The sequence below is a fragment of the Vanacampus margaritifer genome, chromosome 3, assembly GCF_051991255.1.
Source record: "Vanacampus margaritifer isolate UIUO_Vmar chromosome 3, RoL_Vmar_1.0, whole genome shotgun sequence".
Lineage (NCBI taxonomy): Eukaryota > Metazoa > Chordata > Actinopteri > Syngnathiformes > Syngnathidae > Vanacampus > Vanacampus margaritifer.
In genome coordinates, this window is record NC_135434.1 from 29,340,377 (window position 1) to 29,412,465 (window position 72,089).

Sequence of the window (72,089 nt, forward strand, 5' to 3'; positions counted from 1 at the left end):
CTCTTTCTGTCATGTAATCAGATGCCCCGATTAGTACATATAAGGGGACTATTTGAGTGATGAACGAAGAGAGACTCTGTACCGATCAAACTAAGGCTGCAGTTTTCTCTTCCTCATGAGTAATAAATTTGGAACCAGATGCTTCTTCTCTCTTTATTTGATAAATGTCTACATCTGAACCTGACATTTAAATTGGTCCTTCGTAGCCGGATTGCAACATACCGGAGGTGCCCAGAGGCAGAGCCGACGACCAAAAAAGACCGTGGCCACGGCAGCTGTCCCTTTGGGACTGGACCTCGGCCTGTTTCTGGGGACTAAAGGTTGAAGCAAGCCAGGAAGAGAGAAGGCAACACTGGTAGGACACTTATATTTTCATTGGCGGATTTTTGGTAAATAAGTGTCCGTTTAAGGTTAAGGGCGACGGTGTCCTACGCGCGTTTAAACTCCGTGGAGAAGAGGGCGACGGTGTCCTGTACGTATTTAAACTCCGTGGATAAAAGAAATAGACAGAGGGAGTCTATAAAATTGAGGAAAAGGGGACTGAGAAATAGACAGAGGGAGTCTATAAAATTGAGGAAAAGGGGATAGAATAAAAAACCGTAAGAATACTAGTCAATGTTGCGTGAAGAGACAGAGAGAGTCTATAACACTGGAAGAGGGCGACGGTGTACTACGCGCGTTTACACTCCGTAGAGAGGGTGTGAGTGGAGGTTCGCTACCTCATTATTGTTTGTTCGGGGATTTAAAGTCAGTTTAATCTCCTTAAGAGAATCGCTGACTCCAACATGGAGAAAACAAATAGCAAAAAAGCCAACAAGAAAGACCCGAAACAACAGTTAACATGTAAGGACTGCAAGTTTGTAGAAAACCAATGTCCTTCTAAAACAAAACATTTAAATTTGTGGATAACAAAATATGAATTCGCTGGCCAGCTTAATACACCAAAAATATTTAACTTGCAAGTTTTTTGTTTTTGTTTTATTAAATAAAAATCTTTATAAGTAGGCCGCTATATTGACACATGGTGTGACCCATGTGTCAACAGGGGGGATGGTAGGATAGATACACAAAATATATACGACATATGGCTTTAATTTATTTTATATTTATTATTTATTATATATTTATTTATTTATTTAGTTTGGCCGATTACATGCGAAAAACATTAGAGAAAAGAGATGAATTGAAACTACCAGAAGGCGATTGTGCTTCTCTCCAACAGGAAGAACTAGTAGCTCCAGGAGACTGGGTACTGATCCGAAGCCTCAAAAAGAAGCACTGGAATTCTCCAAAGTGGGAAGGCCATCATCAAGTGCTGCTGACCACGCCGACGGCCATAAAGATTGAAGCAAGGAGCACTTGGATACATCTTACGCATTGTAAAAAGGTCATCTCAACCGACAAACCCAACAGGGAGGGTGAGCGAAAGTCTGATTCAAAGGTGGGAGCAGATATATAGAATCTGAAAATACCTGCGGTCAGTGAAGTTTTCCAAGACGCCTAACCTAATTAGGGGTTCTCGGTCGACATGGCTATTGCGTGGATAAGATTTGCGGTGCTATGTTGTGTGGTCTTTGTGACCGTGAAGGCTATTCATTCACCAAATTGTTTGATTCTTTGATAGATGCAACTGGTGGTTGTGCATTGGTGTCTCTGCAGTTACCGGTGTTTATTTTTCCATCCACACTGGGGGATATTCAGAGAGCAGTTTCAGCTCATGATCCCCTCCACCATCTCTCAAGAAAGCGACGTGCTTCCTGGTGGGACGGTGGACCAACCTATTTGGATGCAATTGCAGTTCCTCGCGGCGTTCCGGATGAGTATAAGTTGGCAAATCAAATTGCAGCGGGGTGGGAATCTATTTTCATATGGGTAACACCCAATAAAAATGTAGACCGAATCAACTACATCCATTACAATGTACAAAAATTGGGGAATTATACTGAAGAAGGATTTATAGCTGTCAGAGAACAATTGGCTGCAACATCACTCATGGCGTTCCAGAACCGCATTGCGGTCGACATGCTACTGGCAGAGAGAGGTGGCGTTTGCGCTATGTTTGGGGACCAGTGTTGTACATTTATACCAAACAACACATCTCCGGATGGGTCCCTCACGAGAGCCATTGAAGGCCTGCGCACCCTGAATCGAAAGATGAAAGAACACTCAGGTGTGTCCACCTCAGCATGGGACGAGTGGTGGGAAAAAACGTTTGGCAAATATAAAAGTTTGGTATTTTCTGTCATGATTTCTATGACTCTGTTCACCTCAATTCTTGTGCTGTGTGGATGTTGTTGTATTCCCTGCATTCGCGCATTACTCGTCCGACTTATCTCAACCGTCGTCGCTCCCACAAATTCTAAATTACAAGAGATATACCCTTTGCTTATTTCTGCAAATTATGGTGATGGAGGGGACACTAATGACCAAACCAATGATGAGATAATTTCTCCTGCTGTCCTATTTTACACACCTTAAAACTTAAAACAGAGAAAGGGGACATGATGGAATGTTTAAGTTTGTCATCCAGTAAATGATTCAACTAAATAAAACCTTTAAATCAAAGTTCTTTTGATGACAAAATTTTTGGAGGCAAATGTAGAATAAACAGGAGGGAAATGTAAGAATTATTTTGGAGGATTATTATACATTTGCCGTGTTGAAGTAAATTGCCTCTTGGGAAACACAAGTCAACGTAATAGTGTAGTAATTTCTGTTTAGGATTGCTATGTATTGCAAAGGAGTGTTATTGTATTTGGTGAAGTTGCAAGTGGACGACTCAGCTGCCGAGTGGGGACAACTGATAAGAAGACGTGACGCACGTCAACGCCAGGGTCCCTGGACTTGCATGCCGCATTGGAGAGTGTGAAGTGAGATAGGAGTTGTTTTTCTCTTTCTGTCATGTAATCAGATGCCCCGATTAGTACATATAAGGGGACTATTTGAGTGATGAACGAAGAGAGACTCTGTACCGATCAAACTAAGGCTGCAGTTTTCTCTTCCTCATGAGTAATAAATTTGGAACCAGATGCTTCTTCTCTCTTTATTTGATAAATGTCTACATCTGAACCTGACAATATCGAATCAAAAAATGAAAAACGTAAGAATACTGAATCACAATTAGCAATGCTACAATTACAAACTTTGAAGAAAAAAGAGGAGGACTTTGTGAGTTCGGCTTCTGTGAACATGTCATCACCTAATACTGTTGGATCAGATTTGATTATGTTTCAGAATGGAGCATCATATGATCGGAATTACTGTTTCAACTGTGGTCGCCCTGGTCACTGGGCAGACACTTGCCAGGAGGAATCAGGTGTCATCAGGGGCAGAGGTCAGCGTGTGCAGAGAGGTCGGCAGAGTGGAAGGAGGAGAAGCCGTGGCTTCTTTCACCAGAGGGGGTGTGGTGCTACACGTGGCTTGTCATCGCCACAACAACAATATCCCTCTGTTCCTAACCAGGAGTTCCTGCCGCCACCTGCTGGACAATATCCGCAATGACTCAGCCCTGAATCTGCCCTCGGAGAACCAATGATTTATATCACGGTAGGAGGCACGACGTTATCATTTATGGTGGACACAGGAGCACGACATTCTACCATAATAACATTGCCGCCAGAATGCAAGCTCACAGCAAATGGCATTTCGCTGGTTGGATTCAAGGGAGAAAAAACTGTCCTGAATTTGACGAGCCCTATACAAACTCAATGCTATACACAAACTTTCCTACATGAGTTCGTCTATGCACCCAATTGTCCTGTGAATCTAATGAGACGGGATCTGCTCATAAAAATTGCGCCATTGATACAGTGTGGATCGACAGGACTCTCGCTAAAATTCCCAGATGGAAATACCTTCTTCTGCGGCGAAGCTACTACCTCTAAAGTCTCCTCCCAGTTGCCTGTGATACCTCCACACGCCATGTCCTGCGTCTCGGCTGAGATCTACTGGGCAAAGATTGACACTGATTCCTCCGGCTGGAGGGATGCTGAGAATTTTTGGTCAAATTGGACCAGTTGGGTTAGTAACCTCCGAACATATGATGTGGTATCAGATTGTATGCATTGTACTCTATATTATGACCGGACAGGAGATGACATGTACAGTGAAGCCTTCCAGAAAGTTGTTGGCGACACATGGGAATTGCGGGTAGGTGATCTGTTCGCAGGTAGGCCCGATGTTGCATTTTTTGTGAATCTGACTGAGGAACAAGCTCAATGGTATGTGATGACAGAACCACCTGACAAATCTGTGCTGGCATGCCATCCTCATATATCACTGAGGGTGTCATCCCAGCACACGGCGAAAGATTTGGGTCCATTTGTCCTCGCATGCACAAAAGCAACTGATTGGCAATGCTCAATACACTCGGATTTGCTGTATTCAAAATCACTTGATGCCTATTGGATTAAATCTGACATGTTTGCTTCAATGTCTGTGCTAGAGCATCAACTGTTGGATCGGCATCATGGAAGAGAGGCATCTGACAGTGACTTTGCTGGTGACATGTTAAAAACCTTGCCGGATGCACTCTGGTCCACAGACTCAACTGATGTGGGCTTATGTGACGTTGCTCCGGTAATTTATGAAGTGACACCCGACTCCGTTTGGGTGCCGCAGTACAAAATGAAGCCTGACGGAAAAGCTGGCATCTCAGAAACAATTGATGGATTGCTAAAAGCGGGAGTTCTTTGCAAAATTGATAGGTCTAACTACAATACTCCTATTCTCCCAGTAGAAAAAAAGAATACTGGTAAATTTCGCATGGTGCATGATTTAAGGGCTATAAATTCTAAAGTTTGGACACCTGCCTTGCCAGTGCCAAATCCTCATTCTGTGCAGTCACAAATCAGTCCTTTGCACACTCATTTTACCTGCATTGATCTGGCGAATGCATTTTTTTACATCCCTCTTGACGCGTCTATGCATAAGTATTTATTTATTTTATTTATTTACGTGGAATAACGAGTGTTATTCATATACCCGTCTGCCTCAGGGATTTGTGTTATCTCCTGGAATTTTTAATGCTTCCCTAAGACAGCTGCTGTCAAATTTACAACTCCCTAATGATGTTCTCTTGGTGCAGTATGTAGACGATCTGCTCCTGGCTGCGCCGTCCGAGGAGTCCTGCCTTCAAGCTACACAGCTCCTTTTCAGCCACCTGGCTAAAGTCGGCTTGAAATGCTCCAAGGACAAACTCCAAATTGCCCGACCGCAGGTTGCATTTTTGGGACGTCTCATATCAAAACATGGAACAGGTATTTCTCCATCACACAATGATGACATCTTGCACCATCCCAAACCGACAAATGCAAAGCAGATGTTGTCCTTTTTGGGATTGTGCAATTACTCTCGACATCATGTTCCGGATTTTGCGGAACTGACTCATTCTCTCACACAGTTGGTGAATGAAAAAGGAATGAGAAACCTGTCACATGTTCTTGATTGGACCAATGATGCTGAGACTTCTTTTGTCCTGCTAAAACAATTTTTGTCATCAGCCGCGGCTCTTGTCGTTCCTGATTACACTAAGATGTTTTATTTGGACGTTTCTGAAAAGTCATCAAGTGTATCAGCTGTACTTTTCCAGAAAACGGTGGATGGCAACAGACAAGTCTGTCTGTACGCATCAACACCTCTTGAAAAATATGAGAAGCGTCATCATGTGTGTGCGGCATTTTCTTCCGCATTAGCACGCTTGATTCAGAAAACGTCTCATATTGTGTTACATCATCCGTTAACGGTACGTACATCACATAGTACGGTACAATATGTGACTAGCCAAGCTTTCACGATGACGGGAGGGAGGCAGAGAAAGATTGAGTCCGTTTTGACACAGCCTCACATTCTGTTTATACACGAAGGAAGAAATATGGCTGATGGTCTCCTCGAAGGTCAACTGCACTGCTGCACTCAGCGAACTCTTGAAGACAACTCACTGAGGGATGACTTTTACGACATCCCACTAGACAACCCAGACTTGACGTTATTTACGGACGGCTGTTGCTTTAAAGGCGATAAAGGACTCCAGTCAGGCATTGCAGTAACGCAGATGACAGGTTCAACTTTTGAACTAAAGGTGGCAGAAAGACTCACAGGAAAACAGTCGGCTCAACGTGCAGAAATCATCGCAGTGACTTCGGCATTAAAACTAGCAAAAGATAAGACTGTGAACATTTATACTGACTCAGCTTATGTACATGTTGTTTTGCATACTGCCATCAAAGAATGGCTAAGAAATGACTTTATGACTGCGTCTGGGTCCCCTATTAAACACCAACAAGACATTTTTAATTTGATGGATGCATTATTATTACCCAAAAAAGTAGCGGTGATCAAATGTAAAGGGCATTCAAAAAATGATGATTTTGTCTCAGTAGGGAATGATTCCGCAGACAGGGCTGCAAAATACGTGGCCGGATACAGCCCAGAACTTCAACTTATGGTGAGCGAAGGTGAATTAGGACACAGACAAGAAATAACTCCGGAAACAGTTAAGCAGTGGCAGCTGAAAGCAAGCCCAGAAGAGAAGAGCGTTTGGTTTGCGAAAGGGGCGAAACAAGATGTTGCAGGTATCTGGCTGAGAGAAGGTAAATATATCCCACCACAGACACAATTAGAAATCCTATTTTCTGAAGCCCACGGAATATGCCATGTTGGTATAGATGAAACTTTGAGGAGACTACAAAATTGGTCACATCCCTACTTGAAACAGATCGTGAAAAGTGAACTGCCGGACTGCAGTGTTTGTAATAAATTCAACTGTATGCCTACAACTAAACCTCTTCCTGGCACTCACGATCCAGAAGTGACAGCTCCGGGACAAGTAATTTCAATGAATTTTACTGATATGTTAAAGCCAATAGAAGGTTACCGGTATTTACTGGTAATTGTGGATTCCTTTTCCGGGTGGCCGGAAGCATATCACTGTAAGTCTGAAACAGCAGAGGTTGTGGTAAAACGTTTAATTAATCATTACATTCCGACACATGGGTTCCCCAAGAAAATTCGATCGGACAATGGATCGCACTTTAAAAATAAACATCTACAGGAGGTAGAAAAAGCATTGGGGCTAAAACATACATTTGGCTCTGTTTATCATCCTCAGTCACAGGGACAAGTTGAACGAATGAATAGAAGTATTAAAAAAAAGTTGGCTAAAGCACTGGCCTCATCAAAATTGAACTGGCTGCAAGCTCTTCCTGTCGCATTGATGAATGTGCGCATGTCATTAAATTCGGCGAAAGGCTGGACTCCTTTTGAAGGTCATAAAAACAGGCCTTTTCCAGCTCCTAATGCTCCGCTGGGAGAGTCACACGTTGCGAGGCCCCCAGTAATTAAGGAGATAGTATCTACATTCTCCAAGTTAACAAATAACCAAAAACAGATGTTCCTTCAAAAATAAATGATTGTGAATATGTGTGGTTGAAAGTTACTAAACGTAAATGGTGTGCTCCTAGATGTTTGGGACCGTTCAAGGTGAAAGAGCGTACATCCTGTGCGGTGCGCTTGCATAGGAGAGGGGACACTTGGTACCACCTGTCATCTACCAGGCCCGCTGGATCTGGCTCAACGCTGCCACCAAGGGCAACCATCTGATGATCAACGCCCACACCAGTGGGAGCCATCTGACGCATCCCACCACACCTGTTTCCAGTGTCTACCTGACAAGCTGTCCGAGGAGGAGAGCTGCCCGCGGAGGAGGTCGCTCAAAGAAGATTCATTCAAGTGCCTTTTCCCTTGGCATCATTTCACAATTGATTTGCCTGGAAAAGCTGATCCAGTGTCAATTTGCTGCTCTGAAGGAGGAAATCACTCAATGCAGATTGAGTCACATGCCCTTTTCATCAATTCACAACGATTGATTCACACTCTGGGAAGATAATCCCGGTGACCAATCCTTGGATCTCTGGCAGTGAGCCAGGGTTCGGAAAGAGGCTGACAACGCCTCTTCTTCTAAAAAAAAAAAAAAATCAACCAACGACTGACAAACATCCTTCTCCTTCGACAAACGAACTTCTTCTCAAGATGGCTTCGAAGAGGCAATCTGCTTCTACTTTCTACATCGCGACGATTTTCCTCATATTAATTGTTGTGCCAATCTGGTTTTTCATGAAGCCCGTTGACGCGAGTTTGAATACAACACACCGTGATAAAAGAAATGTTGTTTCTCCCCGAATACCATGGATAATGTCTTGGGCTTATAATAACTCAATTGTTCTGACAGTTGCTCCTAACACAAACACGTCTGTTAAACTTCACATTAAATCTTTGAGGGGATTTAGTGGAGGAGGGCCGACGAAGGGGGGCCTTTGGCTCAAGTACTGGTGCTATTTGACAGGAAGTGTTTTACGACTAGACTGGAGTTCCCTGATAACCACCCAAAGTGGACGATACTGGCCGTCAGGTTCAAGCGTGGAGGCAGTTTTCTTTAGCAAAAGAGTAACATTGCGTAGAATGGGAGGTCAATTCGAATTAACTTTTGTTCTTCCTGAAGGTAATATACGGCCACTTAATGTAACCATAAATAATACCTCTTGTTTTGGGCTAATGTTATGGGCATGGTTCTCTGGAACTGATCCCTATTTTCCAATTTTAATTTGCATTGATAAAACTATGAGTAAAACAGAACAACCAAAAATGACTAAATACACAATGGAGTCTGGTTTGGAAGCTTTTAGTTTCCAAATTGATGGTGTAGGTGAATGGTTTCGGGCTACAACAGGTCTGTCTGGTGGCAGTAATAATTGGCTACTGTTAGCAAATGAGGCATCACGTGCTTCGGGGGAAGATTGCGTCGTATGTGTGGGCCCAAGACCTTTATTGAGGGTAATTTCTGCTAAAATAGAGGATAAATGTGTAATGGAACTTATGAATAAAACTGTCCCCAATGATAAATGCTCTCAATGGGATAAAGTGTATCCACTTGTTGATTGGCAAACAACTAAACCAATATTTTCAAATAAAGTTGCGGATGGTGATTTTTCATGTATTAAAATGTCAGGTACTGGGGAACAATTGGGAAAACTAAATCACACCACTCACTGCGTTTCAGCAACAGATGTGGGTCGTAAATTCCAGCCTCAATCCAGGGCGGACATATGGTGGTGGTGCGGAGACAGCCGGATATTTGATAAGTTACTTCTGAATATGAAGGGATATTGTGCTCTCATCACCCTCCTTCTGCCAGTGGATATTTTCCTTACATCGGTTGATAACCTTCTGCAAATTGTTAATACTTGGCAACCAAAATTTGCTCATTCTTTTCAGAGGGTCAAAAGATCCACTTGGCAGGATCAAAATGTTCCCACATACATAGATGCGATTGGGGTACCTCGTGGGGTCCCTGAAGAGTATAAAATTGCTGATCAGGTGGCTTTGGGTTTTGAATCGCTAATTTGCTTGTGGTGTACCATTAACAAAAATGTAGATAGAATTAATTATGTACATTACAATGTTCAAAGGCTAGGAAATTGGACTCAATCTGGTTTTGAGGCTGTACACGGCCAGTTGTCTGCCACATCTTTAATGGCTTTTCAGAATCGTATCACCCTTGATATGTTACTTGCAGAAAGGGGTGGTGTTTGTTCAATGTTCAGAGAACAATGTTATACTTTTATTCCTAATAATATTGCACCGGATGGAAGTTTAACCATTGCAATTGAGGGACTCCGAACACTTAATAAAAAAATGAAAAAGCAGTCCGGTATCGATACGTCAATTTGGGATACCTGGATGGATGGTTTTGGTAGATATAAAACCTTGGTTTCATCAATTCTAATTTATGTGTCTGTATTTGCAGCTTTTTTAATTACTTGTGGATGCTGCTGTGTACCGTGTATCAGATATTGTTTATTATTATTATATATTTATATTTATTAGTGCCAAAGACTTATTACCACAGCTATTGAAAAACAAGATGTTCAAAACAAGTCGTCTTACATGATGGTAGAATCAGTAAATTCTAAAGCTATGACCGCGGTTGCGACATCCGATGATGATCCCGCTGGAATTTTTCTCTAGACTGTTTTTAAGGGTTAAATGGCTTGTTATGAACTTTTACTAGTTCAATTGAGGGACTGTTGACATTTAACATTTTCAATTTATATTTTTACTGTTTATGAATTTACTTATAAGTATATAGATGCCATATAACTGTGTAGTTAAATGAATAACACTGTGATAATGTTGTTGTGAAATATATTGGAATTTTTCACTCCCTTCCAGGCTCTTGAGATAAGAATGTGTATGTTTTAAAATTGGTCAAGTTCTCATGTCATTACCCATTTTGTCGTAAAAACTGAAGGTCCAAGGTCAAAGCCTGTCTACATAATTTCTTGGTGCCTGGTAAAGAGCTGAGATAATCGTATCAGTATCATCATGTCTGCTTATTAACAACGCTACTTCTTTGTCAAGCCTAAGGGCGTGAGTATTCTTTTTTCAAGTATAAAGCATCTGTATGTTTTCATATTCGTCACACACTTGAGGCTTAAACATCACCTTCGAATGTAAGCCATTCTCCTGTGTCTTTAAGAGCTCTTAAATAAACTCCTTAAGGGAATTTTTTCATACGATCTCAATTCTGTAATTTATTTGAACACGCAAAAGATTACACTTAATAAAGTAATCAAATAATGCCTTCAAAACAAGAAAAAGAAGCACACAAAATTAGCACTGCCGAAAATGTATTTGAACTGCGTTCTCAAACATTGCATTGCATTAAATACAGTGCAAGCAAATATTGCTTATTGCTTCTCAAAATAAAAATGGCTTTAAGCATTTCAATAAAAACATAAAAATTATATATTTTCTAGACAATTTATTTTACTGTACAGTCCACGTAAAACTGCATTATTTTGTACAGCACCAGGCAGTATAAACATGTTTTTAAATACAATCAACTGTCACTAACATGTAACATAGCATGCCCTCATTTTATAAGGGCAGAACATTTATATATGAAATTTTGGAATCTCACAAACAAGGCCTTAACCCCAGACTAAACATCTCTTCTCAATAAATCCCTAACACTCTGCCATGGCTCTTTTGTATGACCGTGTGCTGTCTCGTTCACGGATACTGTCCTTTAAAACTTCAGAAGGGTTGCCACATACTTTAGATAGGTAAGATGCAAGGTGTAGTAGTAAGCCAGTAGATAAAGCAGACCATGACCAAGGTCTTCTTTGGCAAAGGAGGTGATGGGAACTGTTCCTATTGCCACAACACAGCAAGACCCATCAAAGAGCAACAGAGCGCTGGAGAAAGGCCTTTTTTGGAGGTAGATGGCAGGATCTTCTGTTGGCTATAGAAAAAGAAGACATTCTGTGTAGGGGTGGAACTATAAAAGCAGTCTAATGCTAAGGCTGTCATACAACATTATGTACATTGACATACTGTACTACCAGTCAAAGGTTTTGATATATTCCACATTCTAAATTACTTGAATGAGAAACTGTGCCCAAACATTTGAGCAGTATGTATCATAGTAGCTTTTAACTTGAGTGATTACGTTTAAAACAAAGTTTTTTTATTTTTATTTTTTTAAAGCAACACTTTTGAGTTTGAATTTAGTCATGTGATGTTTGCACGCTGAGCCGTGATTGGTCATCACCTGAGCACTAAGCAACTGTGATGTCGTTTTCAGTACACAGCAAGTGGTAAAACATTTTTAAAAGTGTTACCGTATTTTCTGCGGCTTATGTTTCAATGTGGCTAAGTTATTGAAAAAGACTACACAGAAGAAGACGATGCTACCCTTTGGCATAGAAGAAGATGATGCTAGCTTGCAGCGGAAAAAAAAGAAAGATTGCTCCATACCAACACTAGCTTTCGGCACAGAAGAAGATGATACTAGTTTATTTTGTTTACATGAGGAGAACAACACAAGTTGAGCGGTAACTATCCCAAGATAAATTAAGAGCCCCACAACTGAAATGGTTTGTGACAGGGACATTCTGAGGCTTTTTAACTCCAACACGGAAGAAAATGACTTCAGCGGCTTCAGTGACCACAAGGAGGACAAATAAAAACATCTTTTAAGTTATGTTTCATTGCGGTGTTACATCCACTGTTTGAAAAATCTTTTTAGGTATCTATTTTCACAACTCACCATATATAGCCGCGCCTTATTGTCCGATGCGGCCACTATGTGAAAGTACCCCCTCCTACTCCCCCCAAACACAAGGTGAGTGCGGCTTATAAAACAATGCGCTCTGTAGTCCGGAAAATACAGTAATTATACATGAAAAATAATGAAGTTAACAAATTCATTATATGCAAAATATTCCATTTTTACCGCTTAAAATTGAGGTCATTAAAGATGTGGCAGACAACTGGCCGTGTACAGCCTCAAAACCAGATTGAGTCCAATTTCCTAGTCTTTGAATATTGTAATGTACATAATTAATCCTATCTACATTTTTGTTAATGGTACACCACCAGCAAATCAAAGATTCAAAACTTGAAGCCACCTGGTCAGCAATCTTATACTCATCTGGGACCCCATGAGGTACCCCAATCGCATCTATGTATTTGGGAACATTTTGATCCTGCCAAGTGGATCTTTTGGCCCTCTGAAAAGAATGAGAAACATTTGGTTGCCAAGTATTAACAATTTGTAGAAGGTTATCAACCGATGTAGGGAAAATATCTACTGGCAGTAGGAGGGTGATGAGAGCACAATATCCCTTCATATTCAGAGGTAACTTATCAAATATCCGGCTGTCCCCACACCACCACCATATGTCCGCCCTGAGGCTGGAATTTACGACCCACATCTGTTGCTGAAATTCAGTGAGTGGTGTGATTTAGTTTTCCCAATTGTTCCCCAGTACCTGACATTTTAAAATGAAAAATGATGAAAAATCACCATCCGCAACTTTATTTGAAAATATTGGTTTAGTTGTTTGCCAATCAACAAGTGGATACACTTTATCCCATTGAGAGCATTTATCATTGGGGACAGTTTTATTCGTAAGTTCCATTACACATTTATCCTCTATTTTAGCAGGAATTACCCTCAATAAAGGTCTTGGGCCCACACATACGACACAATCTTCTCCCGAAGCATGTGCTGCCTCATTTGCTAACAGTAGCCAATTATTACTGCCACCAGACAGACCCGTTTAGCCCGAAACCATTCAACTACACCATCAATTTGGAAACTAAAAGCTTCCACCCCAGACTCCATTGTGTATTTTGTCATTTTAGGTTGTTCTGTTTTACTCATAGTTTTATCAATGCAAATTAAAATTGGAAAATAGGGATCAGTTCCAGATAACCATGCCCATAACATTAGCCCAAAACAAGAGGTATTATTTATGGTCACATTAAATGGCCGCATATTACCTTCAGGAAGAACAAAAGTTAATTCGAATTGACCTTTTGCTAAAGAAAACGGCCTCCACGCTTGAACCTGACGGCCAGTATCGTCCACTTTGGGTGGTAATCAGTGAACTCCAATCTAGTCGTAAAACACTACCTGTCAAATACCACCAGTACTTGAGCCAAAGGCCCCCCTTCGTCGGCCCTCTTCCACTAAATTCCTTCAAAGATTTAATGGGGAGTTTGACAGATGTGTTTGTGTTAGGAGCAACGGTCAGGACAATTGAGTTATTGTACGCCCAGGACATTATCCATGGAATTCGGGGAGGAACAACATGTCTTTTATCACGGTGTGTTGTATTCAAACTCACGTCAAGGGACTTCATGACAAACCAAATTGGCACAACAATTAACTCTTTCACTGCCAGACGTTTTCAGAAACGGGTTGTTCCCAGTGCCAGCCGATTTAAGCATTTTGACTGATTTTTCAAGGTCCACAGAAAATGTTGTGTTTGGACTATGGAAACACACATACTACCAAATGAAAGATTGGACTCTCATCTTTCATCAGAAAAAAAAGTTTGTTTCTACCTTATTCCGTTCTTCAATAATCAACAATAGAAAATGGTTACTTTTACCGAAATTCTCTGTTTTGAAACAAAAAGCGGAGAAAAACGGCTTTTTGTGAAACGATGTTATTTCATGAACTCTAGTGAATTGTACACTTCTTTTTGTCCATGAATGATGCCACAAACACCTAAATAGTGCTTTACTTCTGTAAAACGCTTTTACCAACAATGAAAAAGTGTTTTTTGATTGAATTATTTACAAATGTGTGCAACTGTGGTACTACTTACAATTATGTGGATGTTTCAAATACAGTTTTTCTTTTTGTAATGCTCTCCTGCGTGCAAGAGACGCCAGGACTCGCACGGCAGTTTACTTTTACTTTCACATTGTGCAACGTGCAAACGTTACACTTCCTTGACGGCCTTTTTCCGGGGAATAAATAGCAAGTAGCAGACTGTACACACTTCTCCGATGAATATGATTTGGACTCGGGGCACTTTCCGTCGTCCGATCGAACGTCCGCCTGTGCGTGCTCGATTGTGCTCCGCGTTTACGACGCCGTCATAGCCGCCGCGTCAGCGGTTCCAATTTCGTCGTCAAGCTCGGATTCACCATCATCATCATCATGATGATCATCGTCGTCATCAATGTGCTCTTTTAGTGTTGGTCGGTCGCTTTTGTCTAGTAAGTGTAGAGCTGCTTTGCAAACGGGCACCTTCTGCGTTTCTTCCTCAGCCATCTAGCCCCCCCCCCCACGTATTCTCCTGCCGCGTCAATGCTTTCCATCCACGGAGTCATCATCATCATCGATGATGATCATCGTTGTCATCAATGTGCTCTTTTTGGTCGATGCTTTTGTCTTTGAAATAAAACGGCTCGGGCGTGAGCTCCTCGCAAACCGGTCGCCATTTTTCTTTGTTTTCCATTCTGATCTCCTGCTCGACGCTCTAGCACCGCCTCTACTGACGCCCACTCGATCTTGTCAAAAGATAGGGGCCAAAAATAGTCATTAGGCTCAAAAAACCTGGTTAAAATTTTCAGCAAATCTCCGGAAGGCTTCCCCCCACCCGTTTCAAAAAAAAAAAATATAATTGGATGACGTCTTTTGACGTCATTGGCAGTGCTCCGTAGGTTTTTACTTGACGTCTTTAAACGTCAGTGGCAGTGAAAGAGTTAATATGAGGAAAATCGTCACAATGTAGCAATTAGTAGCAGAGTTCTTCTTCGAAACCATCTTGAGAAGAAGTTCGTTTGTCGAAGGAGAAGGATGTTTGTCAGTCGTTGGTTGATTTTTTTTTTTTTTTTTTTTTTTTTTTAGAAGAAGAGGCGCTGTCAGCCTCTTTCCGAACCCTGGCTCACTGCCAGAGATCCAAGGACTGGTCACCGGGATTATCTTCCCAGAGTGTGACTCAATCGTTGTGAATTGATGAAAAGGGCACGTGACTCAATCTGCATTGAGTGATTTCCTCCTTCAGGGCAGCAGATTGACACTGGATCAGCTTTTCCAGGCGAATCAATTGTGAAATGATGCCCAGGGAAAAGGCACTTGAATGAATCTCCTTTGAGCGACCTCCTCCGCAGGCAGCTCTCCTCCTCGGACAGCTTGTCAGGTAGACACTGGAAGCTGGCGTGTTTTGGATCCGTCAGACGGCTCCCACTGGTGTGGGCGTTGATCATCAGATAGTTGCCCTTGGTGGCAGCGTTGAGACAGATCCAGCGGGCCTGGTAGACGATAGATGATACCAAGTATCCCCTCTCCGATACAAGCGCACCGCACAGGATGTACGTTCTTTTACCTTGAACGGACCTAACCACCTAGGAGCAGACCATTTACGCTTAGTCACCTTCAACCACACATATTCACAATCATTTATTTTTGAAGGAACATCTGTTTGGTTATCTGTTAGCTTGGAGAATGTAGATACTATCTCCTTAATTACTGGGGGCCTCGCAACGTGTGACTCTCCCAGCGGAGCATTAGGAGCTGGAAAAGGCCTGTTTTTATGACCTTCAAAAGGAGTCCAGCCTTTAGCTGAATTTAATGACATGCGCACATTAATTAATGCAACTGGAAGAGCTTGCAGCCAGTTCAATTTTGATGAAGCTAGAGCTTTCGCCAATTTTTCTTTAATAGCTCTATTCATTCGTTCAACTTGTCCCTGTGATTGAGGATGATAAACAGAGCCAAATGTATGTTTCAGCCCCAATGCTTTTTCAACTTCTTGTAGATGCTTATTCCGAAAATGACTGCCATTGTCCGACCGAATTTTCCTGGGGAACCCATGTGATGGTATGTAATGATTAATTAAATGTTTTACCACAACCTCTGCTGTTTCAGACTTACAGTGATATGCTTCCGGCCATCCGGAAAAGGAATCCACAATTACCAGTAAATACCGGTAACCTTCTATTGGCTTAAACATATCAGTAAAATCCATTGAAATTACTTGTCCCGGAGCTGTGGTTTGGTTGTGGGCAAACAATTGAATTTATTACAAACACTGCAGTCCTGCAGTTCACTTTTCACGATCTGTTTCATGTAGGGATGTGACCAATTTTGTTGGGATATATTTACCTTCTCTCAGCCAGATACCTGCATCATCTTGTTTCGCTCCTTTTGCAAGCCAAACACTCTTCTTTTCCGGGCTTGCATTCAGCTGCCACTGTTTAATTGTTTCTGGAGTTATTTCTTGTCTGTCTCCTAACTCACCTTCGCTCACCACAAGTTGAAGTTCTGGGCTGCCACGTATTTCGCAGCTCTGTCTGCGGAATCATTCCCTACTGAGACAAAATCATCATTTTTTGAATGCCCTTTTCATTTGATCACCGCTACTTTTTTTGGTAATAATAATGCATCCATTAAATCAAAAATGTCTTGTTGGTGTTTAATGGGAGTCCCAGAAGCAGTCATAAAGTCATTTCTCAGCCATTCTGTGATGGCAGTATGTAAAACAACATGAGCATAAGCTGAGTCAGTATAAATGTTCACAGTCTTATCTTTTGCTAGTTTTAATGCTGAAGTCACGGCGATGATTTCTGCCCGTTGAGCTGATTGTGGCCCTGTGAGTCTCTTTGCCACTTTCAGTTCGAAAGTTGAACCTGTCATCTGCGTTACTGCAATCCCTGACTGAAGTCCGTTATCGCCCTTAAAGCAACAGCCGTCCGTAAATAACGTCAAGTCTGGGTTGTCAAGTTGGATGTCGTAAAAGTCATCCCTCAGTGAGTTGTCTTGTAGAGTTCGCTGAGAAGACCATCCGCCATATTTCTTCCTTCGTGTATAAACAGAATGTGAGGCTGTGTCAAAACGGACTCAATCTTTCTCTGCCTCCCTCCCGTCATCGTGAAAGCTTGGCTTGTCACATATTGTACCGTACTATGTGACGTACGTACCGTTAACGGATGATGTAACACAATATGAGACGTTTTCTGAATCAATTGTGCTAATGCAGAAGAAAATGCCGCACACACATGATGACGCTTCTCATATTATTCAAGAGGTGTTGATGCGTATAGACAGACTTGTCTGTTGCCATCCACCGTTTTCTGGAAAAGTACAGCTGATACACTTGACTCCAAATAAAACATCCTAGTGTAATCAGGAACGACAAGAGCCGCGGCTGATGACAAATTTTTTTTTAGCAGGACAAAAGAAGTCGCAGCATTTTGTGTCCAATCAAATACATGTGACAGGTTTCTCATTCCTTTCTCATTCACCAACTGTCTGAGGGAATGAGTCAGTTCCGCAAAATCAGGAACATGATGTCGAGAGTAATTGCACAATCCCAAAAAGGACAACATCTGCTTTGCATTTGTCGGTTTGGGATGGTGCAAGATGTCATCTTTGTGTGATGGAGAAATACCTGTTCCATGTTTTGATATGAGACGTCCCAAAAATGCAACCTGCGGTCGGGCAATTTGGAGTTTGTCCTTGGAGCATTTCAAGCTGACTTTAGCCAGGTGGCTCAAAAGGAGCTGTGTAGCTTGAAGGCAAGACTCCTCGGACGGCGCAACCAGGAGCAGATCGTCTACATACTGCACCAAGAGAACATCATTAGGGAGTTGTAAATTTGACAGCAGCTGTCTTAGGGAAGCATTAAAAACTCCGGGAGATAACACAAATCCCTGAGGCAGACGGGTATAAGAATAACACTCGTTATTCCACGTAAATGCAAAATACTTTTGCATAGACGCGTCAAGAGGGATGCAAAAAAATGCATTCGCCAGATCAATGCAGGTAAAATGAGTGTGCAAAGGACTGATTTGTGACAGCGCAGAATGAGGATTTGGCACCGGCAAGGCAGGTGTCAAAACTTTAGAATTTATAGCCCTTAAATCATGCACCACGCGAAATTTACCAGTATTCTTTTTTTCTACTGGGAGAATAGGAGTATTGTAGTTAGACCTATCAATTTTGCAAAGAACTCCCACTTTTAGCAATCCATCAATTGTTTCTGAGATGCCAGCTTTTCCGTCAGGCTTCATTTTGTACTGCGGCACCCAAACAGAATCGGGTGTCACTTCAAAAGTTACCGGAGCAATGTCACATAAGCCCACATCTGTCGAGTCTGTGGACCAGAGTGCATCAGGCAAGATTTTTAACATGTCACCAGCAAAGTCGCTATCGGACGTCTCTCTTCCATGATGCCGATCCAAAAGCTGATGCTCTAAGACAGACATTGGAGCAAACATGTCAGATTTAATTCAATAGGCATCAAGTGATTTTGAATACAGTAAATCCGAGTGTATTGAGCATTGCCAATCAGTTGCTTTTGTGCATGCGAGGACAAATGGACCCAGATCTTTCGCCGTGTGCTGGGATGACACTCTCAGTGATATATGAGGATGGCATGCCGGCACAGATTTGTCAGGTGGTTCTGTCATTACATACCATTGAGCTTGTTCCTCAGTCAGATTCACAGAAAATGCAACACCGGGCCTTCCTGCGAACAGATCACCTACCCGCAATTCCCATGTGTCGCCAACAACTTTCTGGAAGGCTTCACTGTACATGTCATCTCCTGTCCTGTCATAATATAGAGTACAATGCATACAATCTGATACAACATCATATGTTCGGAGGTTACTAACCCAACGGGACCATTTTGACCAAAAATTCTTAGCATCCCTCCAGCCGGAGGAATCAGTGTCAATCTTTGCCCAGTAGATCTCAGCCGAGACACAGGACATGGCGTGTTGAGGTATCACAGGCAACTGGGAGGAGACTTCAGAGGTAGTGGCTCTGCCGCAGTAGAAGGTATTTCCATCTGGGAATTTTAGCGAGAGTCCTTTCGATCCACACTGGATCAGTGGCGCAGTTTTTATGAGCAGATCCCATCCCATTAGATTCACAGGACAGTTGGGTGCATAGACGAACTCATGTAGGAAAGTTTGTGTATAACATTGAGTTTGTATAGGGCTCGTCAAATTCAGGACAGTTTTTTCTCCCTTGAATCCAACCAGCAAAATGCCATTTTCTGTGAGCTTGCATTCTGGAGTCGTGCCCCCTACCTTGATATCAAGCATTGGTTCTGCGAGAGCAGATTCAGGGCTCAGTCATTGCGGATATTGTCCACCAGTTGGCGGCAGGAACTCCTGGTTGGGAACAGAGGGATATTGTTGTCGTGGCGCTGACAAGCCACGTGTAACACCACGCCCCCTCTGGTGAAAGAAGCCACGGCCTCTCCATCTTCCACTCTGACGTCCTCTTTGCATACGCCGACCTCTGCCCCTGACACCTGATTCCTCCTGGCAAGTGTCTGCCCAGTGGCCTGGCCTTCCACATTTATAGCAAGAATTCCGATCATATGATGCTCCATTCTGAAACATAATCAAATCTGATCCAACAGTATTAGGGGATGACATGTCCACAGAAGCCGAACTCACAAAGTCCTCCTCTTTTTTCTTCAAAGTTTGTAATTGTAGCATTGTCAATTGTAATTCAGTATTCTTACGTTTTTCATTTTTTGATTCCATATCTTTTGCATACCTTCTCAAATGATGTTTAAGATGACTCAACCACCTTACATGTTCGGCGCCTGGCAAGTCCGGATTGGCCTCCATAGCTTGCACAATTGGTTTTGGAGCTCCTTTTAGAATTGCAGACCGAAAAATTTGTGAATACAATACAGAATCGGTCGGCAAGTGTCCAGTCTTTAAAGAGAATTCGACAAGTGCCCGATCAATGAATGTAGCAGCGTCCTCATCAATTTTTTTGAGTGAACAACAAATCCGAAATGACAATTTCTGGAATCGGAAATAATTCACCTAATACTTCAAAAAGTGACAAATAATTCTCACGTGTTAGCGCTTCACCATCCAGTAGAGAAGGCATCCCAGAATTAGACATTAAGACTTCAAGTTGAGACAAAGGACACGCCTTTGTTAACAATGCACGCACATCCCCCGCTGTCAAAATCTGACCTATCACCTCTCTCTGCAAAGACCTCAGCCAATTCTGCCCCCCGCCTGCAATGGCGGCAGTCTTTGTAGCAACACGCTCAGATCTGTAGGCAGAAATGGCTTATATATCGTAGCGGAATTTCCAGTGGCCGGATCAACTTTCATCAACATGGGGCCTGCAAACTTGTCTTAGAGCGAGTCACTATTTCATTAGAAGCACTGTCTAAAAGTCCGTCTGACACGCTGAAGTCACATGACCCAGAAACATTCTCCACTGCACATGTTAGCAATTTCCTATATATATCTTCAATTTGATAGCTATTAGCAACAACAGATGTTTCTCCGGTCATTTCATGGTCCCGCTGTCGGAACAATTCCTCACGTTCGGCCCTCAAAGCACGATTTCATTCAATCAATTCATCTCCAGCGGCCTTTTCAAAACGCTCCAGAGTAGTACGCCATCTAGAACAAATAGACTGTGGAATCTCCGCATGCTGAACCAATTCCAATCCGATAGCTCTTGCCTTATTTAATCTGTCCTCCGGATCATCTCTCATGGCTAACAATTTATCCAAATGCAATTCCAGCCACTTCACAGAAGCATTTACGCCAGCAGCTAACGCACTAGCAGCCTTCACAACAGAGTCGCCAGTTAGCGTCTCGGCACAATTCCTCGAATCCCATTTTACATCGAGATTACCACCATTTACTGTCAACATAGGTGCCTGCAAATCCTGCAGCATCTGAATAGCCGTACTATACGGTGATTCAGTAAACGGGTTCTTAGGGCCAAATCCATCACTCACACTGGCTTCAGCATAAGCTGGCGGAGATTTTAACCTATCATTAGCCACGCGGTCATCAACCACGTTTCCGTTAGCCGAGTCGTGGCTAGCGGACTCGCTCAACACAGTTTTACGAGCAACTTTCACAGAGCTGCCCAAAGCAAGCATTCTTGCGTTAACCAACATTTGGTCCACGACCTTATATTGTCGTCTAACTTTTCTTCCATTCGAAGAAAATATAGATGTGTTTTTCACGGAGTTAATCAGCGTCTGGCGCTGTTTTACACAAGCAAGTTCCACGGACTTCATCAATGCAATCAAACACACCGCAGATTTCAACAGTGGGAACCAACCATTATCACAATTAGTGCGCATCCATTCATTTAAAAGAGTTTTCAACTTACGCCGCCGTCGTGGTGGGAACGCGTCAATCATCACGAGCGTTGCAGCCTTCACTTGTTCGCTTAGTGACAAATTCTGACTATGGACCGGAAGTGTATGCAAATCGAACCATCCTGAGTCTCGGTCAAAAATGTCGTCCATTATATTTAGTAATTAGTCGTTATAATATTTATAAAGTCAGTGACGTCTCACTTATGGTACTACAATGCAACAGATCAAAACTATTCTCATTAATTCCCCCCCCCCCCCCCCAAAAAATATTTTTTTTTCTTCAGAAAAATAAAAACAAAAAGAAAAAGAAAAAATGAAACAGAAATTAAATATCGTTTGCGCGACTTAATAAATATATCCAGGATCTTCACGGGCGGCTTAATTCAACACAGCCTTCTCCATCGTGGAATTATATCAACACGGGCGGCTTAATTCATAGCTCCTCAACCGTGGAATTATATCACACGGGCGGCTTAATTCAACAAAAAATAAATAAATAAATAAAAAAAAACACAGCCTCTCCACCGCGGAATTAAATCAACACGGGCGGCTTAATTCACAGCTCCCCCTCCGTGGAATTATATCATATGCCGTTTTGAACGGCGGAGCGCTCCTACTTGACGTCACTTCCGTGTACAACGGGCATCACTTTCTATGCATAGTTCAATGTCGTAGTAATTTTCAAAATCGAGGACTTTCGCGTCCCTCCGTAACAAATACGACTTTAAACCCACTAACTTGTTCACACAGATCTCAAATACAATTTGGTCCAGACGTAATGCGGCTTTGAGTGATCCCAAACAAACAGAATTTCTCTACGTGGATAATTGTCCACTCACCTTGTTAATATTTGCGCCTTAGAAATTCAGTGCCCAGGATCATCACAGCTGTTGCAAAAAACGTCCCAATTTGTCGCCGTCGGAGGTCACCATTTTGAAGGTATTATTTGATTACTATATTAAGTGTAATCTTTGCGTGTTCAAAATAATTGCATTGAGATCTCTGAAGAAGTTTTCTTTGCAAAGATTTATTTAAGAGCTCTTAAAGACACAGGAAAATGGCTTACATTCAAAGGTGATGTTTAAGCCTCAAGTGTATCGAATATGAAAACACCCACTTTTCTATACATGAAGAAGCTTCCTCTCCCACTCACAGGCTGGACAAAGGGTTAGTAATTATAATAAGCAGACATGTGATATACTGACATGTTTACTCCAGCTCTCCTACCAGCCCGGAAATATGATGTAGACAGGTAATGATCTTGGACCTTCAGTTTTTACGACATAATGAGTAATGGCATGAGAACTTGCCTCCCTTTAAGACACACACATTTTTATCTCCATGAGAACTTGACTCCCATTTACATTCTTTCTTATCTCCATGAGAACTGGAAGGGAGTAAAAAGTTCCAATATATTTCACAACAACATTATCACATTGTATTCATTTAACTACACATAAAGTTACATGGCACCTAAATACTTATAAGTAAATTCAAAAACAGTAAAAATATTAATTGAAAATGTTAAATGTCTTCAAGTTGGAGATGGGAGGAGCGTGGGGAGTAGTCTGAACAGTGCAATGTTGGATTCCACTAGAATAGAATAATCAGCTTTTCAGTTCCGATCGTGACCACTTGGAAGCACTCTGGTCACATGTAACCTCCAAGAAGGCTGGAATGTCAGTACATTCCAACAAACCTTTTGGCTCATGTTTTTTTATGACTGATAAGACAGAGTTTGCAGACTGCCGCTCTGGGATGTCAGCAGGGGTGAAGATGATGCTTTCTGATCAAATACTTTGGTGCCATAAACTCATAGTTCTGGCTTGTGACAAACAAACATTCACATCCTGGTGAGATGGCCTGTGATTGACTTCAAAAGAGTGTAATCTCTTTTGGATTGTCTCTAGTTTAGGCAAATGGGGGAGAAGTGAAATGTTAAGGAAGAGAAAACAATGGGGGTGACTGGTCTATAATTGGTACAAATGCAAATAAGCTTTTAAGCAAACAGCAATGGCAACTTTAAAGAGATGACCACATGATTACATGTAAATTGCTCACATGATGAAGCTCCTTGAAACATGGATATGCCTCCAGAATCTTTGTAGGCCTGCCCTCTTCTTTGAGAAGATCACTGTCAATGAAGGCTCTTCTTGCCTGGAACTCAAGGTAAAGGACTTGGCAGACAGCATTTTGGTTTGTTTTTGGTTATCTCTACATCTCCTGAAGAGTCTTATAATGTCTGGCCTGTGCTGCTGGGCTATCCTTTTCCACTAAAAGAAAAAAAAGAGCAATCACTAATAATACTGAACAAATCACTAAATTATATGGGTTTTAGCCAGCCAGTATTAATACTTTCATTTTTTGTTCTCTAGTTAGAGCTAAATTAATGAACAAAATAAAAGGACATCTCAAATCACAATATTTGTATCAATATCTGTAATGTCACAAGGTCCACAACTAGCTTAATATTGCATAACATTCATGTCCATCATTATTGTTAAAATTATTACCACTTGCATGAACTGTCACGTTCAGAACTTCTCCCAGATGGCAAAAGAATTGTCGATCCACCACTTCTGCATTGAGTCTGCATTGAGTCTGCATTTTCCTGGTCACTTGGTCAATATGGCGCCTTTTTTTTTTGGGACGTCCTCTTTCTAGTGGTGGTCCTTGCTTCTTTTGTGGGGACTTCGCATTCAGCATCCTCTTTTGAAGATAACTGTACATGCTCATCTGTGGTGAATAAAATGCCACTTATTTTTAAGCAAAATGAAAATTTTAAGTGTGTAAGAAAATATGGCACAAATTGTAATCACTTACATGTTTGAAGCATCCATCTTTATCCTGGAGCATGGGATAATACTCCACCAGTCTCTTAGCCATGGCAGTGACTTCATGCTTGGAAGAGTAGAGGAGCTCCTCTTCTTCCTGACTTGCTCTCAAGATTGAAATCATGCTGGTGATAGTGTTCCTCACTAACATGCATCTCAGCTCTTTGGACAGGGTAGATTCTTCCTGTCTTCCATCCCAGGTCATCTCAAAATAGTGTTTACAAGCTAGTTCCAACTCACTGTCGGTATAGATTACATATTCAGGAGGATTAGGAAGCTGTACGGGCTTCTGTGGATTTTTCTTCAAAGGAGTAGATGACTGGGGGAAGGTTGTAGGTTTTCTTCGAGGTGGGTAAATAATTTCCAGTTCGGCAGGGCCAGCTTGGTCTAGTAAGGTAGAATTCTCATCCTTAAAAACTGACTCAAAACATAGGTATTAGCAAAATTAACAGACTCAATTAAAATCAGCATGTGCATTTTAAGTGTTATTGAGAGCAAAGAGCATTTATAGTTGCCTTGACTTATAAGAGCCCACAGTTGTTTTCTCCTGAGAAAGTTCTCTGGCCCAGGAAAAAGGTATCTCAAATCATCCCGACTGGAAGTGTGGAGAAAAGCCTCAGCAATATTGGCAGCTGAAAAGAAACCCAAAACCTTTAGAATACTAAACGCCATTTTGCTTTACCTATGTATTTATTTTTTAACCAGTAAATTTAACAATATGTGAACAGGGCAAAGACAGTGCAAGTTTTGAGTGTACTTGTTATTTTATCTCTTAAGTAAGATAAAGAGATAAAATTTAGACACTTGGTGTTTCATGATTGTAAAATATTTTGTGTTTGAGTGACAGTTTACATAATAATTGAATTGGTTAGCATACAATTTCCATTAAAACATATCTTTTTAACATCTAAACATGACACACCTTTTAGAGTGGCTAATGTGACATACAGGCCGTCCATGAGTTTCTTCTGTGGCCCTTTGAGTTGCTTGTGTACCTGAATGGCAGAACAAATATTTTGTAACGGACTGGATAAGTTGGACCTGCCAATTATTTATCGCTTTTTACAATCCAATGACCCAGGGCCACCGCACCCTATGTGCAAACAGCGCATAGTGCGTCGGGCACAATCGTCCGTTGGTGGGGTTTTTGGTGCTATTTAGTGCAAGGGTACGTCGTGCTTGAAACCTGCGACAGGCGTAAAAAATGGCCGTTTGCACCGTTCATTGAACGACCTTCATTCAAATATACGTCACCCCACCCCGCCAAACGCCACTCCCGTCGACAAAAAAAAATGTGGGCCATGAAAAACAGTAGTGTGTAGAGAACAACGTCTGTCGTCTGGAAATGGAAGTTATTCTATCAATTGTAGTAATTGATTAATTGATAAGCTATGCTAGCTTGGCTATAGCCCTGAATTTGATTAGATGTAATTAATTCAGCTTTGTTCACACAATGAAGCTATGGGAAAGAGTAGTTGACGCTAGACTGAGGGCAGAGGTGAACATTTGTGAGCAGCAGTATGGTTTCATGCCAAAAAAAAGAGTACCACAGATGCAGTATTTGCTTTGAGGATGTTGATAGGGTACAGAGAAGGTCAGAAGGAGCTGCATTGTGTCTTTGTAGATCTGGAGAAAGCTTATGACAGGGTGCCCAGAGAGGCACTGTGGTTTTGTATGAGGAAGTCTGTAATGGCAGAGAAGTATGTTCAAGTGGTGCAGGACATGTATGAGGACTGTAAGACAGTGGTGAAGTGTGCTGTTGGTGTGGGTGGGGAGGTGGGACTACAACAGGGATCATCTCTGAGCCCCTTCTTGTTTGCTATGGTAATAGACAGGAGGACAGATGAGGTTAGACAGGAATCTCCATGGACTATGATGTTTGCAGATGACATTGTGATCTGTAGTGAGGGCAGAGAACAGGTGGAGGAGAAGCTAGAGGCGTAGAGGTTTGCCCTGGAAAGGAGGGGAATGAAGGTTAGTGATAGCAAGACAAAGTATTTGTGTGTGAATGGGAGGGACCCAAGTGGAAGAGTGAGGTTACAGGGAAAAGAGCCCAAGAAGGTGGAGGAGTTTAAGTATTTAGGGTCAACAGTCCAGAGCAATGGAGAGTGTGGAAAAGAAGTGAAGAAGCGTGTGCAGGCAGGCTGGAACGGGTGGAGAAAAGTGTCAGGTGTGATGTGTGATAGAAGAGTTTCAGCTAAAATGAAAGGAAAGGTTTATAAAACTGTGGTGAGACCAGCTATGTTGATCGGTCTGGAGTCAGTGCCACTGAGGAAAAGACAGGAGGCAGAGCTGGCGACATCATTTCTCAAAGGACTGTTTTGTTAGTGAAAGCCTGTTCAGAGCTGGATTTGCAGCTTGTTTAAACTTAATGGATCGGTCCCAACAGTGTGGCACGACTGCAAACAGGAAAGATGTAAGTTTAACATTTTTTATTTAGCCTTCCTTCCTATCCTTTCTAATAAGTGATGTGCACCTTCTACCATATTACTGGTGTATTTTTAGTGCCTAAAGTGGGAGTTTGTTTGGTTACAAGAGGTCAGGTATGATCAAGCAGACGGTGGTTGGATAATATGAAGCAGTTGCGTATTGTTTTGTCAAGATACAATCCGCGGTAGTTAATTTGCCATGACTGGCTAGTTGACGTGACTGTGGCTAACCGGCCACTAACTGGTCTTGACGAGACATCTTGCACGTTGTGACCGCGCAGTGGCCTAAATCAGCACATTTGTGTTATTCATAACCGCTTGTAAATGTCTACAAGCATTCACGGCAAATCTGAGACATTCATGGCAAAATAACGTTCGCGGGAGATTTGCCAGTTAGTCTGTAGTAATGTTATGCTACTTTTTCTTATGGTAAAACGTTATGCCACTTTTCCACATATTAAAATAGTATATCTCAAATGTGTAAAAGACATGTCTGTATTTTTCTTTTCTGCTCCCATGGCCAGCCGTTTCCATTTACAAAATTAGCACATGGCTTCCATGTCCGAAATCCCTGCCCCTTCGAGAGAGAAGGGTATGGTCTTGGCGTGGTCTGGTGCACCTATTTACATAATAGTGACACACCCCTAAAACAGGCTGTTTTGAACAGGGCGTTTTTTGGCTGATTTAAGGACACCAAAAATATTAGATCCAAAGTCAATTTTGACGAATGCATGTCACAGACATGTCTTTTACACATTTTAGAACTATTTTAGTATGTTGAAAAGTTGAATATTATGAGACCTTTAAATGAAGACTCATTTTGTATTGTTTCTGAAAATGTTATGCTAGTTTTAATTGTTGCATACTTGGTGCCTGGAGTCAAAAAACACACCTGATTCATGAAGCAAATTTATAGCTTATTTTTTTACATCACTAGTTCTAAGATAGTAATAATTTTGCTGATGAATTTGTTATATGCAATTCCTTCGGGTCATATGCATGATTTATCATACTTTATGAAACATAGACTCTAAGTTTAGGTCAAAGCTTGCTGTAATCAGACTGCTTGGAATGGCAAAAGCTGATGATATGGTCAAGTATGGTGTTGATGTTGTATTACAAAGAATTGATTAAGACTTAAAGTTACTGTACAGAGGTGTTACAATCCAAACAAAGTGGTGTGATGGATTTATTTGGTGCTGTAATTTCTGTTTGTGGTGACACACTTGCACAGCACGAGCTTGCTGGTTTCAAAGAAGGAGTTGGTTTTGCCTACAGTAAGTGTGGGCATTGTGAGTTTGAGGAAATGCAAAGGTCTTTTTATGGACACAGTTTTACTGAAAGGACAATGGAAAAACATATTCAACAGTGATGTGAAATAGAAAAGACTAGCACAGATTTCTTGAAATCTGGCCTCAAAACCACTTATGGGATAGATAAAAGAAGTAAGTTGATTGATTTTCCAGCCTTTGACCTCATTCAGCAAACTCCGCAAGATATAATGCACATCATTCTTGAGGGTGTTACACCCATGGAAATGAAGTGTGTTTTGAAATACAGGGTTAGGGTTTTCACTAAAACCCCATTTTGCATCCTGACAATTGGTATTTATCTTTTAAGTGTGCACTGCAGGTATCAAATACAGGGAGTCATCAAGTACCTACATCGTTTCGACTTTACGGCCGTGACTCGTCCATAGCACTTCCCTTTAAATTAATTGCCCACATAGGCGCATCACATTTCTGTGTTATGGCTTGAATTAGCTTCGCTCTGCATTCCGTCCGCAATGAACGTCCGTGTGGAAACACAAAATATTGTTTGCGGCTCCTGTGGGTCGCGCAAATATGTTTTTTAAAATTACTGTGCAGAGTATTTTGATGTAAATATTGACTTTAATGGTGAAATCCGACTTAAGTCAAAATTTGGTTTACATCGCCAGTGTAGGAACAGAACTCCGCCGTAACTCGAGGTCTTCCTGTATTTAATTGTTAACAGATGATTTTATAGTCAGGCAGATCGGTGCAATTTTTCAAAGAATTTCTCAGTAGTAGTTGATGAAAGCAAGGAATTTGGCACAGATGCAAAGGAAAAATTTTATCTATAGGGCCAGCACAGATTTCACCCCTGACCCAAATGGCAGCTGTTTTTCACAATGGACAAAGTTTAGATGTAGTTATTGTTCCCAGCTGGATGGAGGAGGCTTTTGACTGAGGTTGAGGATGTGGAAGTTTCTGACCTTGCGCTCCAGAACCATTTCCTTGTTGTCTCCACTAACGGCATCACGCCACAATACCAATCTGCTCCATTGTGGTTTTTCTTGATGGTTATTGTCAGTCCTGCATGTTTGGAATTGAGGCAACTCGTGTTTGTTGAATTTCTTCTGTGGTTTATTACTTTCCCCAAACTATAACAAAAGCAGTGATGTTGTTTAGGCTAACATAATAAAGTAATTTGATGGTGATGGGACAAAATGGATGAGCTTTTTGTCTTGGAAGGAAACTTGGAAATGGCTAAAGTGCCGCTAAAAATAGCTGTTTCCTTAGTTTTGACAAAATGTCTGACTTGGCTGTGATGCCTCAATGGCGCTACCTCATGCCCACATGTGGAACTACATGAAAAACAAGACCATGTGAGTGAACCATCAGCGTGCACTGATGTGAAGGACATATCCCCAAAATGTGTCCTCAGCCAATCAGGGGTCAGCATGTGACACGGTCAACGGGTGGTGCCATCACGGCTCCAGCTGCTACAAGAAGATGGAGGCCCCCAACGGTTGGCTGGGGGCCCGTCACGACTGCGTCCTGGAGGGTGGTGACCTGGTCTCCATCACCTCGAAGTATGAGGAAGACATTGTGAAGACGACAATGGGCAAGAAAGCCCGCTTTTGGGTGGGACTCTCCAATCTGATGAGATGGAAACGACAGCCGTTGACTCTGTACTGGAACTGGATTGACAACCGGGATTGGTTTCTGTAGAACAGCGGCCAGGACTGGTGTCACTTTGTAGAGGGAAACCAGATCCGGACATGATCCGACACCCGTGGGATGGCGACCTACACCAACTGGGCCAGAAATCAACCCGACACGTAAGAAGTCAACTCTTTGCGTGTTTTGTTTGTCAGGCATGGACACGTTGAGATTTTGGAACTGACTTCCACCTTTCTGGCGGCGATGGAGCTGGTGTGCGAGGCAGAGAAATTTCGACTAGATATAGTCGGACTCTCCTCCACGCATGGCTTGGGCTCTGGTACCAATCCTCTCGAGAGGGGTTGGATTCTCGTTGCCCACGGTGAGAAGCGCAGAGCAGGTGTGGGCATACTTATTGCCCCCCGGCTTGGCGCCTATACGTTGGGGTTTACCCCGGTAGACGAGAGGGTAGCCTCCCTCCACCTTTAGGTGGGGGGGACGGGTCCTGACTGTTGTTTGTGCATATGCATCAGACAGCAGTTCAGAGTACCCACCCTTTTTGGAGTCCTTGCTGCTGAGCGCTCCCCCTGGGAACTCCATTGTTCTGCTGGGGGACTTCAACGCTAACGTGGGCAATGACAGTGAGACTTGAAGGGGTGTGATTGAGAGGACCAGAACCCTAGTGGTGTTTTGTTATTGGACTTCTGTGCTTGTCACGCATTGTCCATAACAAACACCATGTTCAAACATAAGGGTGTCCATATGTGCACTTGGCACCAGGACACACTAGGCCGCAGTTCGATGATCGACTTTGTAGTTGTGTCATTGATTTTGCGGCCGCATGTTCGGAAACTCGGGTGAAGAAAGGAGCGGAGCTGTCAACTGATCACCACCTGGTGGTGTGCTGGCTCTAATGGCAGGGGAAGATGCCGATCAAACCTGGTAAACCAAAATGTATTGTAAGGGTTTTCTGGGAACGCCTGGCACAATACCCTGTCAAAAAGAGTTTCAACGCCCACCTCCGGCAGAACTTCTCACTTGTCCGGGGGTGAGGTGCGTGACATTGAGTCAGAGTGGACCATGTTCAGCGCCTCCATTGTCGAGGCGGCCGATCGGAGCTGCGTCCGTAATGTGGTCGGTGCCTGTCGTGGCGGCAATCCTCGAACCCGGTGGTTGTTATTTTACAACAATTAGCAACTGAATGAGAATTGTGGGAAAAGTCAAGAACTGGAGGAAACATTTCACATTTTGGTTCTGTGGGGTTGGGTTTTCATTTGGTTTTGGGTATTCATGTTCTTTGTTGTGTATTCCTAGCCTGTGTCCAAATTCACAAGGCTGGCGTGCTGTCAAGTCGCGTCGGGAGTGATATCATGCAGCCAACAAATTCGGCCTTCGGAGGACCCAGCCTTGTGAATTTGGACACAGGACTAGTCTCTCCCCTTGTCTCGTTATGTCTAACCTTGTCCACCTATGTGTTTCTTCCCTTCCAAGTGTGCGTGATCAATCAGTGCCCTCAGCCACTAATGTTTTTCATTAGTGTTGGTCTATTTAGTTTGTTGTGTTTGTCCAGTCGGTGTGGGAGCATTGTCGGAGATATGTGTGGAAGTGCGTTTCGTCTCGTCAAAGTTAAGCCCTCTTCACAGTCAAGTGGTCCACGTCACAGTTAAGTTGTCCTTGTCACCGTCAAGTCTTCTTCATCTTCCCACTGTCCCCTTTATTATTTGCAATATTTATTGAGACGCTTGCATTAGCTATATGCCAGGAAAGAAGGATTCAAGGAATTCACTCTGGGGTAACAGAACACAAAATTAATCTATATGCCGATGATATTTTACTTTATTTAGAAAAGCCTGCTATTTCGTTAGGGGAAATATTTAACTTAATAACTAAATTCTCACATTTATCAGATTATTCTATTAACTGGACAAAATCAACACTACTACCTATTACAGAAAATTCATGGAACCCTGCAAGTCAGGACCCACACTACTCATTTCCTATAGGTATTTTAAAATACTTAGGCATAAAAATCTCACCTAAATTAACTGATTTAAATCATTTAAACTTTACTCCACTTCTGGATAGCATTTATAGTGACTTGGAGCGCTGGAATAATCTTCCTATTTCTCTAATAGGACGAATAGCCACAAAATAAACTATTTTTTCTCAATGATTCAATTTAAACCTATGGCTAACTGGTTCCAGTTGTTGAACTCGGCCGTTACAAAATTTTACTGGAATAAAAAAAAAGCAAAGTTTAGTCTATCTACTCTTCAGAAGAGTAAATCCAAAGGAGATCTAGAGGCACCAAATTTTATGCACTACTATATAGCTAACCAGCTACAATATATCATTCTATGGGCACAACCCAACAGTGATACTAACTGTTGGCTGGAACTAGAACAGAAGGATTGTAATAAGCTCAGACTTCTAGATTTACTCTTCACTACAACATCGATTAAGCGACACAATTGTTTTAAAAACCCAATGATTTACGCCACCCTGACTGCCTTGTGGAAGGCACTAGAAATTAAAAAAGCCAAGTGGAGCCCGGTGGGCTTTCTCCCCTATGGCATAACCCCGACTTTCAACTTAACAACCAATCGTTTTATTTAGGTGTGTGGGAGCAGAAAGGAATTACACAACTGTACCATCTTTTCTCAGATAATATGTTTATATCATATACATCCTTGCTCAATACAAAATACAAAATAAAAAACTGACATTTTTTACATTATCTGCAAGTTAAAAGTATGATAAAGAAACAAATTCCAACACTTCGGGGTACGCTCCAACTGCCGCTAAAGATATTACCCAGCTTTCTCCGACAACAACAAAAAACCTCTCGAAAATATATAAGTTACTTTCATATACTGATAAAATGTCTTTACCCATCTCGAAATGTGAGACAGACTTGTCTATAGCTCCGGAATCTTACTTTTGGATTCAAGTTTGTGAAAACGTATTTAAAATGACAAAACACACAAATTTACAACTTATCCAATATAAAATTATTCATAGAACATACATTACTCAATATATGATGAAGAAAATGGGACTCTCAGACTCCGACATTTGTCTCCAGTGTTTACAAAACACTACAGACACTTATTTTCATGCTTTATGGTTATGCACCGGATCGGGTTATGTATTTCTATTTATACTTTCCGCTATCTTGGACTGTAGGATACCTTTATCTCCAAACTTGTGTTTGCTAGGTGACCTAACAACAACTGACTTACCACATAAACAATTTCAATCTACACTTGTAGCCCTTACTATCGCAAAAAAAACCCAATTCTTGTTAACTGGAAAAATAAACAAACTCTGAATATCGACCAATGGTCTTACCTCCTCATAAATCACATTTTAATGGAAAAAATATCTGCCTCAAATAAAAACCAAATATCAAAATTTATAGAAACATGGTCTACGTATATAGAATATTTTAACCTAAATCTGGTTACTTAATTCTGCCCGTGAGCGAGAGCCACCACATCGCGATAACTTACATTGCTGTTTCTGTATTTGGCAATTTGTAACTAATGGTTGTTTTTTTAAAGTCATGAACCCAGTTGTTGCCAGCAGGATCGAGCAGACTACATCAAACGACACCTTGGTCTTCGCCCTACAACTCACCTCCAATTTTAATGCACCACACAACTGGGGGGCAGTTGTGTCGGGGTGGGGTGCCATCGGTTGGGGCAGACCGCAGTATAGAGCAGTGCTGCGATCCCCTGTCCGTGTCCTCGACGCGCCACCGTGCCCCCCTATTTATTTTTTTAATGCATCACATACACTCAATGACATGACTGGGAGGCAGGTGGAGGAGCGTGGGGATATAATTTCCCTCTGCTCCGGCTCACCTGCTCCCAATTTTAATGCACCACACACACCCACTTGTATCTGGGTGGGGTCACATTCAAGGTGTAGGGGTCGGCGAGCTGGCGAACTCAGTAACTCTTTGACTGACAGACGTTTTCAGAAACGGGATGTCGCCAGTGCCAGCCGATTTAAGCATTTTGACTGATCTTTCAAGGTCCACAGAAAATGTTGTGTTTGGACTATGGAAACACACATAGTTTGTTTCTACCTTATTCTGTTCTTCAGTAATCAACAATAGAAAATGGTTAGTTTCACCGAAATGCTCTGTTTTGAAACAAAAAGCGGAGGAAAAGAGCTTTTTGTGAAACTATGTTATTTCATGCACTCTAGTGAATTGTACACTTCTTTTTGTCCATGAATGATGCCACAAACACCTAAATAGTGCTTTACTTCTGTAAAACGCTATCACCAACAATGAAAAAGTGTTTTTTGGTTGCAAAATACGTTTATTTCCATTCAACAGTGTAACAATTTGACAAAACAATTTCGCAAACTATTTACAAATGTGTGCAACTGTGGTACTATTTACAATTATGTGGATGTTTCAAATACAGTTTTTCTTTTTGTAACGCTCCCATGCGTGCAAGGAGACGCAGCAGGATTTGCACAACAGATTAGTTTCACTTGCTCCTTTCGCGTGCAGACGTTACACTTTCTTGACGGCCTTTTTTTCCGGGGAATAGCAAGTAGCAGACTGTACCCACTCCTCCGATGAATATGCATTGGACTCGGGGCACTCTTCGTCGTCCGATTGAACGTCCGCCTGAGCGTGCTCGGTTGTGCTCCGCGTTTTCCGGTGTTAGCATCGCTAGCCAGTGAACCTTTATGACGTCGTCATAGCCGCCACGTCAACGCTTGCAACTTCAGCGTCAACCTCGGAGTCACCATCATCATCATCGATGATGATCATCGTCGTCATCAATGTGCTCTTTAGCGTTGGTCGATGCCTTTCGTCTTTAAAAAAAATTCCCAAGTGTGCTTGCCGTCGCCATTGTTTGCTTCTTCAGCCATCTAGCTCCGCCTCACGTCTTCTACTGCCGCGTCAATGCTTCCAACCTCGGAGTCACCATCATCATCATCGATGATGATCATCGTCGTCATCAATGTGCTCTTTAGCGTTGGTCGATGCTTTTCGTCTTTGAAAAAAACTGCTCGACCGTGAGCTGCTTAACCGGTCGCAATGTTTTCTTCCCTTCCCCAGCCATTGTCCCCTCTAGCTCCGCCTCACGTCTTCTACTGACGCCTACCCAATCTTGTCAAAAGAGAGTCATTGCTGCCATCTAGGGGCCAAAAATAGTCAATAGGCTCACTAGTTCTGCTTGAAACTTTCACCACAGCTGGGCAAGGCTTTTACTCGTTTCAAAAAACTAAAAATAAAAAATGGGTGGACATCTTTTAACGTCTTTGGCGCTCCTCCGTAGGTTTTTGCAGAACGTCATTTAACGTCTTTGGCAGTAAAAGAGGTAACAGGGTTAGCTTTCACTAGGAACGCTGGAGTGACGACCGGGGCCTTTCCCCGCTGGGCCTGGGGTTCGGGGGTGCCGCCCGTCCCCCGGTGCCCCCATCTCCCCTTCTGCCCCCGGTGTTCCGTCCCTCCATGCTCGGGAGGTGGGGTGGGCGCGGGTGCCCTCTCCGCTCCGCTGTCCGCCCCCTCTTCGGCACCGATGCCTGGGTACGGGGGTCTGGGGGTCGGGGACTGGGGGGCTGGCGGTTGGTGGGGGTGGGGTCGGGTGGGCGGCGGCTTGGTTTCGGGTCTGGGGGTTTAGGGGCCTGTGGGCAGCTGCTGTGGACCGGTGGGGTGCCTGGCGGGCCTGCCGTGTCCCGTCCTGCTGCGTTGGGTTGGGGGCGCGGGCCGTGTTGGGGTGGGGGGCGCTTCTGCTCCTGGGTTTGCTCTCCGACCGGTGGCCCCTGCGGGGCCCGGGGGTCGTCCTTTGGCGCTGCCACGGCCTGGGGCGCCCTGAGGTGTTGCACTTGCTCTGTCCTGACAGGGGTCGATGGCTCCCCTTTTTGGTGGAGACTTTCATGCATGCCAGATCCACCACACCAGCATCTATCGAAACTCAGACACAATCTGCTTCTTCCTCACGTCATTGAATCGGTGGAGGCTGGTGTCTGTGGATCTCACTCTGCTTCGTCTGTCCTTCCTTCCTTTCCTCAGTCTCTCCTTTGGTCTCTTGAGGTCTCCCTGATTTGTTGGAATTTAGATGTCTCTGGGGTTGGTGAAGGACTCTGGTTGGTGGGTGGTGTCTGGTCGGTGCTGGATTTCACTTTCCTTTCTTTTCTTTGGTATCCGCTTGGGTCTCCTGACGGCCTCACGACTCTGGCTGGAAGTGTTTGGTTTAGGTGAACGGTATGGGATTTTTTAATAGGTTTTAGGTGAACTAATGAATACACACGCACGCACGCACACACATACACACATACACATACTCACCCACATACAAAAAAAAAGAGAGCAATGATGATGACATGTCAAATCGGTAAAATTACCGAATGAACAATACTGAGCTCTCCAGGAAAGAAAAAAAAAAGGATTGGGGGCGCGGGCCGTGTTGGGGTGGCTACTGGGTTTGGATGAATCTCTCCAGCACTTGGGTCTCGTAGGCTCCGTAGTCTTCCTCCGACACGGATGAGCAATGAGGTTGTGTCCCACTCAGGAGGGAGGCTAGCAAGTCGACTGTGATTGTGCACATACTTCTGTTTCTTTAATGCAGCAATTTCTTCCTGGAAGCTCTGCTCTTGGCACCTTCTCAGCAGCAACAGTTCTGCATCTCGGTGACTGATAGACTGGTCAGTCTCTGAGTCTGCTGCTGCCACATGTGCTCGACACGTTGCATCCAGTAACTCCTTCCAGGAGCTAAACTGAGTGGCATTGGGTATGTCTTCATTGGCACAGATGAGCTGTCCTTCATGACTTGCTCGGGCCTCTTTGGCCAGGGGCTTAACATTCTGTGTGAAGAACTCAGGTCCTTGTTTCCAGCGACCGGGTTGTGTTATTACCAGCAATGATTTCCCCCTAGTTATGTCATCTGCGGGGTTGTTCTGACTGTTGACGACCACCAAGCCTGACAGTCTGTTAGTTCTTGAATCTCCAATACACGAGTTCCAACAAAAACCTCCAATCCAACTGCAGCCATTCTAGAACGGTTTGCTATACAGGTAGCGTCATCTCTGTCTCGAGGAGCTTGGCTAGTTGCCTCCTGCCATGGCTGCACATAATTCAAGAAGAGGTATAGACTGCTGCCTTTTGGGAGTAACTGTGGACCTGGGCATCACAAAGGATGTGTGAATGATGTCCTGTGCATGGACTGCAAGGTAGGCTACTGCTCCATATGCTCGCTCTGAAGAAACATCACAAAATATATGAAGGGGTATACCTCAGATTGTTGTCGTCAGCAGGGACTGGAGAGTAGTGTCGGGGAATTGACACACTGTCGAGATGTTTCAGCTCATCTTCCCAGGTTTCCCAGGCTTGTCAGAGATAAATGGATAACCCAGGATCATCCCAGTCTCTTTGTTTGGACCATAACTGCTGAATTATGATTTTAGCATGCGTAATAAAGGGCACTATAAACCCCAGGGGGTCATACTGGTCAACATTTGATAGCCTGTCCTCATCGTCAGTGTTGAGTGTTCGATCCATCTCAGGCCTAGAGTTGTTTCAAGTGGCTCGGTGCAGCTCTGGCTCGGATAAGGCGAGAGTCTTGGAGTCACTCCTCAACCGCAGCTGACTGACGGCCGATGTTAAGATCATAGTTTGTTGTGCTCCATCATCTAATACAGCAAAGGTCTCCAGTGAATTGGCTTTGTGGTGTAACACAACAGGAACCACCTTCAAAAGCACTTAAGCTGACCTTACGCTTGGCATCAAATACACACGGCTCTCTGTGGTCACCAATGGGGAATCAGTGGAGTGGTATTGAGCAAGTTGTAGGGGTTCAGACTCATGGTGTTGAGCTTCCCTGTTAGCTGGAGATATTCAATGAACCCATCTCTGAGGTACTTGGTTAGCTTACTCAGTAAGCTATCGACATGGGAACAGCAATTTAGTTCCATCCCTTGAGGTCCCACCAAGGAGAGCAGCATGCTGACTAAGAGGTGGACCCTGAGGGCGAAACTTTGAAACGTACGTGCATTACCAGCTTTAACATCTGGCATTGTCAGGATGGCAGCTATTTCGCTTTGTGCCAGCTGGTGGGGCTGTCCATACTGGAGCTGTAAAGCATGGTAGCCAAGTACGGAAATTAATCATGACATCATGACTGACTGCGTTTCCGGCAGTTTAAGGTGCTCCAGTAATGCGTGGTACTTATATTTTTCAGATAGTTCAGGAAATGGCTCAAGTAGATTATTGAGGGCTAACTTGAGGTTGGCAAACTCCCTCTCACTATCTGTAGTGAAGTTGGGGATTTTGGGCTTTGGCACGCCATATATTGAACGTTGCTGCAAATCAAAGTTTCGTGGAGTCATGATCTGGCTTTTTGGCAGCAGTAGCTGGACCTCAAGGTGATTCTGACTCACTGCTGGAGTTGATGGAACTAATGGCTTGGGTACGGGCACATAGTGAGGCGGACTGTAGGTTGATGAAGCTTGAGGCGAAGCTGGACGATAACTCAGGATAGGATGTTGTGGGCGGAGACTGCTGTGGGGATTGATGTATGGGTACGAAATCAATATTGCTGTGAAGCTGCCCTGTTATCTGTGGCTGTGGTGGGACAGGTCTGATGGGATGTTGTTGGGTCAAGGCTGGTGTCATCATACCAGATGAGATGATCGAGCGAGGAGAGGTCTGATTCACTGCAGAAACTGGCTGTATTGCTTGAAAGGCAGATTGTACCATGTCACATCCTGCTGTGTCATTTCTGACCTTATTTGCTCCCTCCAACTTGGAATTAATGCTTATTGTTGTGCGTGTCCCAGCCTGAGCTGTCATGCCATGTACCTGCTTTGTTGCTGGAGGTATATGATTCGGATGGTGGACATGTCTAGGGAGGGGAAACGATGGCTGTACTTGTTGCAGCTGTGGCGTCATGCTTGTTGCACAGTAGTCATCCTCCTCTTCCCGCTGAAGGAACGTCGTAATGTGGTCTAACTACTCTTGCCGACGATGTTGTTTTGTTTCATATTGTACTAGTTTGTTAGTGAGATGTGATATTTCCATCCTATCCTCCCTTTTGCTCCTGGACATGGATTCAACGAGTTGTCTTAATGCTGTGGTTTTTAGTGGATCACCTGAACTGGGACTCGGCGAAGCTCTGCTGCTGACAGAGTAATCACTCACATCTACTTGTCCACCATCTGCTGTGGTCACTGCTCCTCTCTGCACCTCATGACCACTCCGGTTGGGGTGGGAGGAAAGTGCAGACCTCTGTGGATGGTAAGCAAGGATGTAGTCCTTCAGATGTTTGGGTGTGCTTAGTTGTCTCCTATGTTGCTGCTGGACATCAGGATCAGGATGGGAGGCTAAGTCCTCCACTGAAGGCATGTCCTGTAGCAGTTAACAAATCCGGCTCAAAGGACCCTTGATGAGGATTCACCCTCTGAACTGATTATTTAGGATTAATTAACCACCACAGGGCTCTCCGGTAAGAGAGAATGCAAGTCTTCAGTTGAACTTAACCATTTAATCGACTCAAAATGCAGCCTTATTTGCATGTGCAGATTTACAGTTTCTGGAAAAGTTAAATAAATAAAACGATTACATTTAAAGCAATATCTGAGTGCTTCTATCATTCAAAGCAAATTAAACTCATAATAAAATTAAACTCAAATAAATAAATTGTTTACAGGCTGTTTTAGGACGATTCGACGACCAGAGGAAAAAGCAGATTGTGTTTGAATTTCGATAGATGCTGGTGTGGTGGATCAGGGCCCCCCAGGCCACGGCAGCGCCAAGTGACAACCCCCGGGCCCCGCAGGGGCCACCGGCCGGAGAGCAAACCCAGGAGCACGGCCCACGCCCCCAACCCAACGCAGCAGGACGGGGCACGACAGGCCCGCCAGGCACCCCACCGGCCCACAGCCCCCGCTCCCCCCCCCCCCACGAACCACCCGCCGACTGGCGAACTCTACCCCTACACCGTGAATGTGACCCCACCCAGTGTATATACAAGTCTTTGTGTGTGGTGCGTTAAAATTGGACGCACAGATAACAACTTATCAGCATGAATTAAAATTGGAATGAGTCAGAATGGACACTCACGTCATCATTTACTACTGCACGCTGCGAGCTGACTGACGAACGGAGGACGGAAAAACAGGAAGCGGAAATACGGCGCGACCTTTCAAATTAAAAGCATACGTTTCAAAATAAGACATGAGTAAACATTACAAACAAAACAACAACAGAAATGATTCCTATTAAGAGATCAAGTAATTCACAATTAGTAAAACATAACTCTAAAACATTGTATATTATATATTAAAGTGTTGATTTCATCACATTTATTGATCAAATTTCTAGGGCCATTTGTATTTTTACCGGTGTCCAGACACCCTGTACAATACACAATAAAAATGAATTTTAAAAACTAATAAATACGTGAATAAAATAAAACATTAAAAATCTAGTGGCCATAAAAGTCACATTCAGAATATGTGGTTGTACAAGTTTTTTTTCAAGGCAAGTACAATTAATTAAATTCAATACAACAAACAGTGCACCAGAGTAGCTCCCATTTAACCGTTCTTCACACAAACTGTAGTGTGTCCGTCTGAACACTTGGTGGCACACTGGGTCGCACCCACATAATGACGTCCTTCATAAACAGCCGAAGAACAGAGCCGTGAAGTGAAGGGATAGCGTCATGTGCTAACTTCAAATCGAAATGAACAAAGACAAATACAAGACTAATTGCTGAGAATTCTACACAGATCACCTATCTCAATGTCCGCTCCAGGCACAGACAGCGACCCCCACCCAATTTAAAACTATTTGTAGCGATCGAAGGCTTTTATCTGCCGTGATCTGAATGCAGAAAGCCAGAAGTTATACTAACATATATTATATATTTAGGAACTCAAATTTAGAGAAAAATACATGTTAAATAAACAACATAAAATGATTTTGAAAGAGTTCACTCGTAACTGCACTCTAAATTGTCCCTAAGGTGTGAGTGTGAATGGTTGCTCGTCTATGTGTGCCCTGCAATTGGATGACAACCAATTCAGGGTGTACCCCGACTACTGCACGGACACAGCTGGGATTAATCAAATGATAATTCATTAAAAAGAGTTGACATAAAACATTTTTTTAATACAAATATTTCACATTTATGTCAGATACTTTCCAACATTTGAGACAGTACTTTGTAGAAACAGTATGATTTATGTTTTAAATTTGTTAAACATACTAAGAGGAACCCAAAGCCAGCTGGGATAGGCTCCAGCACCCCGAGACCAGTGTTGTCACAGATTACTAGAATTGTTTTTTATTACTAATTGCCTCAAAAAAGTAATCTTGTCACTTTACTGATTACTTTATTGTCAAAGTTACTAAATTACTTAAAAAGTAACTTACCAGTTATTTTTTTTTACCAATTTCCTTTGCTGCCTCAATATAAGAATAACAACCAGTTACTTAAATAATACTTATGAAAATGCTCCACCTATTTCCCCATTTTCGACCACGCTCAACACGCCGGTTTTAGCCCCTACCTAGTCCCTAGTCTCTAGCACGTTCAGGGCCGGAGCTACAAAAAATATTTTGTTCCATAACTTTTGAACCGGAAGTCACACCCTTTGGAAACTCCCTCCAACACCGAGCCCCCCCACCCCCATTTTCATCCATGCTGAAGAATATGTTTCTGTTTATCTGGTTTTACAATACAGAATTACATTACACCTGCAGGCTGGTTACAAACTGTAACTATAACATTCACATGTAGGCTGGTTTCAACTGTAACTATAACATTGTTCTATTTTCTCAAGTACCAGAGCTGAACTATAGTCGTGCAGATAGCCTTTTTTTTTTTGCTCTGGCATATTCTTTCTCGAGGTATGACGAAAAAGACACTCTGAGGCAGCTCAACATTATTGCTATTGAAGCCCCGCCCCATACCCCTCCACCCCCACCATCACCCCCCCCCCCCACCACCACCACCACCACTTTGTTACTGTACTTGATTAGTTTTCTTCAGTACATTGTACTTTCCTGAGCATTTATTTTTTAGACTACTTTTTACTTTAACATGAGTATCTGTACTTTTTACTCGAGACATTTTCAAAACAAGGTCATTACTTTTGTTTTTAATTAAATGCATGAAAACGATTAAATTATTTGACCTGGAAGAAAGAGCGTCGATGTTTCCTGGCTCCGCCAATCATATGAAGCATTACATACATGTTTCCTACATTCCAGCTTGTGATTGGAAATACGAGGGCAATGCGTGTCATCACAATAAAGGATAATTCAAACGTGATAAGAACACTGCATAACAGAATGTTCAATCATGTCAGTGAGGAGTGGATCATCAACGTGAGTGAGTGATACCTTAACACTTTCGACTCAACGCAGGGGAAGTCAGAGAGTCAGCTGGCCGATGTCTACCACTGATATGTATGTAAAAAAATCTGGTTAGCTCGTAGCCCATACACACCTGTGGAAGCCGTTGACGCCACAGGGCGGCCATCTTATCACTCCCATCGTGCGAGCAGACTACTGTATATACTATAGGCACCACACGTACAGATTTGACATAGTAGATGTTATGTGCTGCTTTGAAGACCGCCTTTTTCTTTAATTGCTCAGTTCATTAGACCCCAATATTAGATTTGGAAGAGGCATACCCACTTCAACCTAAAATATGAGCCCATACAAACAGATCAGTAAAACAAAGATCAGACTCTCAACTCAACTTTTCTATATTGGACACCCCAATGCATTAACCCCCCTAATGCAAACTCGCCAATTACTGTCCTCAAGCATACATGTAGCCAGGCCTACATAAAAGTTGTTTGATCTTTCTGTTGAATTTCAGGTATAATTCTTTAATAAAAAATATACACACATATATATATATATATATATATATATATATATATATATATATATATATATATATATATATATATATATATATACAAGTTTCCTCCTGTAAACATGAGAAAGCATAATTTATAGATGTATTTAATTATCATGTACAACGCAAGGGCAAGTTGTAAAATGTCTGAAGTCCTCTTGTTTATGTTTCACAAATTTAAACACTCATAAATTATGCTGTTTCTACTAAGTACTGTCTCAAATGTTCTACAATCATGATACTGTAAATCAAATGTATAGGATCGTTGTCAGAGAAATGTTTCTTGAAAAAATCGTAATATGGTGGCCTCTCAGCATCAAAATGATTGGCCAATCAGCTATGCAATTTTACATACAGATCAGTGATGTATACCTATTTTTACTTTATTTCAGAGCCTGTACTTTTACTTGAGCAATTATTTGAGTGAGTACTTTTACCAAAGTTGTTTTTGTACACAAGTAATTGTACTTTTACTTTTAAGTAGATAATGTCAGTACTTTTCCCATACCTGCATATAGTTTATACAGTAGTCTGCTTGCGAGATGGGAGTAAGGTGACCCCTTGCCGAAAATAAAGCTCTCTTCAACGGCTTGCACAGGCGTGTATGGGCTGTCGGCTATTCAGTTATAAATACAGATCAGTGATACATAGTTATTGTCAGGACCAAATTTGTTCCAGTTGCAAAATTGGTTCCATGCATGCGCGACAGAAAGACCCTTCTCGTGTGATGTCACGTTTGGGTGCCGTCCCTTGCTGGAGGACAGGCCGTCAATGCGAGTCAATTAGAATAAAGTGTGACCAAGAAAATAAGTCAAACAGTAGATAAATCAGCAACCAATGCTATGGTGAACTTGTGTGCTCTAATTGCTCAAAGAGAGATAAGAAATCATTCTTTCAGCTACTGGCAGATATTCTAACTGAGGAGGAAAACTGAGGAGTTGAGTGAAGTAAGACGATGACGCGACTGCTTTGCACCCACAAAAACTACAAGGGTAAGCTTAGATCATTTTATATCAGGTAGTTCTTCTCTTTTTCATATACAGTAGTGGGTCATACTATTAACCTCTGATTTTAAATTCCAGGCAGACGTGACAAATGTGCCATATTTAGTGATTAAGAGCTGACTAATTTTTAACAGAATTTAAAAACTGAAAAAAAAAAAAAAAAAACTTGATTCCAGTCCCCACAAATATATGCATTTTTATTAGGGCCCGTCCCTCTTGTTTTTGTAAGAATTATTATTAGGGCCCGAGCAGTGACCGCTGCGAGGTCCCTTTTGTTTTTCGTTCGTATTATTATTTTAATTTTTAGGCCCAAGCAGTGACCGCTGCGACGTCCCTATTGTTTTTCATTCTTCTTATTATTAGGGCCCGAGCAGTGACCGCAGTGAGGTCCCTATTGTTTTTCGTTTGTATTATTAGGGCCCGAGCAGCGACTGCTGCGAGGTTTCTATTGTTTTTCGTTCGTATTCTTCTTTTTCTCCTTCTTTATCGTCTTCTTCTTCTTCTTCTTCGCAAACGATCACATTTTTGACTTTCTACACATGAACAAAAACTCTCCAAACTGTCTATCAGTGCGAGCGTTGGGCGATCTGTTCAGATGTAGACAGTTTTTGATTTGGTTGATAGGGTTTTTACCCAGTGCAAAGTAGTTTTTCACAAGCACTCTTTTATTTATGGTTTTAACCACAAGGGCCAGATCAAGAGAGAAAGCTGGGTTTTAAACTTTGTTTTGAGCCAGGCCAAGATGGGTGTGTGGTTTTCCCGTGAAAGGAAAGTTGAAGATGGGGCAGAAGTCGACCCCACGATTCTATGCAAAAAGTTGATAAAGTCCAGACTCTTTATTGATTTTAGTTTTTACAAGAGAGCAGGAGATTTGGATAGGTTTTGTGAGATGTGGACTGTTAACGGGGCACTGTGCGTCGTGAATGAGGAGGCGCTATGCTTTAGTGATGTTCTGATGTAAAAGCATTTTATTTTTTAATCTATTTATTTAATTGCTCTTGCCGAGCTGTGTGTTATGAAAATAATGTAAATAAGAGCGGCAAATAAATGTCATTTTTCAAAATCAAAATCAAATCTTCATTCCACACATTCCAGCAGTTTTTTTGGGAGCCACGCCCGGAAAACAATTCTACCGAACAATGGTTAAGACCTTACAAAAAAACAAACTTAACGGACGCTTGGACACTCCATGGAGGAGAGTTATAGACGATAAATTGAAGCCAGCTTGGGGCACCTTATACAAGGCCCCAGTAGTCAAAAAACATGGCGATGTTCAGTGGCGGATCCTCCACGGCATCGTGGCCGTGAACTCCTATATATCGGAGATGTGGACTGTTAACGGGGCACTGTGCGACGTGAATGAGGAGGCGCTATGTTTTAGTGATGTTCTGATGTGAAAGCATTTTATTTATTATTTTTTTTTATCTATTTATTTAATTGCTCTTGCCGAGCTGTGTGTTCTGAAAATAATGTAAATAAGTGCGGCAAATAAATGTCATTTTTCAAAATCAAAATAAAAAATCTTCTTCTATGTTTTAGTGATGTTCTAATGTAAAAGCATTTTATTTATTTTTTATCTATTTATTTAATTGCTCTTGCCGAGCTGTGTGTTATGAATAGAATGTAAATAAGTGCGGCAAATAGATGTAATTTTTCAAAATCAAAAATGTTCTTCTTCCTTCTTCTTCTTTGTTGTTGCCATAACAACATATAGCGCCTCCTGGCGTGGAAAAATATGCACCAATCCCGGCACGTTTAACTGAGGGCTACGAAAATTGGCAGGCACGAGAAGCGCCTCGAGACACACAAAAAAGTCAATGGAAGCCATATCCTAAAATCTACATGAAGTGAGCTATGAATTTTTGAATGTACAATTTTGGCCCAATTTTGCACATTTACTGTGGTCATTCAACAGTTTTTATCCAATTTACTTCTAACTTGGCACGTATCATCTCAAGACCTGGAACAACAAGTGGGGAAAAAATCTTGACTTTTTGAAATACTATATGATGGGGGCGGGGCCTCAAACTTTGCCTTTAATATTTTTAAATATTTTTTATAATTTTTAAAGAAGCAGCCCATTTTTTAGGACCTAAACATTTAGGAAAACTCACCAAACTTTGCACACTCCTCGGGCTCGGCGAAAAATTTAATATTGTTATTATAAGTTGCCATAACAACATAACTAAATATAGCACCCCCTAGCGTGAAAAAAATATGCACTTATCACGGCACATTTGACCGAGGGCTACGAAATTTGGCAGGCACGTGAAGTGCCCCGAGACACACAAAAAAGTCAGTGGAAGCCATATCCTAAAATGTACAGGAAGTGCGCTATGGAATTTTGAATGTCCAATTTTGGTCCAATTTTGCACATTCACTGTGGCCATTCTTTTTGTCCATTTGCCAACAGTTTTCATCTGAATTACTTCTAACTTGGCTTGTATCATTTTAAAAAAAATTTTTGGGAGAGAGCTCAGTAGTGTTCATTCGGTAATTTTACCAATTTGACATGTCATCATCATCGCTCTCTCTTTTTTTCTTCTTTTTTTATTTTGTATGTGCGTGAGCATGTGCATGTGCGTGTGTGTGTGTACATGTGTGCGTGCGTGTGAGTGTGTACTCATTAATTCACCTAAAACCTATTAAAAATCACATACCGTTCACCTAAACCGAATACTTCAGAATCCAGCTAGAGTCGTGAGGTTATCAGGAGACCCGAGGAAGAATCAAAGAAAAGAAAGGAAAGTGAAATCCAGCACGGACCAGACATCACCTACTACCCACCAGGTTACCAACCAGAGTGTTTCACCAACCCCAGAAACATCTAAATTCCTACAAATTAGGGAGACCTCAACAGACCAAAAGAGAGACTGAGGAAAGGAGGGAAGGAAGGATACTGTAGATGAAGCAGAGTGAGATCCACAGACATCAGCTTCCACCGATTCAACGACCAGAGGAAGAAGCAGATTGTGTTAGAATTTCGATAGATGCTGGTGTGGTGGATCTGGCATGCATGAAAATCTCCACCAAAGATGGGAGCCGTCGACCCCGGCCAGGACAGAGCAAGCACAACCCCCGGGCCCCGCAGGGGCCACCGGCCAGAGAGCAAACCCAGGAGCCAAGAGCTTGGCCTATGTACAACTATTACTGTTGCAAATACTATTATTATTACTACTACTACTACTACTACTACCATGGACATATGATTAGGTACGCCCAGGATTCTTGTCCCCCCACCCATCCAGGGCAGTAGCCATCTTGAACAATTGATTAGGTTCGCCCAGGATTCTCGCCACTCCGCTCACCGCAGGGGACACCGGCCGGAAAGCAAACCCAGGAACCAGGAACGCCCCCCACCCCAACACGGCCCGCGCCCCCAGCCCAACGCAGCAGAACGGGGCACGGCAGGCCCGCCAGGCACCCCACCGGCCCACAGCCCCCACAACCCCCCGCCCCCCTACATTCTACAACTACTACTGTTCAGCTCATTTCCAATTATTTTCTATTTTCTAAAAATAAAAGCACAACATTATGTTTTTGTTTTAAAATGTAATGTAATGGACTGCTATGTAAAGTTTAATACCATTACTACTACTACTACTACCTTGGACATATGATTAGGTACGCCCAAGATTCTTGTCCCCCCTACCCACCCAGGTCAGCGGCCATCATGAACAATTTTATTTATTTATTTAGTTTTACTTTTTTTTTCTTTATTATTCATAAAACAAATACAAACAATTAAGGTACAATTTATCACACATTATACATTTCGCAGTTGAACAGCATGAAGAAACAAAAGGAAAAATAAGAGAGACAAAAAAAGAGTGAGGAATTTACTCCAAAAGAAGATATCGGTCTATTAAAGAAAATAGTCTCTGGGCATTTTTGTTAATCATAAAATACAAGGAATTAGCTTGAGATCATTCTTCCAACTGTTGATGTGGGGCTTCACAATGAGGTATTTGCATCTATGAATAAAATGTTTTGCAAATTAAATTAAATTGTTAACCAAAAAGTCTGAGTTCTTCTCCTGTAACTGAACTCCCACTTTAATTGACATCCAATTTAAAGGTTGCAATGTAATGTGTTTTGATAATAACCAGCTCTGTACAGCGAACCAAAATTCTGAAACGTGTTCACAATCAAAGAAGATATTGTCACGAAGCGTCCACGGAACGGCGTGGTGACTGTCGATGTGTGGCGTAGAGGACCCAAAATGCAGGAAGGCAGGAGAACCACGGCAGGAGTGCGGGTTAGACCGTTATGTTTTATTGTACAAACTCAAAATCAAAATGACAGCACAAACTCCGGGGGTAACCGTGACAATGGCAATGATCCCACAAGGGACTGATCACCACCCGGGAATTAAATGCACCCACACTAATTAGGGGATTAGTCACACCTGGGGCCATGCACAAGTGGCTGAGGGCCCGGATTGGTCAGCCTGCGGAAGGGCAGGCATCCACTCAGGACCAATCGGGGCCCTCAACCAAAGCCAGCTCTACCCAGACATGACAGATATGTTCCGCTGTTTCGATGTCATACTCACAAAATACACACGGGTTATTGTCCAAATTAAATCTTACATGTAAAAAATTATTAGATGGATAAATGTCATTTAATATTTTAAAATTAACATATTTAGCTTTATGAGAAATTGGATATGATAAGCACCGTTTCCTTATTCTTTTTGCATCATCATCACTGTAATCTATTTTGGCATCCTGAATGTGATTTTAGCATGCATTTCACTGTGCACATGTTCAGTGAAGATATGGACATTTTCACCTTAACACTTTTACTGCCAAAGACGTTAAATGACGTTCTGCAAAATCCTACGGAGGAGCGCCAAAGACGTTAAAAGACGTCCACCCATTTTTTTTTTTTGAAACGGGTGCAGGGAAGCCTTGCGGAGCTGTGCTGAAAGTTTCAAGCAGGTCTAGTGAGCCTAATGACTATTTTTGGCCCCTAGAGGGCAGCGATGACTCTCTTTTGACAAGATCGGGTGGGCGTCAGCAGAAGACGTGAGGCGGGGCTAGAGTGTTCAGGGGATAATGGCTGAAGAAGCCATAATGGCGGTTGCAAGCAGCTCACGCTAGAGCCGTTTTTTTCAAAGACGAAAAGCATCGACCAACGATAGAGAGCACATTGATGACGACGATGATCATCATCGATGATGATGATGATGGTGACTCCATGGTTGGAAGCATTGACGCGGCAGTAGAATACGTTAGGCGGAGCTAGATGGAGGAGGAAGCGGAAAATGTTGCAAGCAGCTCACAGTTGGAAATTTTCAACGCTAAAGAGCACATTGATGACGACGATAATCATCATCGATGATGATGATGGTGACTCCGAGGTTGACGGCGAAGTTGGAAGCGTTGACGCGGCGGCTATGACGACGTCATAAAGGTTCACGGGCTAGCGATGCTGACACCGGAAAACGCGGAGCACAACCGAGCACGCTCAGGCGGACGTTCAATCGGAAGAGTGCCCCGAGTCCAATGCATATTCATCGGAGGAGTGGGTACAGTCTGCTACTTGCTATTTATTCCCCGGAAAAAAAGGCCGTCAAGAAAGTGTAACGTCTGCATGCAAAACGGACAATGAAAGTGAAAGTAATCTGTTGTGCGAATCCTGCTCCCTCTCCTTGCACGCAGGAGAGCGTTACAAAAAGAAAAACTGTATTTGAAACATCCACATAATTGTAAGTAGTACCACAGTTACACACATTTGTAAATAATTTCCGAAATTGTTTTGTCAAATTGTTAAACTGTTGAATGGAAATAAACGTATTTTGCAAACTAAAAACACTTTTTCATTGTTGGTGAAAGCGTTTTATAGAAGTAAAGCACTGTTTAGGCGTTTGTGGCATCATTCATGGACAAAAAGAAGTGTACAATTCACTAGAGTGCATGAAAATAACATCGTTTCACAAAAAGCTCTTTTTCTCCGTTTTTTGTTTCAAAACAGAGCATTTCGGTGAAACTAACCATTTTCTATTGTTGATTACTGAAGAACGGAATAAGGTAGAAACAAACTTTTTTTCTGATGAAAGATGAGAGTTCAATCTTTCATTAGCTAGTATGTGTGTTTCCATAGTCCAAACACAAAATTTTCTGTGGACCTTGAAAGATCAGTCAAAATGCTTAAATCGGCTGGCACTGGCGACATCCCGTTTCTGAAAACGTCTGGCAGTCAAAGAGTTAATCAGGGGCTAAAAACACATTTTAAGCAATAAAAAGTTCACCTCGACACCTAAACCAAATTTAATGGACTTCAAATTCTTGCTCTATTTAGTGTATTTTAGCATCATGAATAAGATTCGAGCATGCATTTCATTGTGTAAATGTTCATTTTGAAGATTTTTGACTATTTCACCTCAATCAGGGGCTGAAAATCCAATTCAAACAATAAAAAGTAATCCTTGCTCTCACACCTAAACCAAACCTTGTGGACTCCAAAATTATTGTTCTATTTAGTGCATTTTAGCATCATAAATATGATTCTAGCATGCATTTCATTGTGTAAATGTTCATTTTGAAGATTTTTGACCATTTCGCCTCAATCAGGGGCTGAAAACGCAATTTAAACAATAAAAAGTAATCCTGGCTCTCACACCTAAACCAAACGTTGTGGACTCCAAATTCTTGCTCTATTTAATGTATTTTATGTATTTTATGTATTTATCATGAATAATATTTTAGCATCCATTATAAAGATTTTAAAGATTTGGACAGTTTTACCTCAATCAGGTTTTAAGCAATAAAAAGTTAATCTTGAATCTCACACCTAAACCAAACTTTGTGGACTCAGAATTCTTGCTGTGTTTAGTGTATTTTGGCATACTGAATGCGATTTTAGCATGCATTTCATTGTGCACATGTTCAGTTTAAAGATTTGGACAGATTCACCTCAATCATTAGCTAAAAACACATTTAAAGCAATAAAACGTTACTATTAACTCACACCTAAACCAAACGTTGTGGACTTACATCTTTTTGCTGTATTTAGTGTATTTTGACATACTGAATGTGGTTCTAGCATGCATTTCATTGTGCACATTTTGAAGATTTGGACAGTTTCACCTCAATCAGGGGCAGAAAACGCCTTTAAAGCAATAAAAAGTTAATCTTGAATCTGACACCTCACCCAAACTTTGTGGACTCCAAATTCTTGCTGAATTTTGTGTATTTTGACATAATGAATGTGATTTTAGCATGCATTTCATTGTGCACATGTTCAGTTTAAAGATTTGGACAGTTTCACCTAAGTCGAGCTGAAAATGCATTTTAAGCAATAAAAAGTTAATCTTGGCTCTCACGCCTAAACCAAACGTTGTGGATTCACAATTTTTGCTGTATTTAGTGTACTTTAGCATGCTGAATAATATTCTAGCATGCATTTAATTGTGTACATGTTCATTTAAAAGATGTTATCAGATTCACCTCAAACGTACATTCAGGACCAAACCATACAATGTGGACTTCAATATCTTAATTTATTTAGTGCATTTTAGCATCATGAATATGATTCTAGCATGCATTTTATTGTGTAAATGTTCATTTTGAAGACTTTGACCATTTCACCTGTATTTAATGTACTTTAGCATGCTGATTAAGATTCTAGGATGCATTTAATTGTGTACATGTTCATTTAAAAGATTTTGACAGATTCCCCTCAAATGTACAATCAGGTGCTGAAAACACATTTATAGAAAAAAAAAGAGTTAATCTTGCTCTATTTAGTGCATTTTGGCATCATGAATATGATTCTAGCATGCATTTCATTGTGTAAATGTTCATTTTGAAGATTTTGACCATTTCACCTTAATCAGTGGCTGAAAATGCAATTTAAACAATAAAGTTAATCTTGGCTCTCACACCTAAACTAAACTTTGTAGACTGAAAATTATTGCTGTGTTTGGTGTATTTTGGAATACTGAATGTGATTATAGCATGCATTTCATGTGCACATGTTCAGTTTAAAGATTTTTACAAATTAACAGCTTAAAACACATTTAAAGCAATAAAAAGTTAATATTGGCTCTCACACATAAACCAAATATTGTGGACTCTAAAATCTTGCTGTAGTTCAGAGGTGGGCATCGAGGGCCAGAGTCCTGCAGGTTTTGCATGTTGCCCTTTTCCAACACAGCTGATATATGATCAGCTCATCAGCAAGCTCTGCATAAGCCTGATAACGATCCTGTTGATTGGAATCAGCTTGTGTTGGAAGTGAGAAACCTCCAAAACCTGCAGGACTTCGGCCCTCGAGGACCGGGATTGCCCACCTCTAATGTAGTTAGTGTAATTTAATAGCATCCTGAAGATGATTCAAGCATGCATTTCATTGTGCGCATTTTTATTTTGAAGATTTTAACATATTTACCTCAAATCACTTTTTATTGCTATAAATGAGTTTTCAGCCTGATTAAAATGTCAAAATCTTCAAAACGAGCATGCGCACAAGGAAATGCATGCTGGAATCCTCTTCAGGATGCTAAAATACACTGACTATGGCAACGATTTTGAGTCTACAAGGTTTAGTTTAGGTTTGAGAGCCAAAATGAACTTTTTATTGCTTTAAATGAGTTTTCAGCCTGATTGTGCACTGAAGGTGAAAATGTCAAAATCTTCAAAATGAACATAAGAACAATGAAATTAATGCTGGAATCATCTTCAGGATGCTAGAATAATCTAAATACAGCAAAAATGTTGAGTCTACAACGTTTAGTTTAGGTGTGAGAGCCAAAATGAACTTTTTATTGCTTAAAATGCGTTTTCAGCCCCTGATTGTATACTTAAGGTGATAATATCAAAATCTTCAAAATGAACATAAGCACAATGAAATTAATGCTGGATTCATCTTCAGGATGCTAGAATACACTAAGTACAGCAACAATTTTGAGTCTACAACGTTTAGTTTAGGGGTAAGAGCCAGGATGAACTTTTTATTGCTTTAAATGCGTTTTCAGCCTGATTGTGCACTTTAGGTGAAAATGTCAAAATCTTCAAAATGAGCATGAGCACAATGAAATTAATGCTGGAATCATCTTCAGGATGCTAGAATACACTAAATACAGCAAAATTTTTGAGTCTACAACGTTTAGTTTAGGTGTGAGAGCGAAGATGAATTTTGTATTGCTTTAAATGCGTTTTCAGCCTGATTGTGCACTTTGGGTGAAAATGTCAAAATCTTCAAAATGAGCATAAGCACAGTGAAATTAATGCTGGAATCATCTTCAGGATGCTAGAATACACTAAATACAGCAAAATTTTTGAATCTACAACGTTTAGTTTAGGTGTGAGAGCCAAAAAGAATTTTTTATTGCTTTAAATGCGTTTTCAGCCTGATTGTGCACTTTAGGTGAAAATGTCAAAATCTTCAAAATGAGCATAAGCACAGTGAAATTAATGCTGGAATATTCTTCAGGATGCTAGAATACACTTAATACAGCAAATATTTTGAGTGTACAACGTTTAGTTTAGGTGTGAGAGCCCAAATGAACTTTTTATTGCTTTAAATGCGTTTTCAGCCTGATTGTGCACTTTAGGTGAAAATGTCAAAATCTTCAAAATGAGCATGAGCACAATGAAATTAATGCTGGAATAATCTTCAGGATGCTAGAATACACTATATACAGCAAAAATTTTGAGTCTACAACGTTTAGTTTAGGTGTGAGAGCCAAAATTGATTTTTTATTGCTTTAAATGCGTTTTCAGCCTGATTGTGCACTTTAGGTGAAAATGTCAAAATCTTCAAAATGAGCATAAGCACAATTAAATTAATGCTGGAATCATCTTCAGGATGATAGAATACACTAAATACAGCAAAAATTTAGAGTCTACAACGTTTAATTTAGGTGTGAGAGCCAAAATGAACTTTTTATTGCTTTAAATAAGTTTTCAGCCTGATTGTGCACTTTAGGTGAAAATGTCAAAATCTTGAAAATGAGCATAAGCACAGTGAAATTAATGCTGGAATCATCTTCAGGATGCTAGAATACACTTAATATATTAAAAAATTTGAGTGTACAACGTTTAGTTTAGGTGTGAGAGCCCAAATGAACTTTTTATTGCTTTAAATGCGTTTTCAGCCTGATTGTGCACTTTAGGTGAAAATGTCAAAATCTTCAAAATGAGCATGAGCACAATGAAATTAATGCTGGAATAATCTTCAGGATGCTAGAATACACTATAAACAGCAAAAATTTTGAGTCTACAACGTTTAGTTTAGGTGTGAGAGCCAAAATTGATTTTTTATTGCTTTAAATGCGTTTTCAGCCTGATTGTGCACTTTAGGTGAAAATGTCAAAATCTTCAAAATGAGCATAAGCACAGTGAAATTAATGCTGGAATCATCTTCAGGATGCTAGAATACACTTAATATATTAAAAAATTTGAGTGTACAACGTTTAGTTTAGGTGTGAGAGCCCAAATGAACTTTTTATTGCTTTAAATGCGTTTTCAGCCTGATTGTGCACTTAAGGTGAAAATGTCAAAATCTTCCAAATGATTAAAAGCACAATGAAATTAATGCAGGAATCATCTTCAGGATGCTAGAATACACTAAATACAGCAAAAATTTTGAGTCTACAACTTTTAGTTTAGGTGTGAGAGCCAAAATGAACTTTTTATTGCTTTAAATACGTTTTCAGCCTGATTGTGCACTTTAGGTGAAAATGTCAAAATCTTCAAAATGAGCATGAGCACAATGAAATTAATGCTGGAATAATCTTCAGGATGCTAGAATACACTAAATACAGCAAAAATTTTGAGTCTACAACGTTTAATTTAGTTGTGAGAGCCAAAATTAACTTTTTATTGCTTTAAGTGCGTTTTCAGCCTGATTGTGCACTTTAGGTGAAAATGTCAAAATCTTCAAAATGAGCATAAGCACAGTGAAATTAATGCTGGAATCATCTTCAGGATGCTAGAATACACTAAATACAGCAACAATTTTGAATCTACAACGTTTAGTTTAGGTGTGAGAGCCAAAATGAACTTTTTATTGCTTTAAAGGCGTTTTCAGCCTGATTGTGCACTTTAGGTGAAAATGTCAAAATCTTCAAAATGAGCATAAGCACAATGAAATTAATGCTGGAATCATCTTCAGGATGCTAGAATACACTAAATACAGCAAAAATTTTGAGTCTACAACTTTTTGTTTAGGTGTGAGAGCCAAAATGAAATTTCTATTGCATTAAATGCGTTTTCAGCCTGATTGTGCACTTTAGGTGAAAATGTCAAAATCTTCAAAATGAGCATAAGCACAATGAAATTAATGCTGAAATCATCTTCAGGATGATAGAATACACTAAATACAGCACAAATTTTGAATCTACAACGTTTAGTTTAGGTGTGAGAGCCAAAATGAAATTTTAATTGCTTTAAATGTGTTTTCAGCCTGATTGTGCACTTTAGGTGAAAATGTCAAAATCTTCAAAATGAGCATAAGCACAATGAAATTAATGCTGGAATCATCTACAGGATGCTAGAATACACTAAATACATTTAAAATTTTGAGTCTACAACGTTTAGTTTAGGTGTGAGAGCCAAAATTAAATTTTTATTGCTTTAAATGCGTTTTCAGCCTGATTGTGCACTTTAGGTGAAAATGTCAAAATCTTCAAAATGAGCATAAGCACAATGAAATTAATGCTGGAATCATCTTCAGGATGCTAGAATACACTAAATACAGCAAAAATTTTGAATCTACAACGTTTAGTTTAGGTGTGAGAGCCAAAATGAAATTTTTATTGCTTTAAATGCGTTTTCAGCCTGATTGTGCACTTTAGGTGAAAATGTCAAAATCTTCAAAATGAGCATGAGCACAATGAAATTAATGCTGGAATCATCTTCAGGATGCTAGAATACACTAAATACAGCAAAATTTTTGAGTCTACAACGTTTAGTTTAGGTGTGAGAGCGAAGATGAATTTTGTATTGCTTTAAATGCGTTTTCAGCCTGATTGTGCACTTTGGGTGAAAATGTCAAAATCTTCAAAATGAGCATAAGCACAGTGAAATTAATGCTGGAATCATCTTCAGGATGCTAGAATACACTAAATACAGCAAAATTTTTGAATCTACAACGTTTAGTTTAGGTGTGAGAGCCAAAATGAATTTTTTATTGCTTTAAAAAGCGTTTTCAGCCTGATTGTGCACTTTAGGTGAAAATGTCAAAATCTTCAAAATGAAAATAAGCACAGTGAAATTAATGCTGGAATATTCTTCAGGATGCTAGAATACACTTAATACAGCAAATATTTTGAGTGTACAACGTTTAGTTTAGGTGTGAGGGACCAAATGAACTTTTTATTGCTTTAAATGCGTTTTCAGCCTGATTGTGCACTTTAGGTGAAAATGTCAAAATCTTGAAAATGAGCATGAGCACAATGAAATTAATGCTGGAATAATCTTCAGGATGCTAGAATACACTAAATACAGCAAAAATTTTGAGTCTACAACGTTTAATTTAGTTGTGAGAGCCAAAATTAACTTTTTATTGCTTTAAGTGCGTTTTCATCCTGATTGTGCACTTTAGGTGAAAATGTCAAAATCTTCAAAATGAGCATAAGCACAGTGAAATTAATGCTGGAATCATCTTCAGGATGCTAGAATACACTAAATACAGCAACAATTTTGAATCTACAACGTTTAGTTTAGGTGTGAGAGCCAAAATGAACTTTTTATTGCTTTAAAGGCGTTTTCAGCCTGATTGTGCACTTTAGGTGAAAATGTCAAAATCTTCAAAATGAGCATAAGCACAATGAAATTAATGCTGGAATCATCTTCAGGATGCTAGAATACACTAAATACAGCAAAAATTTTGAGTCTACAACTTTTTGTTTAGGTGTGAGAGCCAAAATGAAATTTCTATTGCATTAAATGCGTTTTCAGCCTGATTGTGCACTTTAGGTGAAAATGTCAAAATCTTCAAAATGAGCATAAGCACAATGAAATTAATGCTGAAATCATCTTCAGGATGATAGAATACACTAAATACAGCACAAATTTTGAATCTACAACGTTTAGTTTAGGTGTGAGAGCCAAAATGAAATTTTAATTGCTTTAAATGTGTTTTCAGCCTGATTGTGCACTTTAGGTGAAAATGTCAAAATCTTCAAAATGAGCATAAGCACAATGAAATTAATGCTGGAATCATCTACAGGATGCTAGAATACACTAAATACATTTAAAATTTTGAGTCTACAACGTTTAGTTTAGGTGTGAGAGCCAAAATTAAATTTTTATTGCTTTAAATGCGTTTTCAGCCTGATTGTGCACTTTAGGTGAAAATGTCAAAATCTTCAAAATGAGCATAAGCACAATGAAATTAATGCTGGAATCATCTTCAGGATGCTAGAATACACTAAATACAGCAAAAATTTTGAATCTACAACGTTTAGTTTAGGTGTGAGAGCCAAAATGAAATTTTTATTGCTTTAAATGCGTTTTCAGCCTGATTGTGCACTTTAGGTGAAAATGTCAAAATCTTCAAAATGAGCATGAGCACAATGAAATTAATGCTGGAATCATCTTCAGGATGCTAGAATACACTAAATACAGCAAAATTTTTGAGTCTACAACGTTTAGTTTAGGTGTGAGAGCGAAGATGAATTTTGTATTGCTTTAAATGCGTTTTCAGCCTGATTGTGCACTTTGGGTGAAAATGTCAAAATCTTCAAAATGAGCATAAGCACAGTGAAATTAATGCTGGAATCATCTTCAGGATGCTAGAATACACTAAATACAGCAAAATTTTTGAATCTACAACGTTTAGTTTAGGTGTGAGAGCCAAAATGAATTTTTTATTGCTTTAAAAAGCGTTTTCAGCCTGATTGTGCACTTTAGGTGAAAATGTCAAAATCTTCAAAATGAAAATAAGCACAGTGAAATTAATGCTGGAATATTCTTCAGGATGCTAGAATACACTTAATACAGCAAATATTTTGAGTGTACAACGTTTAGTTTAGGTGTGAGGGACCAAATGAACTTTTTATTGCTTTAAATGCGTTTTCAGCCTGATTGTGCACTTTAGGTGAAAATGTCAAAATCTTCAAAATGAGCATGAGCACAATGAAATTAATGCTGGAATAATCTTCAGGATGCTAGAATACACTATAAACAGCAAACATTTTGAGTCTACAACGTTTAGTTTAGGTGTGAGAGCCAAAATTGATTTTTTATTGCTTTAAATGCGTTTTCAGCCTGATTGTGCACTTTAGGTGAAAATGTCAAAATCTTCAAAATGAGCATAAGCACAATGAAATTAATGCTGAAATCATCTTCAGGATGATAGAATACACTAAATACAGCACAAATTTTGAATCTACAACGTTTAGTTTAGGTGTGAGAGCCAAAATGAAATTTTAATTGCTTTAAATGTGTTTTCAGCCTGATTGTGCACTTTAGGTGAAAATGTCAAGATCTTCAAAATGAACATAAGAACAATGAAATTAATGCTGGAATCATATTCAGGATGCTAGAATACACTAAATACAGCAAAAATTTTGAGTCTACAACGTTTAGTTTAGGTGTGAGAGCCAAAATGATCTTTTTATTGCTTTAAATGCATTTTCAGCCCCTGATTGTACACTTAAGGTGAAAATGTCAAAGTCTTCAAAATGAGTGTAAGCACAATGAAATTAATGCTGGAATCATCTTCAGGATGCTAGAATACACTAAATACAGCAAAATTTTTTAGTCATCAACGTTTAGTTTAGGTGTGAGAGCCCAAATGAACTTTTTATTGCTTTAAATGCGTTTTCAGCCTGATTGTGCACTTAAGGTGAAGATGTCAAAATCTTCCAAATGATTAAAAGCACACTGAAATTAATGCAGGAATCATCTTCAGGATGCTAGAATACACTAAATACAGCAAAAATTTTGAGTCTACAACTTTTAGTTTAGGTGTTAGAGCCAAAATGAACTTTTTATTGCTTTAAATACGTTTTCAGCCTGATTGTGCACTTTAGGTGAAAATGTCAAAATCTTCAAAATGAGCATGAGCACAATGAAATTAATGCTGGAATAATCTTCAGGATGCTAGAATACACTAAATACAGCAAAAATTTTGAGTCTACAACGTTTAATTTAGTTGTGAGAGCCAAAATTAACTTTTTATTGCTTTAAGTGCGTTTTCATCCTGATTGTGCACTTTAGGTGAAAATGTCAAAATCTTCAAAATGAGCATAAGCACAGTGAAATTAATGCTGGAATCATCTTCAGGATGCTAGAATACACTAAATACAGCAACAATTTTGAATCTACAACGTTTAGTTTAGGTGTGAGAGCCAAAATGAAATTTCTATTGCATTAAATGCGTTTTCAGCCTGATTGTGCACTTTAGGTGAAAATGTCAAAATCTTCAAAATGAGCATAAGCACAATGAAATTAATGCTGAAATCATCTTCAGGATGATAGAATACACTAAATACAGCACAAATTTTGAATCTACAACGTTTAGTTTAGGTGTGAGAGCCAAAATGAAATTTTAATTGCTTTAAATGTGTTTTCAGCCTGATTGTGCACTTTAGGTGAAAATGTCAAGATCTTCAAAATGAACATAAGAACAATGAAATTAATGCTGGAATAATCTTCAGGATGCTAGAATACACTATAAACAGCAAACATTTTGAGTCTACAACGTTTAGTTTAGGTGTGAGAGCCAAAATTGATTTTTTATTGCTTTAAATGCGTTTTCAGCCTGATTGTGCACTTTAGGTGAAAATGTCAAAATCTTCAAAATGAGCATAAGCACAGTGAAATTAATGCTGGAATCATCTTCAGGATGCTAGAATACACTTAATATATTAAAAAATTTGAGTGTACAACGTTTAGTTTAGGTGTGAGAGCCCAAATGAACTTTTTATTGCTTTAAATGCGTTTTCAGCCTGATTGTGCACTTAAGGTGAAAATGTCAAAATCTTCCAAATGATTCAAAGCACAATGAAATTAATGCAGGAATCATCTTCAGGATGCTAGAATACACTAAATACAGCAAAAATTTTGAGTCTACAACTTTTAGTTTAGGTGTGAGAGCCAAAATGAACTTTTTATTGCTTTAAATACGTTTTCAGCCTGATTGTGCACTTTAGGTGAAAATGTCAAAATCTTCAAAATGAGCATGAGCACAATGAAATTAATGCTGGAATAATCTTCAGGATGCTAGAATACACTAAATACAGCAAAAATTTTGAGTCTACAACGTTTAATTTAGTTGTGAGAGCCAAAATTAACTTTTTATTGCTTTAAGTGCGTTTTCAGCCTGATTGTGCACTTTAGGTGAAAATGTCAAAATCTTCAAAATGAGCATAAGCACAGTGAAATTAATGCTGGAATCATCTTCAGGATGCTAGAATACACTAAATACAGCAAAAAAATTTAGTCATCAACGTTTAATTTAGGTGTGATAGCCCAAATTAACTTTTTATTGCTTTAAATGCGTTTTCAGCCTGATTGTGCACTTTAGGTGAAAATGTCAAAATCTTCAAAATGAGCATAAGCACAATGAAATTAATGCTGGAATCATCTTGAGGATGCTAGAATACACTAAATACAGCAAAAACTTTGAGTCTACAACGTTTAATTTAGTTGTGAGAGCCAAAATTAATTTTTTTATTGCTTTAAATGCGTTTTCAGCCCCTGATTGTACAGTTAAGGTGAAAATGTCAAAATCTTCTAAATGAACATAAGCACAATGAAATTAATGCTTGAATCATCTTCAGGATGCTAGAATACACTAAATACAGCAAAAATTTTGAGTCTACTATGTTTAATTTAGGTGTGAGAGCCAAAATTGATTTTTTATTGCTTTAAATGCGTTTTCAGCCTGATTGTGCACTTTAGGTGAAAATGTCAAAATCTTCAAAATGAGCATAAGCACAATTAAATTAATGCTGGAATCATCTTCAGGATGCTAGAATACACTAAATACAGCAAAAATTTAGAGTCTACAACGTTTAATTTAGGTGTGAGAGCCAAAATGAACTTTTTATTGCTTTAAATAAGTTTTCAGCCTGATTGTGCACTTTAGGTGAAAATGTCAAAATCTTGAAAATGAGCATAAGCACAGTGAAATTAATGCTGGAATCATCTTCAGGATGCTAGAATACACTAAATACATTAAAAATTTTGAGTCTACAACGTTTAGTTTAGGTGTGAGAGCGAAGATGAATTTTTTATTGCTTTAAATGCGTTTTCAGCCTGATTGTGCACTTTAGGTGAAAATGTCAAAATCTTCAAAATGAGCATAAGCACAGTGAAATTAATGCTGGAATCATCTTCAGGATGCTAGAATACACTAAATACAGCAACAATTTTGAATCTACAACGTTTAGTTTAGGTGTGAGAGCCAAAATGAATTTTTTATTGCTTTAAATGCGTTTTCAGCCTGATTGTGCACTTTAGGTGAAAATGTCAAAATCTTCAAAATGAGCATAAGCACAATGAAATTAGTGCTGGAATCATCTTCAGGATGCTAGAATACACTTAATATATTAAAAAATTTGAGTGTACAACGTTTAGTTTAGGTGTGAGAGCCCAAATGAACTTTTTATTGCTTTAAATGCGTTTTCAGCCTGATTGTGCACTTAAGGTGAGGATGTCAAAATCTTCCAAATGATTAAAAGCACAATGAAATTAATGCAGGAATCATCTTCAGGATGCTAGAATACACTAAATACAGCAAAAATTTTGAGTCTACAACTTTTAGTTTAGGTGTGAGTGCCAAAATGAACTTTTTATTGCTTTAAATACGTTTTCAGCCTGATTGTGCACTTTAGGTGAAAATATCAAAATCTCAAAATGAGCATGAGCACAATGAAATTAATGCTGGAATAATCTTCAGGATGCTAGAATACACTATATACAGCAAAAATTTTGAGTCTACAACGTTTAGTTTAGGTGTGAGAGCCAAAATGAAATTTTTATTGCTTTAAATGCGTTTTCAGCCTGATTGTGCAATTTAGGTGAAAATGTCAAAATCTTCAAAATGAGCATAAGCACAATGAAATAAATGCTGGAATCATCTTCAGGATGCTATAATACACTAAATACAGCAAAAATTTTGAATCTACAACGTTTAGTTTAGGTGTGAGAGCCAAAATTACATTTTTATTGCTTTAAATGCGTTTTCAGCCTGATTGTGCACTTTAGGTGAAAATGTCAAAATCTTCAAAATGAGCATGAGCACAATGAAATTAATGCTGGAATAATCTTCAGGATGCTAGAATACACTATAAACAGCAAACATTTTGAGTCTACAACGTTTAGTTTAGGTGTGAGAGCCAAAATTGATTTTTTATTGCTTTAAATGCGTTTTCAGCCTGATTGTGCACTTTAGGTGAAAATGTCAAAATCTTCAAAATGAGCATGAGCACAATGAAATTAATGCTGGAATAATCTTCAGGATGCTAGAATACACTATAAACAGCAAACATTTTGAGTCTACAACGTTTAGTTTAGGTGTGAGAGCCAAAATTGATTTTTTATTGCTTTAAATGCGTTTTCAGCCTGATTGTGCACTTTAGGTGAAAATGTCAAAATCTTCAAAATGAGCATAAGCACAATGAAATTAATGCTGGAATCATCTTCAGGATGCTAGAATACACTAAATACAGCAAAAATTTTGAGTCTACAACGTTTAGTTTAGGTGTGAGAGCGAACATGAATTTTTTATTGCTTTAAATGCGTTTTCAGCCTGATTGTGCACTTTAGGTGAAAATGTCAAAATCTTCAAAATGAGCATAAGCACAGTGAAATTAATGCTGGAATCATCTTCAGGATGCTAGAATACACTAAATACAGCAACAATTTTGAATCTACAACGTTTAGTTTAGGTGTGAGAGCCAAAATGAATTTTTTATTGCTTTAATGCGTTTTCAGCCTGATTGTGCACTTTAGGTGAAAATGTCAAAATCTTCAAAATGAGCATAAGCACAGTGAAATTAATGCTGGAATCATCTTCAGGATGCTAGAATACACTTAATATATTAAAAAATTTGAGTGTACAACGTTTAGTTTAGGTGTGAGAGCCCAAATGAACTTTTTATTGCTTTAAATGCGTTTTCAGCCTGATTGTGCACTTAAGGTGAAAATGTCAAAATCTTCCAAATGATTCAAAGCACAATGAAATTAATGCAGGAATCATCTTCAGGATGCTAGAATACACTAAATACAGCAAAAATTTTGAGTCTACAACTTTTAGTTTAGGTGTGAGAGCCAAAATGAACTTTTTATTGCTTTAAATACGTTTTCAGCCTGATTGTGCACTTTAGGTGAAAATGTCAAAATCTTCAAAATGAGCATGAGCACAATGAAATTAATGCTGGAATAATCTTCAGGATGCTAGAATACACTAAATACAGCAAAAATTTTGAGTCTACAACGTTTAATTTAGTTGTGAGAGCCAAAATTAACTTTTTATTGCTTTAAGTGCGTTTTCAGCCTGATTGTGCACTTTAGGTGAAAATGTCAAAATCTTCAAAATGAGCATAAGCACAGTGAAATTAATGCTGGAATCATCTTCAGGATGCTAGAATACACTAAATACAGCAAAAAAATTTAGTCATCAACGTTTAATTTAGGTGTGATAGCCCAAATTAACTTTTTATTGCTTTAAATGCGTTTTCAGCCTGATTGTGCACTTTAGGTGAAAATGTCAAAATCTTCAAAATGAGCATAAGCACAATGAAATTAATGCTGGAATCATCTTGAGGATGCTAGAATACACTAAATACAGCAAAAACTTTGAGTCTACAACGTTTAATTTAGTTGTGAGAGCCAAAATTAATTTTTTTATTGCTTTAAATGCGTTTTCAGCCCCTGATTGTACAGTTAAGGTGAAAATGTCAAAATCTTCAAAATGAACATAAGCACAATGAAATTAATGCTTGAATCATCTTCAGGATGCTAGAATACACTAAATACAGCAAAAATTTTGAGTCTACTATGTTTAATTTAGGTGTGAGAGCCAAAATTGATTTTTTATTGCTTTAAATGCGTTTTCAGCCTGATTGTGCACTTTAGGTGAAAATGTCAAAATCTTCAAAATGAGCATAAGCACAATTAAATTAATGCTGGAATCATCTTCAGGATGCTAGAATACACTAAATACAGCAAAAATTTAGAGTCTACAACGTTTAATTTAGGTGTGAGAGCCAAAATGAACTTTTTATTGCTTTAAATAAGTTTTCAGCCTGATTGTGCACTTTAGGTGAAAATGTCAAAATCTTGAAAATGAGCATAAGCACAGTGAAATTAATGCTGGAATCATCTTCAGGATGCTAGAATACACTAAATACAGCAAAAATTTTGAGTCTACAACGTTTAGTTTAGGTGTGAGAGCGAAGATGAATTTTTTATTGCTTTAAATGCGTTTTCAGCCTGATTGTGCACTTTAGGTGAAAATGTAAAATCTTCAAAATGAGCATAAGCACAGTGAAATTAATGCTGGAATCATCTTCAGGATGCTAGAATACACTAAATACAGCAACAATTTTGAATCTACAACGTTTAGTTTAGGTGTGAGAGCCAAAATGAATTTTTTATTGCTTTAAATGCGTTTTCAGCCTGATTGTGCACTTTAGGTGAAAATGTCAAAATCTTCAAAATGAGCATAAGCACAATGAAATTAGTGCTGGAATCATCTTCAGGATGCTAGAATACACTTATTATATTAAAAAATTTGAGTGTACAACGTTTAGTTTAGGTGTGAGAGCCCAAATGAACTTTTTATTGCTTTAAATGCGTTTTCAGCCTGATTGTGCACTTAAGGTGAGGATGTCAAAATCTTCCAAATGATTAAAAGCACAATGAAATTAATGCAGGAATCATCTTCAGGATGCTAGAATACACTAAATACAGCAAAAATTTTGAGTCTACAACTTTTAGTTTAGGTGTGAGTGCCAAAATGAACTTTTTATTGCTTTAAATACGTTTTCAGCCTGATTGTGCACTTTAGGTGAAAATGTCAAAATCTTCAAAATGAGCATGAGCACAATGAAATTAATGCTGGAATAATCTTCAGGATGCTAGAATACACTATATACAGCAAAAATTTTGAGTCTACAACGTTTAGTTTAGGTGTGAGAGCCAAAATGAAATTTTTATTGCTTTAAATGCGTTTTCAGCCTGATTGTGCAATTTAGGTGAAAATGTCAAAATCTTCAAAATGAGCATAAGCACAATGAAATAAATGCTGGAATCATCTTCAGGATGCTATAATACACTAAATACAGCAAAAATTTTGAATCTACAACGTTTAGTTTAGGTGTGAGAGCCAAAATTAAATTTTTATTGCTTTAAATGCGTTTTCAGCCTGATTGTGCACTTTAGGTGAAAATGTCAAAATCTTCAAAATGAGCATGAGCACAATGAAATTAATGCTGGAATAATCTTCAGGATGCTAGAATACACTATAAACAGCAAACATTTTGAGTCTACAACGTTTAGTTTAGGTGTGAGAGCCAAAATTGATTTTTTATTGCTTTAAATGCGTTTTCAGCCTGATTGTGCACTTTAGGTGAAAATGTCAAAATCTTCAAAATGAGCATGAGCACAATGAAATTAATGCTGGAATAATCATCAGGATGCTAGAATACACTATAAACAGCAAACATTTTGAGTCTACAACGTTTAGTTTAGGTGTGAGAGCCAAAATTGATTTTTTATTGCTTTAAATGCGTTTTCAGCCTGATTGTGCACTTTAGGTGAAAATGTCAAAATCTTCAAAATGAGCATAAGCACAATGAAATTAATGCTGGAATCATCTTCAGGATGCTAGAATACACTAAATACAGCAAAAATTTTGAGTCTACAACGTTTAGTTTAGGTGTGAGAGCGAACATGAATTTTTTATTGCTTTAAATGCGTTTTCAGCCTGATTGTGCACTTTAGGTGAAAATGTCAAAATCTTCAAAATGAGCATAAGCACAGTGAAATTAATGCTGGAATCATCTTCAGGATGCTAGAATACACTAAATACAGCAACAATTTTGAATCTACAACGTTTAGTTTAGGTGTGAGAGCCAAAATGAATTTTTTATTGCTTTAATGCGTTTTCAGCCTGATTGTGCACTTTAGGTGAAAATGTCAAAATCTTCAAAATGAGCATAAGCACAATGAAATTAGTGCTGGAATCATCTTCAGGATGCTAAAATACACTTAATATATTAAAAAATTTGAGTGTACAACGTTTAGTTTAGGTGTGAGAGCCCAAATGAACTTTTTATTGCTTTAAATGCGTTTTCAGCCTGATTGTGCACTTAAGGTGAAGATGTCAAAATCTTCCAAATGATTAAAAGCACAATGAAATTAATGCAGGAATCATCTTCAGGATGCTAGAATACACTAAATACAGCAAAAATTTTGAGTCTACAACTTTTAGTTTAGGTGTGAGAGCCAAAATGAACTTTTTATTGCTTTAAATACGTTTTCAGCCTGATTGTGCACTTTAGGTGAAAATGTCAAAATCTTCAAAATGAGCATGAGCACAATGAAATTAATGCTGGAATAATCTTCAGGATGCTAGAATACACTATATACAGCAAAAATTTTGAGTCTACAACGTTTAGTTTAGGTGTGAGAGCCAAAATGAAATTTTTATTGCTTTAAATGCGTTTTCAGCCTGATTGTGCACTTTAGGTGAAAATGTCAAAATCTTCAAAATGAGCATAAGCACAATGAAATTAATGCTGGAATCATCTTCAGGATGCTAGAATACACTAAATACAGCAAAAATTTTGAATCTACAACGTTTAGTTTAGGTGTGAGAGCCAAAATTAAATTTTTATTGCTTTAAATGCGTTTTCAGCCTGATTGTGCACTTTAGGTGAAAATGTCAAAATCTTCAAAATGAGCATGAGCACAATGAAATTAATGCTGGAATAATCTTCAGGATGCTAGAATACACTATAAACAGCAAAAATTTTGAGTCTACAACATTTAGTTTAGGTGTGAGAGCCAAAATTGATTTTTTATTGCTTTAAATGCGTTTTCAGCCTGATTGTGCACTTTAGGTGAAAATGTCAAAATCTTCAAAATGAGCATAAGCACAATGAAATTAATGCTGGAATCATCTTCAGGATGCTAGAATACACTAATACAGCAAAAATTTTGAATCTACAACGTTTAGTTTAGGTGTGAGAGCCAAAATTAAATTTTTATTGCTTTAAATGCGTTTTCAGCCTGATTGTGCACTTTAGGTGAAAATGTCAAAATCTTCAAAATGAGCATGAGCACAATGAAATTAATGCTGGAATAATCTTCAGGATGCTAGAATACACTATAAACAGCAAACATTTTGAGTCTACAACGTTTAGTTTAGGTGTGAGAGCCAAAATTGATTTTTTATTGCTTTAAATGCGTTTTCAGCCTGATTGTGCACTTTAGGTGAAAATGTCAAAATCTTCAAAATGAGCATAAGCACAATAAAATTAATGCTGGAATCATCTTCAGGATGCTAGAATACACTAAATACAGCAAAAATTTTGAATCTACAACGTTTAGTTTAGGTGTGAGAGCCAAAATTAAAATTTTATTGCTTTAAATGCGTTTTCAGCCTGATTGTGCACTTTAGGTGAAAATGTCAAAATCTTCAAAATGAGCATGAGCACAATGAAATTAATGCTGGAATAATCTTCAGGATGCTAGAATACACTATAAACAGCAAACATTTTGAGTCTACAACGTTTAGTTTAGGTGTGAGAGCCAAAATTGATTTTTTATTGCTTTAAATGCGTTTTCAGCCTGATTGTGCACTTTAGGTGAAAATGTCAAAATCTTCAAAATGAGCATAAGCACAATGAAATTAATGCTGGAATCATCTTCAGGATGCTAGAATACACTAAATACAGCAACAATTTTGAATCTACAACGTTTAGTTTAGGTGTGAGAGCCAAAATTAAATTTTTATTGCTTTCAATGCGTTTTCAGCCTGATTGTGCACTTTAGGTGAAAATGTCAAAATCTTCAAAATGAGCATGAGCACAATGAAATTAATGCTGGAATAATCTTCAGGATGCTAGAATACACTATAAACAGCAAACATTTTGAGTCTACAACGTTTAGTTTAGGTGTGAGAGCCAAAATTGATTTTTTATTGCTTTAAATGCGTTTTCAGCCTGATTGTGCACTTTAGGTGAAAATGTCAAAATCTTCAAAATGAGCATGAGCACAATGAAATTAATGCTGGAATAATCTTCAGGATGCTAGAATACACTATAAACAGCAAACATTTTGAGTCTACAACGTTTAATTTAGGTGTGAGAGCCAAAATGAACTTTTTATTGCTTTAAATAAGTTTTCAGCCTGATTGTGCACTTTAGGTGAAAATGTCAAAATCTTGAAAATGAGCATAAGCACAGTGAAATTAATGCTGGAATCATCTTCAGGATGCTAGAATACACTAAATACAGCAAAAATTTTGAGTCTACAACGTTTAGTTTAGGTGTGAGAGCGAAGATGAATTTTTTATTGCTTTAAATGCGTTTTCAGCCTGATTGTGCACTTTAGGTGAAAATGTAAAATCTTCAAAATGAGCATAAGCACAGTGAAATTAATGCTGGAATCATCTTCAGGATGCTAGAATACACTAAATACAGCAACAATTTTGAATCTACAACGTTTAGTTTAGGTGTGAGAGCCAAAATGAATTTTTTATTGCTTTAAATGCGTTTTCAGCCTGATTGTGCACTTTAGGTGAAAATGTCAAAATCTTCAAAATGAGCATAAGCACAATGAAATTAGTGCTGGAATCATCTTCAGGATGCTAGAATACACTTATTATATTAAAAAATTTGAGTGTACAACGTTTAGTTTAGGTGTGAGAGCCCAAATGAACTTTTTATTGCTTTAAATGCGTTTTCAGCCTGATTGTGCACTTAAGGTGAGGATGTCAAAATCTTCCAAATGATTAAAAGCACAATGAAATTAATGCAGGAATCATCTTCAGGATGCTAGAATACACTAAATACAGCAAAAATTTTGAGTCTACAACTTTTAGTTTAGGTGTGAGTGCCAAAATGAACTTTTTATTGCTTTAAATACGTTTTCAGCCTGATTGTGCACTTTAGGTGAAAATGTCAAAATCTTCAAAATGAGCATGAGCACAATGAAATTAATGCTGGAATAATCTTCAGGATGCTAGAATACACTATATACAGCAAAAATTTTGAGTCTACAACGTTTAGTTTAGGTGTGAGAGCCAAAATGAAATTTTTATTGCTTTAAATGCGTTTTCAGCCTGATTGTGCAATTTAGGTGAAAATGTCAAAATCTTCAAAATGAGCATAAGCACAATGAAATAAATGCTGGAATCATCTTCAGGATGCTATAATACACTAAATACAGCAAAAATTTTGAATCTACAACGTTTAGTTTAGGTGTGAGAGCCAAAATTAAATTTTTATTGCTTTAAATGCGTTTTCAGCCTGATTGTGCACTTTAGGTGAAAATGTCAAAATCTTCAAAATGAGCATGAGCACAATGAAATTAATGCTGGAATAATCTTCAGGATGCTAGAATACACTATAAACAGCAAACATTTTGAGTCTACAACGTTTAGTTTAGGTGTGAGAGCCAAAATTGATTTTTTATTGCTTTAAATGCGTTTTCAGCCTGATTGTGCACTTTAGGTGAAAATGTCAAAATCTTCAAAATGAGCATGAGCACAATGAAATTAATGCTGGAATAATCATCAGGATGCTAGAATACACTATAAACAGCAAACATTTTGAGTCTACAACGTTTAGTTTAGGTGTGAGAGCCAAAATTGATTTTTTATTGCTTTAAATGCGTTTTCAGCCTGATTGTGCACTTTAGGTGAAAATGTCAAAATCTTCAAAATGAGCATAAGCACAATGAAATTAATGCTGGAATCATCTTCAGGATGCTAGAATACACTAAATACAGCAAAAATTTTGAGTCTACAACGTTTAGTTTAGGTGTGAGAGCGAACATGAATTTTTTATTGCTTTAAATGCGTTTTCAGCCTGATTGTGCACTTTAGGTGAAAATGTCAAAATCTTCAAAATGAGCATAAGCACAGTGAAATTAATGCTGGAATCATCTTCAGGATGCTAGAATACACTAAATACAGCAACAATTTTGAATCTACAACGTTTAGTTTAGGTGTGAGAGCCAAAATGAATTTTTTATTGCTTTAATGCGTTTTCAGCCTGATTGTGCACTTTAGGTGAAAATGTCAAAATCTTCAAAATGAGCATAAGCACAATGAAATTAGTGCTGGAATCATCTTCAGGATGCTAAAATACACTTAATATATTAAAAAATTTGAGTGTACAACGTTTAGTTTAGGTGTGAGAGCCCAAATGAACTTTTTATTGCTTTAAATGCGTTTTCAGCCTGATTGTGCACTTAAGGTGAAGATGTCAAAATCTTCCAAATGATTAAAAGCACAATGAAATTAATGCAGGAATCATCTTCAGGATGCTAGAATACACTAAATACAGCAAAAATTTTGAGTCTACAACTTTTAGTTTAGGTGTGAGAGCCAAAATGAACTTTTTATTGCTTTAAATACGTTTTCAGCCTGATTGTGCACTTTAGGTGAAAATGTCAAAATCTTCAAAATGAGCATGAGCACAATGAAATTAATGCTGGAATAATCTTCAGGATGCTAGAATACACTATATACAGCAAAAATTTTGAGTCTACAACGTTTAGTTTAGGTGTGAGAGCCAAAATGAAATTTTTATTGCTTTAAATGCGTTTTCAGCCTGATTGTGCACTTTAGGTGAAAATGTCAAAATCTTCAAAATGAGCATAAGCACAATGAAATTAATGCTGGAATCATCTTCAGGATGCTAGAATACACTAAATACAGCAAAAATTTTGAATCTACAACGTTTAGTTTAGGTGTGAGAGCCAAAATTAAATTTTTATTGCTTTAAATGCGTTTTCAGCCTGATTGTGCACTTTAGGTGAAAATGTCAAAATCTTCAAAATGAGCATGAGCACAATGAAATTAATGCTGGAATAATCTTCAGGATGCTAGAATACACTATAAACAGCAAAAATTTTGAGTCTACAACATTTAGTTTAGGTGTGAGAGCCAAAATTGATTTTTTATTGCTTTAAATGCGTTTTCAGCCTGATTGTGCACTTTAGGTGAAAATGTCAAAATCTTCAAAATGAGCATAAGCACAATGAAATTAATGCTGGAATCATCTTCAGGATGCTAGAATACACTAATACAGCAAAAATTTTGAATCTACAACGTTTAGTTTAGGTGTGAGAGCCAAAATTAAATTTTTATTGCTTTAAATGCGTTTTCAGCCTGATTGTGCACTTTAGGTGAAAATGTCAAAATCTTCAAAATGAGCATGAGCACAATGAAATTAATGCTGGAATAATCTTCAGGATGCTAGAATACACTATAAACAGCAAACATTTTGAGTCTACAACGTTTAGTTTAGGTGTGAGAGCCAAAATTGATTTTTTATTGCTTTAAATGCGTTTTCAGCCTGATTGTGCACTTTAGGTGAAAATGTCAAAATCTTCAAAATGAGCATAAGCACAATAAAATTAATGCTGGAATCATCTTCAGGATGCTAGAATACACTAAATACAGCAAAAATTTTGAATCTACAACGTTTAGTTTAGGTGTGAGAGCCAAAATTAAAATTTTATTGCTTTAAATGCGTTTTCAGCCTGATTGTGCACTTTAGGTGAAAATGTCAAAATCTTCAAAATGAGCATGAGCACAATGAAATTAATGCTGGAATAATCTTCAGGATGCTAGAATACACTATAAACAGCAAACATTTTGAGTCTACAACGTTTAGTTTAGGTGTGAGAGCCAAAATTGATTTTTTATTGCTTTAAATGCGTTTTCAGCCTGATTGTGCACTTTAGGTGAAAATGTCAAAATCTTCAAAATGAGCATAAGCACAATGAAATTAATGCTGGAATCATCTTCAGGATGCTAGAATACACTAAATACAGCAACAATTTTGAATCTACAACGTTTAGTTTAGGTGTGAGAGCCAAAATTAAATTTTTATTGCTTTCAATGCGTTTTCAGCCTGATTGTGCACTTTAGGTGAAAATGTCAAAATCTTCAAAATGAGCATGAGCACAATGAAATTAATGCTGGAATAATCTTCAGGATGCTAGAATACACTATAAACAGCAAACATTTTGAGTCTACAACGTTTAGTTTAGGTGTGAGAGCCAAAATTGATTTTTTATTGCTTTAAATGCGTTTTCAGCCTGATTGTGCACTTTAGGTGAAAATGTCAAAATCTTCAAAATGAGCATGAGCACAATGAAATTAATGCTGGAATAATCTTCAGGATGCTAGAATACACTATAAACAGCAAACATTTTGAGTCTACAACGTTTAGTTTAGGTGTGAGAGCCAAAATTGATTTTTTATTGCTTTAAATGCGTTTTCAGCCTGATTGTGCACTTTAGGTGAAAATGTCAAAATCTTCAAAATGAGCATAAGCACAGTGAAATTAATGCTGGAATCATCTTCAGGATGCTAGAATACACTTAATATAT